Source organism: Acipenser ruthenus, chromosome 32 (assembly GCF_902713425.1).
Source record: "Acipenser ruthenus chromosome 32, fAciRut3.2 maternal haplotype, whole genome shotgun sequence".
NCBI classification, from domain to species: Eukaryota; Metazoa; Chordata; class Actinopteri; order Acipenseriformes; family Acipenseridae; genus Acipenser; species Acipenser ruthenus.
Window position 1 is genome coordinate 1,229,145 of NC_081220.1, and position 57,121 is coordinate 1,286,265.

Below are 57,121 nucleotides of genomic sequence, written 5' to 3' on the forward strand. Positions count from 1 at the left end.
GCACGCTAGGATTTATCCATAGGTAAAACTACAGTAGTTTGGCCAATCTCACTTTAGGTAGTACTGTTTGAGATCAAGAAACATACATTTTCTGCTCTAAGTTACATCAGTTACACTTTGCCCATCTAAGCCACGGTGCCCCGCGTCACTTCAAACCTGCGGCAGAGGCTTTCAGCATGGTTCTAACCAGTACACCCTGGAACTGAAAGTGAAGGGTCTGTCACTCCCCCTTCTCCAAGGTATCAAATGTCCCTACTGACGACCCTTCCAGCGCCTAGCCTTAACCATGTCTCATTGCACACAACCGTCAACATTTCAACATCAGCTTGGAAGTTTGACAAAATCTCAGAGCTGTAAAATGTCATACCTTATTAATTCTGTATTGTTTGTTGTCAAAAACAGAGCACTGTTGGTGTTTCATTATGTGTGTGTTTTAATTTAGAAGCCTCATGTTTGTGCTTGTGCTGTGTCTGTGTAAATGTGTGTGCATACGAATGAACTGGAAACAATGTCATGTTTTCTTGTTTGAAATGAGCTAGCCAAAAAGAGGCAGCTTTATTTTCCACCATGCTGCATTTACGAGTGTACTTATTAACAAACATTTCCATGTTGTGGGTAATTATTCAACACTAGCTGGTGTGGTCCTTGCTTTGTTTAACAAAAGCTCTATTTTATAATCTCATGATTAGTACTCACTTTAACTTAAGAAAAGCCTTCAGTATGCAGTTCTGGTGTAATAACCTGTCTTATTACTGGAATCAAAGGGAAATGAATATATGAGATATTTGAGTCAGTGTTTCCCAGCATGCATCACTGTGAGCAGCTCCTTCCTCCAGACACAGACCACACTGTAGTGTTTAGATGACTGGGTGTGAGGAGCCTTGTGTTAACAATGAGAGAACTGGGCTGACAGGGGTGGTAACTGCTGCCTATATCAATTGTCGTATTATTGCGTTATTACATTATGGACAGCAGTGGTGCACTGGCTCCCTCTTGTGGTCAGTGTGAATGATGGCAGTGTGTGCAGCTTGGCAGGGCATTGATGCCTGTTTCCAGGCTATACATACACAGAGAGGGATTCAATCAAACACTAAGTTCACAGTTTAATAGAAGAGTGGATTAGTTCTATTTGTATGTGTGTTCTAAGCGCTGCACTTCTGTTTCAATAAGTGTCACAGACAGTTCTATGAGATCTGAGCTGTGAACACAGGTGGGACTTGATAGGGTTGGGTGACTCACAGTACAGTTAGATTATCCTTCCTGTAGTTTTATGTTTAGCCTCTCAGTGCTTTCCTGCTCTCTAGGAGGGGCATTAGAAATCTGCCTGTTCAGAATGAACTGGCCCATAAGTGTTGAGACATGTGTGCCAGGGAGCTGCTGCACAGATAAGGAATGAAGGAGACCAGGTGGGTAACAAGGATGACACAGGAGGCAAGACAATGAAGAATAAACTGCCTTCAATAACGCTGATGTGCTGCTCCTTAATAAAAAAAAAATCACTCAGGAATGCAAGAATTCATCATTTATTTATTTTTATTTCAATTTAGAATCATTATTTTTTTTATTATAATAAGTTATAATCTGACATATATCAATCTAGTATTAACATTTATTTCAGTAATTAAGAATAAAGTGTAAAATTCTATTTCAAAAGAAGACATGGTTTGTTCATTGTAATTAACAGTAATTTGTGTCTTGATTTTCATCTTAACAATATGTTAAAGTTCGATGTTATTCATTTATGTATTAATATTAATTTTCAAAATACATTAAAACACATTAGATTGACACAATGAAAAATATCCAGCTGGACTCCACAGAGTCAGACAGTGTAACTACACATCACTGCAATACTGGGCTTTGCTGTTTGCTGGACTTCTTTTTTAATATGTTGTCCAGTGGATCATAAATAAATCAATCTCAATATGCATACAGTTCAATTGTTTTAAAAAATAAACATCATTCTGTTTGTATATAGAATGTGTTGCTGATGAAGTGGAATCATTAAAAGAGTAAAATGAAAAAAGTCAATAATACAATTTGAAGTTAAATATGCAATTTAATTATTTACATATACATTTACAGATAGAGAAATAAAATGTTTGGTTTTCAGCTTGTATTTAAGTATCAGAAAATGTTCACCTGCAGTTCTGCTGAGGGAGGTTTTTGTACGGGTGTGTAGCACTGTGTGAACACATATCTACTGCTGGGGTAGTGTTCACTCTGACAGTAGTAATCTCCTGCATCTTCAGCCTGGACTCCACTGATGGTCAGAGTGAAGTCAGTCCCAGATCCACTGCCACTGAAACGAGTTGGGATCCCAGACTGAAGGGTACTTGCAGCATAGATCAGGAGTTTGGGAGCTTCTCCAGGTTTCTGTTGGTACCAGGCTAGGTAGTTGTTGTTGTACACTGCGCTGCTGACTTTACAGCTCAGAGCGACTGTGTCTCCTGGGAGAACAGATTTCACTGCTGGAGTCTGAGTCACAGTATACTGTCCACTGGATTCTGAAAATAATAAAACAGAAAATAATAGTAAATGATTGAATAAAATGATTAAATCACATTCAATTTCAAGCCTTTTTCAGTTTGCCTGTTTTACTTTTAATACTTATATATTATGAATTATCCCAATAATAGTTTTTTTTAAAAAAGTGTTTTTCTAAATGATTCTTACCCTGAGTGCAGATGACAAGCGCCCAGATGAAGATGCTGATAAAAGTCATTGTTGTTGTGGATTCTGTTGCCATGAAGGGCAGCTCTCAATCATGAAGTGTTAAACTCACAGGGCTATAAACACTCCCAGAGCACTGAAGCATGTGCTGCCAATGCAAAGTGTATTTTCTATGCAAATTGTCTTCCTTGGCACAGCAGCCACTTCTAGCCAAGCGGTGCTCTTAAGTTTAAACTCATTTTCAGCTGATGCAGTTTCTTTGCCTTTCAGAAAACAACATGTTTTTTCTGGCAATCTAGTTTGAGTCTGTACAAACACAGCTATTTCTCTCTCTTCTCCCTTCTCTCAAACAATTCATCTTAGCCACAGCTGTGATTATGTAACGTTGTTACACAGTATAAATAATTATTAATTGTAAAATATTAAAATCAGAGCTGCAGGTTAACAGATCCAGCATAAACTTTGTGAAATCAAATCCATTCAAGAAGCAAACATTTAGATTTTGCACATTGCTAATGTTGAGTGAAAAGTTTCCAGTTTTTTTCCTGTGGACCCCCTGGACTGTCTCTGAGGACTCCAGGTTAAGAACCACTGCTCTGGGTTAAAGAGCATCATTTTATTACTCTCTCTCCCCCCTCTTGTGGTCACAGAGTGTATTGCAGTCTGTGCTGATGGTCTGTGGAATTGCAGTAAAATCCCTTCCCATGCTGTTGTGTTTTGATGACTGGGTGTGAGGAGCCTTGTGTTAACAATGAGAGAGCTGGGGTGGTAACTGCTGCCTATTTCAATTGTCTTTATACTGTGTTATTACATCATTCATCCCCATGTTCTCTCTGCCTTTCAATGCTATTCAAGCCTGATATCTGTTATTAATTGTTGTCTAAATTGCTATTTCAGGTTTTTCATTCCATCTTATTCGTATAATTCTGTTTGACACACACACATCCACAATGTTTAGAAATCACATCCTCGCCTTGTATTTAATGTAATATGCTTGTATTTAATGTATTTGCATTGTTTTTTACTGTTTGTATTTAATGTGCTATACCCTGTATTTCACTGTATTTAATGTATTATGCATTCTTTGATTGATTGATTGATTGATTGATTGATTGATTGATTGATTACACTATGTAACACAATTTTTGTTCCTGGGTAGTAAGTGTTATTTCCTAATTGCTTATGCCTCAAAAGTATAGAAAATGGCTATTATTCCCCACAAACTTTGCTTTTGTGACCAGGACAGTGATATTTTGAAATTTACCTATGAGAAAACGGGCGAATTTGTGTCTTTTCGTTCACATAAAGTCAGAAAAAAACAACATATGAATCCAAATTAACATGTATTTATACTAAAGTAATACAAAAATGACTACAAAAGATTTAGAAGTGAGTAGTCTTTTTGGTTGGAGTAGTATGGGTTTCTCTCCTCAGCTCCACCTCTGAAATTGTCATCTCGATCTACAACGTCTTCCTCGCTCTCTGACTTGCTGCTCTCTTCTAAAGACGGCTGCTCTCTCTCCGGAGGAGTGGGTACGGGGAGCTCATGGCAGTGTGGCACCGGGGCGATGGATGAAGGAAAGTCCGGATACGTGATAGCAGGTGCATTCTTGCCAGTCCGACGTTTGGAAGTGTCCACCATGCAGAAGTAGCAGTTGCTTGAGTGGTCAGTGGGTTCCCGCCAAATTCTTGGGATAGCGAACTTCATGGCTCTCTTTTCCCCTCTGTACCATCCTACAAAAATACATTTATTTCACCCATGACTAATGTGTAAGAGATTTTTCATATATGATATATTTTTTCAATAACATTGAAAATTGTAAAACATTTTAAAATTAAAAACTTTTACAATTTTAAAAATTTTAACAAATTTTATAACATAAAATTCCGAGCAACAATTGTCCATCTTACCTTCCAGAGTTTTTTTGCAGTGCTCGCAGGTGAAATGAGGTGCCCAGGGTTTGTCTTGATCCCCGACAGGCATGCCGAAATATGCCTTGTAGGCCTCATACATCTTAGCAGATGTTTCCACGGAGTACTTTTTCGCTCTTGTCTTGATAAGTTGGCCGCAGACATAGCAAAATGCGTCTGCCGGATGCTTGCAGCCTCTTGATGCCATCTCAGAAAAATGCAGATATGTATCCACTTAGGCAGCTGGAACTAAACTGAACTGGTGGGCTTAAGGCCCCTGTATTTATACTACTATTTATATTACTGGAAAGTTCTAGAAGTTACTCCAAGTTTACTCAGCACTGAATCTATCTGGAATGTTCTGGAAAATAGGTAAATTTCAAAATATCACTGTCCTGGTCACAAAAGCAAAGTTTGTGGGGAATAATAGCCATTTCCTATACTTTTGAGGCATAAGCAATTAGGAAATGACACTTACTACCCAGGAACAAAAAAAAAAAAAAAATTGTTACACGTTGTTATGAAGAGCAGTGGTGCTCTGGCTCCCTCTTGTGGACAGTGTTAATATCTGCAGTCTGTGCTGCTTGTCAGAGCTCTGTTTGATGTTTCTGACACCAGGCTCCTGCTTCATCTGATTGCCACTCTAACACTCCATTGTCCTGTGCAGTGTCCAATCCCACATGTCATTTAGAAACAGTGAGACACTGATCCAGTGTGGGGAGTGGCAGTGCTCTGATAAAGGCTTGTGTGCCACTGGGCTCTGTTCAACAGGGCTGGTGTGGATTCTACAGGAGAGAGGGGGGCAGAGAGAAGCAGACAGCAGGAATACACACAGGCTCCTTCTTACTGCACTGGGGAGGGGCTGGAGGAGAGAGGGGGTTGGGGGCAGTCTTGGGTGTTAGTGGTGCTCTGGATCCCTCGTGTGGTCAGTATTAATATCTGCAGTGTGTCTCTCGGAGGTCACATTAATGCATGCACTTTATTCACTTGAACACAGAGCAGCTCCTGTGTTAGCTGTCACTGAATCTCTTTATTCCATGATTTGCTGTATTGAGCTGGAGGCTCAGAGAGTGTTTCCTCTTTCCTATCAGCTGTGTGTTTTGTGTTTAAACCTCAGAGCACTCTGGATATTTACTGTCACACCCCCTCCCCAAATTACACTTTCTAATTAAAATGTAGTCTTATTGCTGTGTTAATACATTATGGACAGCAGTGGTGCTCTGGCTCCCTCGTGTGGTCAGTATTAATAACTGCAGTATGTCTCTCTGCACTTTATTCACTGAACACAGACCAGCTCCTGTTTCCAAATTACACTTTGTCATTAAAATGCTGCTTTTATCATCAAGATCTTTGGGCTACTTCTCATCTGAGAAAACATCAGTTATAAAGAGTATAACCAAAACACTGGGAGCATTTCAAACAAGACGAGATGCTGTGCTTTTAGATTGGAGCCCCCAGTAGAGGAGATTGCTGTGCCAACAAGGGACCAGCCTTGATGGGCCCAATGGCCTTTTCTCCTTCTCAACTTTTCTTATGTTCTCATGTTTGCTGACATTTTTATTGTATTTATGAACAGCATTCCTATCCTGTGCAGTGTGCTCTTACACTAGATAACTGACCTTGGCTCTCATTAATGCCCTCCCCTTGACTTGGGCACCTGTATTTCACCCTCACAACTACAGTATCTTGTGCTGAACTCACTGCATTGGACATTAGTGCTGAGAGTTAGTTCAACTCTCTATAAAACCAGATCAGGACAATCCTATCTGAACAATATGATAATATAGATCACATTGTGATGCACATCAGGCTGTTTATGTGTGTTTGACTGCCACAGCCTAATCAACCCCAGCTCTGTGCAGACCAACTGCAGCGGCTCTGCAGCTGTTCTCAGCCTCAGAACCTGTGGTTACTGTCTATGAGCCCGAGCAGTTCCTGCAGAGCTGAGGGAGGTTTTTGTACGGACGTGTATCACTGTGTCAACACATAGCCACTGGAGTAGTGGAAACTCTGACAGTAGTAATCTCCTACATCTTCAGCCTGGACTCCACTGATGGTTAGAGTGAAGTCAGTCCCAGATCCACTGCCACTGAAACGAGTTGGGATCCCAGACTGAAGGGTACTTGCAGCATAGATCAGGAGTTTGGGAGCTTCTCCAGGTTTCTGTTGGTACCAGGCTAGCCAGTTATTACCATGCACTGCGCTGCTGACTTTACAGCTCAGAGAGACTGTGTCTCCTGGGAGAACAGATTTCACTGCTGGAGTCTGAGTCACAGTATACTGTCCACTGGATTCTGAAAATAATAAATAATAAAATAGAAAATTAGAATAAATGAGTGAATTAAATAATGAAAATGCATTACATTTCAGCACATTTTCATTTCAACTTTTTAATTTCTCAGTTTTACTTTCAACAGTTATGTATTAAGAATTCTCTCAGAATTAGATATTTTTTTTAAGTGTTTTTCTAAATGATATTTACCCTGAGTGCAGATGACAAGTGCCCAGATGAAGATGCTGATAAAAGTCATTGTTGTTGTGGATTCTGTTGCCATGAAGGGCAGCTCTCAATCATGAAGTGTTAAACTCACAGGGCTATAAACACTCCCAGAGCACTGAAGCATGTGCTGCCAATGCAAAGTGTCTTTTCTATGCAAATTGTCTTCCTTGGCACAGCAGCCACTTCTAGCCAAGCAGTGCTTTTAACTTTAAACTCATTTTCAGCTGATGCAGTTTCTTTGACAATAGAAAGAAAAAGTTATAGCTCATAGTTTTGTTTGTGTTGAGTTTGTACAAACAGAGCTATTTCTCTCAAACAATTCTCCCTTCTCTCAAACAATTCATCTTAGCCACAGCTTTAATTATGTAGCTTTGTTACACAGTATAAATAATTATTAATTGTAAAATATTAAAATCAGAGCTGCAGGTTAACAGATCCATCATAATCTTTTTACAATCAAATCCATTCAAGAAGCAAACATTTTAATTTTACACATTGCTGATGCTGAGTGAAAAGTTTCCAGTTTTTTCCAGTGGACCCCCTGGACTGTCTCTGAGGACCCCATTTTAAGAACCACTGCTCTGGATTAAAGAGCATTATTTTATTACTCTCTCTCCCCCCTCTTGTGGTCACAGAGTGTAGTGCAGTTTGTTCTGTTTGGTGTTTTCTCATTTTAATGTTGTAAAGAGATATTCTCATGACATAAAAGACAGGCTCGGCTGATTCAACTTACCTAGAATACTTTCAAAGAGTAAAGATCAGAAAAATTCCTCTAAAAGATGTATTGGCATCTTCATGAATTCAGTTTTTTAATTGGCTGAGAGACTCTAATTGATTTATATTGTCCTTTGAGCCACTTTGTGTGATTCAATGACCTAATAAAAGTTTAGTCACCCCAGCAAGTTAAACCAGTTGCTTCCAGATTGTTTTAATACATGCACTCCTTTTCCAGTCAGCTCCATAGCGTGCAACACTCCCTGTTTCTCACAGAACAGGACAGGTATAGAAGCCTCTAACCTGTTCTTCAAATCTGAAGTACAGTAGTGGTGCTCGTATAATCAACAAAGCACCTACACTCCACACATGAATAACAAAACACCAATACATCACCACACACGCAGAACATTAACAACAATAAATAATATGTGCTTATTTATTTAGATATTTATTTATTCCTTTATTTGTTTATTTGGGTAATTATTTAGGTATATATTTATAATACATAAATGAATTAATACATACATTTTTAAATAAATAAATGTCTCTATCTATTTTTTTGTTTATGTATTTATTTTTAATTTTGGCATGGAATATCCTACATAGTTGCTGTGTGTGAGAATTAAAAACAAAAATCCAGTTGGAGCTACAAGGATATTATTAGAAATATGTGGGGAAATAGCGCCCCCTGCCGAGCTGCAGAAAGAATAGCTCACAGCACCTGGTATTCCCAGGTGATCTCCTATCCAATTACTGACCGACCGTGATTAGTTTTCGAGCTCAGACAAGACCGGGTGTTCTCAACGGAGTGTGGCCGTAAGTGAAGGAGCGCTCTGGTTTACTGTCTTTCATAGTAACTAATATTGGTATACACCAGCGATTTTCAAACCCTGGGGTATGCGTACCCCTGGGGGTACTCGAACGCTCCTCAGTGAAAAATCCTCTAATGGCAGACGACAGATTTTATTTATTTATTTATTTATTTATTTATTTATTTATTGTTAACACACTGTACAACTTTGCGACTTAAAAATGGGATTAACAATGTTGACTCTCCTTTTAAATAAAAGCACAGCCGTGCTGGTGTACGTTTCCTTTGTGCTGGGCGAGGTTTTTAACTATAAACACCCAGCCGGCTGCTGACAGCGAGTGAGCGCGGAGCGCACATGGATAAATGACATATTTAAACAGCGGGGCGGGGGTTCTGCAAGCTGGAGGCTAAAAAAAAAAATAAAAAATCATTGTATGATGTTGCTCTATGCTGACACACACTGATGTGAGTCTGCAGGAATAACTGGGGTGTGGGACAGACAGCTTACAGCAACTCTCAGAGAGGAGAGCAAGGGGAGAATCATTGTGCTTAAAATGCTGGCCTGCTAAAGGGACATTTTAACATTCTTTAATATTCACTGGCAGGGGTGGAAGTTGCAGATGTTGAGATATTAGAGTCAGTGTTTCCGAGCATGCATCACTGTGAGCAGCTCCTTCCTCCAGACACAGACCACACTGTAGTGTTTAGATGACTGGGTGTGAGGAGCCTTGTGTTAACAATGGGAGACCTGGGCTGACTGGGGAGGTAACTGCTGCCTATTTCCATTGTCATGTTACTGTACTGTTATAGTGTGGAGTAGTGGTTAGGGCTCTGGACTCTTGACCGGAGGATTGTTGGTTCAATCCCAAGTGGGGGACACTGCTGCTGTACCTTTGAGCAAGGTACTTTACCTAGATTGCTGCAGTAAAAACCCAACTGCATAAATGGGTAATTGTATGTAAAAATAAACTTATAAAATATCTTATAAGAATAGATAAGGGCATCTGCTAAGAAATAAATAATAATAATATTCTATTATGGACAGCAGTGGTGCTCTGGCTCCCTCTTGTGGTCATTATTAATATCTGCAATGTTTACCTCTCGGATGTCAAATTAATGAGTGCACTTTATTCACTTGAACACAGAGCAGCTCCTGTGTTAGCTGTCACTGAATCTCTTTATTCCATGATTTGCTGTATTGAGCTGAAGGCTCAGAGAGTGTTTCCTCTTTCCTATCAGCTGTGTGTTTTGTGTTTAATCCTCAGAGCACTCTGGATATTTACTGACACCCTCCTCCCCATTCCCAACTTGCTTTTTGCTCTTTCTTTTTGCATTAGGACTCTATAGAGTCCTTTTATGTAACTGTAACACCCGCTAGGCAGGGCTTACGCAGAATTGAAATACATAATCACATTTGGAGTCGGTCTACGCCAGATTGGTGTGTAAGACACTCGACAAATAAAACAGTTACAGGTTATTTTATTCTGAAAGCAAATCAAGGATGGGATCAGAAACACGGCCTCTTCCAATTAAAAAAGAATCTTTTATTTTATAGCAGATAAAAATAAATGGAATGTTAGCAGCAGATAAATACACAGCAGGAAACGTTCAGCACCAGAAGCACACTAAAGTGCGCGCTGCAATAAATACCTGTGAAAAATGATTGATTTAACATTGCAATCATTACAAATAAATACAAATATAAACAACGACCGCTCTGAAAACAACACACAACACAAAACACAGCAGTGCACGCAGGCAGGGGATGTGGGAGAGCTGCATGCATCATTTTCTGCTGCAGATCAATCTGTAACCCCATTCAACATCATCTCCTACTTTACCAGACAAGGAGCAGTCAAAAGCCTCACAAGACTTGACTAGCTCCTTGCTTACAGTATATCACTCTGTTACCCCAGTCTGCTCGTTGACTGACAATGTCCTGTATGGTTGACAATGAAGTCAGAATGGTTTCTTCCTCTTTCAATGCGATGCACTGGTTGTATCAGCCTGTGAAAGCATGCATTCCACACAGAGCTTCACACTGATAGTGCCAAGTCCTTGCACATACAGCAGCTTCCACAGCTAAACATCTGGGTGTGTTCCTGTCAATGCTACACTTTATAGCATGAAAACAAAACTGGTTAATTCACCATTGTGATATTTCAAACATTCTACATTTATTTAAAAACAGAGACCAAAACTTCAAACAACAGACGTGTTTCGACTCCAAAGAGCCGTCCTCAGTGTTTAAAAGAAACAAAGCAAACCCAGCCCTTAATATCGTTATTACCAATTAGTGAACATGATTAAACACAGGTTTGTTAAGCAGACAATTCATTATCACAGACATACACTTCATCAAGTAAAGTTTTCAATCAGATATCCCAACATCAATGATTGGAAAATAAGTTACAATTTGTAATCCAAACAAACCTTAATAGTTATTAATCGATTGATGAAGATGATTAGATCCAGGTATTGTTAAACAGCCAGCTCATTACCACAAACATACACTTAATGAAGTGAAATTTACAATGAATTATCTAACCATCAACGATCTGCAAATTGAAACAAGAAACAAACCCCACCCTTAATATAGTTCTTTAAATTGCACAATGGTGAATTAACAATGTGTTTGTGTGCGTACTCCATGTTTACACACTATCAACACTTTTCTGAGCATCAACGCACCAAATACAAATGAATGAAATGCTTGAACTTTCAGCGTGAGGTTTAAATTTTGTTGCATTACTGATACACTTTATAGAAATAGATTTTTATTCATTTTTATTTCACTATATTTATTTCTTTTATAATTTCAATTAGAAATATATTAAATTGCTTTGAAGACATGTAAAGAAATTAAAAGAACATCTTGTATATTAATATTTAAATACGTTAATATGTGTTTTAAACCATAGATTGTTTTAAAACTTGTAACACAATAGAAATATGTTGGATTGTAATATGCTATGTATGTATGTATGAATGCATGTATATATTTATTTATTTCCTTTAAGAGGAGTAAAGTGTCTGATTTAGTTTATTTTCAGTTTGTACTTAAGTATCAGAAAATTAACAATATTCATAGTTATCTCTTCGTTCCTGTAGATAAATCAGTAATTCTATTTTCATTTTCCTTTGAAACTAAATTAGTAAATATAAATCCAATGACAGCCCTTCAGCCTCTGCAATGTATTAGAATACATGAACAATCAAGATATTTACCAGATTAATCTTGTCTTTTATTTTGAGCCCTTGTTATTGAGCTCAGTGTGTTTGTGTGCAGTTGAGCTCCTCCACAGGCCGTGTCCCGTTTCATTGCCTTCACCCTCAGCACCGGCAGTAGGTCCCAGCTGCAGCAGTGCAGTCGCTGTGCAGTCCTGCTGAGGGAGGTTTTTGTACGGGTGTGTAGCATTGTGTGAACACATGTCTACTGCTGGGGTAGTGGTAACTCTGACAGTAGTAATCTCCTGCATCTTCAGCCTGGACTCCACTGATGGTCAGAGTGAAGTCAGTCCCAGATCCACTGCCACTGAAACGAGTTGGGATCCCAGACTGAAGGGTACTTGCCAAGTAGATCAGGAGTTTGGGAGCTTCTCCAGGTTTCTGTTGGTACCAGGCTAGGTAGTTGCCATTGCTATCACTGTACACTGCGCTGCTGACTTTACAGCTCAGAGCGACTGTGTCTCCTGGGAGAACAGATTTCACTGCTGGAGTCTGAGTCACAGTATATTGTCCACTGGATTCTGAAAATAATAAATAATAATATAGAAAATTATAATAAGCAAGTAAATTGAATTATAAAAAACACACATATTAAATGTCAAGCCTTTTTCAGTTACTCCTGTTTAATTTCAACACTTATACTGTATATTAAGAAATGTCCCACAAATAGATTTAATAAAAAGTGTTTTTCTAAATGATTCTTACCCTGAGTGCAGATGACAAGTGCCCAGATGAAGATGCTGATAAAAGTCATTGTTGTTGTGGATTCTGTTGCCATGAAGGGCAGCTCTCAATCATGAAGTGTTAAACTCACAGGGCTATAAACACTCCCAGAGCACTGAAGCATGTGCTGCCAATGCAAAGTGTCTTTTCTATGCAAATTGTCTTCCTTGGCACAGCAGCCACTTGTAGCCAAGCAGTGGTGTAAACACAGGCATGGTGCTGTGTGTTCTGACAGAGCAAGATTAGCAGTTTAGCACGGCTGGGATGGGAAGGGTCAGACTGGCAGGAGAAACATGATGTGATTGGGATTGCTGTCAGTCTGGGGTTGTGTTGTAACAGCCTGTTTTATTACTGTGTCGTTACTTCATACAATGAGTGCTGTTCTGGCTTTCTCTTTGGTAGTGTTCATAAGTACACCCTGTACAGGATTGGGTCTGATGGCTTGAATGGAAATTGCTTAAGAATACAATGAAATACTATCTTATTCACTTGAGTTTGCTGAAGGGTATTTAAGAATGTTTTAATAGAAAAATATGATGTTCAGGGAACTGTTTTACATTATGGAAATCAGTGGTGCTGTGTGTTTTGTAAAGACCAAAATAACACAACCCTACAGATTGGGTTTGATCAAGTGCCTGCTTCCCTCTTGTGGTAAGTGTTAGTAACTGCAGTCTTTGCTGTCAGGATCAGTTTAATGAAGATGCAATCCCTTGATTTAAAATGTGTGCTCCACTTTCATCAGCCTCTCACAGTAAAAGTCATTGCAGGAGAAAGTGGAGTAATATATGGGACACGGGCATGAAGGGACAGACTGTGTGAGCTGATAAAAACTCAATTAGCTGTCACTGTGTATCTCTGTTACAAGCTGTCACTGTGTATCTCTGTTCCAAGCTGTCACTGTGTATCTCTGTTCCAAGCTGTCACTGTGTATCTCTGTTTCAAGCTGTCACTGTGTATCTCTGTTCCAAGCTGTCACTGTTTATCTCTGTTCCAAGCTGTCACTGTGTATCTCTGTTTCAAGCTGTCACTGTGTATCTCTGTTTCAAGCTGTCACTGTGTGTCTCTGTTACAAGCTGTCACTGTGGATCTCTGTTGCACGCTGTCACTGTGTATCTCTGTTACAAGCTGTCACTGTGTATCTCTGTTACAAGCTGTCACTGTGTATCTCTGTTACAAGCTGTCACTGTGTATCTCTGTTACAAGCTGTCACTGTGTATCTCTGTTTCAAGCTGTCACTGTGTATCTCTGTTCCAAGCTGTCACTGTGTATCCCCTGTCACATTTTGCCACACTTTCAGGTGGCCGCTCCCCTGCCTCCAGAGCCCGCTCCTTCTCCACCCTCGCCCTGCAGTGGTGGAATGACCTTCCTACAGATGTCAGGACTGCCCAGTCCCTGACCACATTCCGGCGTCTCCTTAAGACTCACCTCATCAAACAGCACCTGTAGAACTCCTCTGTTTGTATCCTGGGACACCTCATTTAAATGTGCTTTATTTTGTTATCTGCCCCCTATTTTACTGCATTTAATCCTGTACTTCAGAATACTGTAATCTGCCAAGTGTTTAACCTGTAGTACTTTGTATTTAATCACATCCTGATGTAACTATCACTATTTAATCATATCCTGATGTAACTATCACTATTATCTGCTGTATTATTGAATTGTGGTTTGTCACACTTGTACTTTGCTTGAACAAAAGTTATTGTATTTCTTGCTCTTATTGTATTACTTGTATTGTAACACTTGAAATGTATTTGCTTACGATTGTAAGTCGCCCTGGATAAGGGCGTCTGCTAAGAAATAAATAATAATAATAATAATAATCAAGGGGAAATGAATCCAAGTGTTGAGATAATAGAGTCAGTGTTTCCCAGCATGCATCACTATGAGCAGCTCCTTCCTCCAGACACAGACCACACTGTAGTGATTAGATGACTGGGTGTGAGTAGCCTTGTGTTAACAATGGGAGACCTGGGCTGACTGGGGAGGTAACTGCTGCCTATTTCAATTGTCTTATTACTGTACTGTTATTACATTATGGACAGCAGTGGTGCTCTGGCTCCCTCTTGTGATCAGTGTGAATGATGGCAGTGTGTGCTGCTTGGCGGGGCACTGATGCCTGTTTCCAGTCTACACAAACACAGAGAGGGATTCAATCAAACACTAAGTTCACAGTTTAATAGAAGAGTGGATTAGTTCTATTTGTGTATGTGTTTTAAACTCTGCACTTGTGTTTCATTAAGTGTAATATTATGATATTTATAATACACATTTTTATTGCCTGTGTGTCGTACCTTACACTTTTCTCTATTAAATGTCATTTGCCATGTGTCTCCCCAGTTCTGAATGCTGTCTAGATCATTTTGAATGACCTTTGCTGCTGCAACAGTGTTTGCCACTCCTCCTATTTTTGTGTCGTCTGCAAATTTAACAAGTTTGCTTACTATACCAGAATCTAAATCATTAATGTAGATTAGGAAGAGCAGAGGACCTAATACTGATCCCTGTGGTACACCACTGGTTACCTCACTCCATTTTGAGGTTTCTCCTCTAATCAGTACTTTCTGTTTCTACATGTTAAGCACTCCCTAATCCATGTGCATGCATTTCCTTGAATTCCTACTGTGTTCAGTTTGGGAATTAATCTTTTCTGCGGGACTTTGTCAAAAGCTTTCTGGAAATCTAAATAAACCATGTCGTATGCTTTGCAATTATCCATTGTTGATGTTGCATTCTCAAAAAAATCAAGCAGTTAGTTAGACACGATCTCCCTTTCCTAAAACCATGCTGACTGTCTCCCAGGATACTGTTACCATATAGGTAATTTTCCATTTTGGATCTTATTATAGTTTCAATAGGTTTACATATAATAGAAGTCAGGCTTATTGGTCTGTAGTTACCTGGTTCAGTTTTCTCCCTTTTTGTGGATCGGTATTACGTTTGTAATTTTCCAGTCTGTCAGTACAACCCCTGTGTCAAGAGAATTGCATGATCTTGGTTAACGGTTTGTAAATAACTTGTTTCATTTCTTTGAGTACTATTGGGAGGATCTTATCCGGCCCAGTGGATTTGTTTATTTTAAGAGCTCCTAGTCTCTTTAACACTTCTGCCTCTGTTATGTTAAAGTTATTTAAAATACAGGTCAACATGTGGGGCATGTTGTCCGTATCCTCCTTTGTAAAAACTTGTGAAAAGTAATCATTTAATATATTTGCTATTTTTGATTTCTTCATCTATGATTTTGCCATTTGCATCTCTTAGACTTTTAACCTCCTCTTTGAATGTTCTCTTGCTGTTATAATATTGGAAAAACATCTTGGAATTGGTTTTAGCCCCCTTAGCAATGTTCATTTAAATCTATCTCTCTTGGCCATTCTAACTTCCTTTTTGACTTGTTTTTCCAGTTCCAAATAGGAGGAGTGGCAAACATTGTTGCAGAAGCAAAGGTCATTCAAAATGATCTAGACAGCATTCAGAACTGGGTAGACACATGGTAAATGATATTTAATAGAGAAAAGGTACTGCACACAGGCAATACATTTCTCCCCCCTTCCTTTCTATATTGGTTAATTGTAGGTTCATTTTTATTTTATTTTTTTTAACACCACTGAGTCCCTTGTCCCTGTGCAATCACAATGTAGAAACATAGAGAATGTATGGGAATGGTCAATAAACATCACTGCTGTTTCTCTTAAAGCATGTTAATTTATTTATAATACTAGACCCTGTCTTAATACTGTATTACATTCTGAATATGAATAGAGCTGAATTATTAATTGTAGATAATACTTAGAATACCAGATACATATTTAGCATTAAAAAGCAATACATGTGATTTATTTAACAGTCGTTTATTATTTTGTGTATCAGCCGCCACACGAAGCTGAGCGCAGTGCGGCATACTGTAATGATGCTGCAGTCAGTCTGCCCGGACTGCACCTGAACCATCTTAAAAACACGGCGCCCCTAAGAAGCTAATTTGTAAAAGTTAGTAAAGAATTGCGCTAATATAACGAAGCTAAATTTGAACTCCTAGCTGGAGCAACGAGAGAGGGCGAGAGGGCGGGGCAGAGAAGGAGGGGGAGACGCTGCTAGGCAACCGGCTCGTGAACATTCCACTCAGCTGAGCAGAGACCGTTAGGATTTAAAAATGCGAACGTTCCGAGCGGCGTTAGGCGCTTCGTTAAATTAACACACCGTTGCTGGCATTTTAATTTTGAAGATAACCATATTTTAAATACTGAAATAGCACTGTAAAAAAATACTTTACTTCAGTTCCAGACTGTTTTACAACAAATAAAAGGAAGTGCGTATTTAAAATAAGTACATGTGTTATGATATTAAGACTAAACAAATGTGCTACAGTTTGGTGTATAATTTATTTATTTATTTATTAAATGTTGTAGTATTTCTTTTTTAATATTGTATTGTTTTCACAAAATAACATCCATACATTATCAGTTCATCTGCTAGAGTAATCAAATCACAAATATTACTCGTCAGTAATTCATACATAGACACGCTGTGGTAACTTCAATTAGTTAAAATGTAAGGCTGGATTAATGTTTAACCAAATAAATAAGTAAATACATTAATAACGACATGAGACAAAAATACGTTTTGGTAGCTCATACGTAGGCCTATTTAAATTACAAAATGCGACCTGTTTTAGAAATTGATTTATATAATACCTGCCATTTAAATCTAAATTATATTTGAAACTGTTTGAAAAACACGAAGCTTCTAATAAGCTAATTTGTAAAAGTTAGTAAAGAATTGCGCTAATATAACGAAGCTAAATTTGAACTCCTAGCTGGAGCAACGAGAGAGGGCGAGAGGGTGGGGCAGAGAAGGAGGGGGAGACGCTGCTAGGCAACCGGCTCGTGAACATTCCACTCAGCTGAGCAGAGACCGTTAGGATTTAAAAATGCGAACGTTCCGAGCGGCGTTTGGTATGGAGGATAATTTGTGCCAAAATTTTAAATAAATAAATAAATAAATAAATAAATAAATAAATAAAAACGAAATAAATACATAAATAAGTAAAAACTGAAATATGTTTAACAATTTATCTATTTATTTATTTATTTCGTTATTTATTTATTTATTTATTTATTTATTTATTTATTTACTTATATATTTATTTCTTTATTTATTCTGTTTTTTATTTCGGTTTTTGTTTCGGTATTTCGTCTTTTCATTTTGGCACAATCTTTTCGAGCTACCGTCAATCATGCTCGATGGGGGGGGACAATAATTGATCGGTGATCTACTAACTTTGCCTGGTTGTAGTGCGGAGCAGTGATGGGCAGTTCGATTCTTTTTAGTGTCTCGATTCATTTGATTCATTTCGTTCATTTGATTCACTGATTCAATAACACAAAACCAAACAATGTAGACCGCATTAAGATTGTTTTCGTAGGTTTATTTGAACCGGAAAGAACGAGTCGTTCACGAACTGCACATCACAAAAGCTAGGGAGAATCTATATTTGGTTGACTGGGTTCATAAACATTAAATATAGTTTGAGAATAATAATAATAATAATAAATATTTACAATCCTAGAGATAACATAACAGTTTGAACCATTAGCATTGTTTAGCCATCAGTATTAATCTAATTTAACTTCATCTTTAAAGAAAAAAAATAGTCAATTGCATTTCTTACGTGTTTTTTTTTCTATACATTTGGAGTCACTCATTGTTTTTTACAACAGCAAAAAAGAGAGGCTCCAGCGAGTGGTATTTGTGGAACTAATCCGTGGTATTTATTCAGCACATAGCAAAACGCTGTTTGCCCAATTCCTCTTCTATCCAGTAAATCTTTGGGATTAGTCATGTGATCAATCACACGTTGAAGCACACCCATAACGGCAACATGTACATTTTATATAAACACAGTTTAAATGTGTATATATTTAGTATTTACCACAGTAAAATAACATTTAGAAAATGTATATTTAATAATGTAAAATATAATAGTCGTTTAAGAACGTCATCCGTTAGAATGTGCAATATCATCCTTAAAGGTCATTGTATCGTAGCTGATACTGCGTGTCACCTTGTGGACTAAGGGGAATCGCCGTCATTATTACATTATAAAATATTTAACCAAGGTTGTAAATCGTCATGTAATCTTTGTAATCACAAGTTATATAATTAAGCCTTGGGTACAATAACGTTACAATACCAGTAGATGTTTGTATTTGTTTATTTTGGAAATTAGGTGTATATCTCTATTATTATTATTATTATTATTATTATTATTATTATTATTATTATTTAGTAATTTGGCTGACTTTACTCAAGATGACTTAGAAGTATTAATCATAATTTGTGCAAAATAGTTAACTATAGACATGATTAATTTTGAATGTGTATAAAAAATATCAAACACACACGGGCTACAACTAGTAGTGATTCATTTTATTATTTATTTGTTTGGCAGACTTACACAAGTTTACGTACATAGTAAACTAAGAAGAACTGTAAGAAATGATGGTGCACAAACTTGTAATCTGAGTTTCTGACAGCGTGAAGCAGCTCTCTAGAAAGTTCACACCGTCTGGATCAGAGATATATAGCTATGGTCTGGAGGATGTAACTGACGCCATTTTGGCTCACACAGAGTTCGTATCATGCACTAAGTAAGTGTGAATTTGGATCCAACATGGCACATACAGTTTTCAGTTTCATAACACTCAACAAGATGAGAGACAACCCGGTTTCCTTGTTTCAACGAACAAATCAGCCAGACTCGAGAGTTAAAGAATCACTTCATGAGTTTTGATAGGCTGGTAACTCGACTCCTGTGCGACACGCAGCTTGTTCATGGGGTGAATCACTAGTGCGGAGAGGACTCCCTGGGTAAAAATATCTTGGGACGTCCAGATTTTCCCGTCCCAGTCTGGCTACCGCTGCGGACTCTTCTGCTATACTGTCGTCACTGGTACTGCGTAGAATTTGATGGTGAATTATCTGCAAGCTAGTTCTGGCACCTTCATCAATATGTTCATCAGTACATGTCAATATCTGCCCTATTCTTTCCAACAGCCAATCTACTCGACACAAAATAAAGTCGCCATTTACCGACCCACATTCAACTTGAATTAAAAGCTCCCTAATCTTTTCTAGGATAAGACTCCTATGTGTCATATTGCACACATTTGTAACGTATGGAATATTCACAGCATTGAAACTGTACAGCAACGCCGCTGCAGCCCTGACTGCACACCTCTCCGCATTATAACCAGGCAAAGAGAGGAGATCAGCGAGTCACTTACTGTCCCGCACATCGAGCAGGATTGACTGTAGCTCGAAAAGATTGTGCCAAAATGAAAAGACGAAATAAATAGACATAAAAAACGAAATAAATAAAGAAATAAAAAAACGAAATAAATAAATAAATAGATAAATTATTAAATATATTTCAGTTTCTACTTATTTATGTATTTATTTCGTTTTATATTTATTTATTTAATTATTTATTTCGAATTTTATTTATTTATTTATTTATTTTTTAAATTTTGGTACAAATTATCCTCCATACAGGAGCGGAGTGCTGAACTAAACAACATAATTGGACACTATTAAATTGGGGAGAAAAACAACAACAAACTAATTGGTGACTAATAAAAAATATATATAAAAAGAAAAGACGCAAGAATGACGTATATGAGAGATACAACATCACTGTGTTTTTGTTTTTTAATACGCAAAATATTATACCGTTTGTAATCTGGTAATTTACTTCAGTTGTTTTTATATTTCATTTACTTATGAAATGAACTATAAAAATTAATTAAATAAATAAACAGACCGCCCCCCCAAAAAAAACAAAACCACACACCCACAACACATGCACGTGCACACACACACACTCACGCACACGCACACAGACACACAGAATCACACAGACACACACAGACAGACTCAAACACACATATATAGACACACACGCACACACACACAGACAGACACACACACACACAGACAGACAGACTCACACACACACCACACGTACGCACACACACACACGCACGCACACACATGCACACAGACACACACACTCACAAACACACACACACACAGACAGAGACACACACACACACACACACAAACACACAGACTCACTGCACACACACACACACGCACTCATACTCAGACAGACACACACACACACACACGCATGCACGCACACACACACACTCACAAGCACACACACACACAGACTGACACACACGCACGCAAACACACACTCACACTGACACACACGCACGCAAACACACACACTCACACATACACACACACTCACACACACTCACACACACAGACAGACACACACACTCACACACACAGACACCATACGCACACACCCACACACACCATACGCACACAGACACACACACACACACTGACACCAATGTAAAATGAACACATTTATTCCTTTTAAAAATAAGTAAAATTGAACTGTCAGAAGTGGGATTTGAACCCACACCTCCATTCAGAGACCAGAACACACAATTCTTTGGAAAGACAGAGTCCTTGAGTCTGGCGCCTTAGACCGCTCAGCCATCCTGACAAGCTGCATTTATTACACCAGAAAACCGTGTTATTTATTTCATCACAGACTAGGGTTTATTGTATCAAGGCCCGATTGGGTTTATTACGCACATACCAACTGATGCTCCATGAATGGTGTAATGACTGCTGTAAAAAAGAAACGGATTGAAGCCAACCCAAAAAAGTAAGATTATTTATTTCAATATCATTATAGCTATAAACAATGCACGCATTTTACAATAGCAATTGCTATATGACAGTGACCAGTATCCCACGACCCTGAGATTAAGAGTCACATGCGCTACCGACTGAGCTAACCGGGCTGACTGGTGGAGGTTTCTTTCACTCTAACCAACTGAGCTATTAATTTGTGTTATTTGAGAAAATACTGTAAGTGACAACGACAGAACCAAAAGATTCCAAATATAATCCACTGGACGTCACCAGAAACAGCTTTGATGACACAAAGTCGAATGTCACGAACCCTAAGAATGTTATTCCAGATTCACTGTCGCTTAGAAACAACTGCAGCCTCCCTGCCTCAATACAAATAATACCAATACAAAAATCGAATTACATGTATTTAAAAATGAATGGTCTCATCCATCTGGAACGATTGGTTCTGCATTTATACAGTATCAACCTTAATCTGAGTTGAGAGGCACCCAGCATGTGGAGGATTTTAAATGTGAGGGGATGTGAATAGAGTCAAATACATTTGCATCATTCTGTAAATATTTTTTTGTATACACTACCGGTCAAAAGTTTTAGAACACCCCCATTTTTCCAGTTTTTATTGAAATTTAAGCAGTTCAAGTCCAGTGAATAACCTGAAATGGTACAAAGGTAAGCGGTAAACTGCCAGAGGTTAAAAAAAAAGTTTAGGTTACCAAAAACTGAAAAATAATGTACATTTCAGAGTTATACAAAAAGGCCTTTTTCAGGGAACAAGTAATGGGTTAACAACTTACAGCTGTTCTGCAGCAATGGAAGTAAATTAACCCTTGAAAGTTGATGCTAACAATTCCTACAGGTGTCCCAACTTTTGTTGATTACTTACAAACCCTCTGTCTGTATAAAAGCAGTGTTGGAACAGACTGTGTTACTACACCCTCTTAAGCATTATTTGGACAGTATTGTACTGCAGGAAGTAGTATACTGCTCTCATAATGGTGAGAAAAAGGCAATTAACAAAGGAAGACAGACAGACCATTATAACCCTTAAAATTGTAGGTCTTTCCTTTAGAGAAATTGCAAAGAAAGCCAAGGTGTCAGTGAGTACAGTTTCCTACACCATCAAAAGGCACTTGGAAACTGGAGGAAACTCTGACAGGAAGAGGTCTGGCAGACCCAAAGCCACAACAGAATCAGAAGACAAGTTTCTGAGAGTCAACAGCTTGCATGATAGGCGGCTCACAGGACAACAGCTTCAAGCACAGCTTGATAGGTCGAGCGGCAGTAAGAAAGCCATTGCTAAGATGGCAAAATAAGAAAAAGAGGCTTGCCTGGGCCATGAAGCACCGGCAGTGGACTACTGGGCAGCAGTGTGGAGTAGTGGTTAGGGCTCTGGACTCTAGACCAGAGGGTTGTGGGTTCAATCCCCAGTGGGGTACACTGCTGTTGTACCCTTGAGCAAGGTACTTTACCTAGATTGCACCAGTAAAAACCCAACTGTATAAATGGGTAATTGTATGTAAAATAATGTGAAATAATGTGATATCTTGTAACAATTGTAAGTCGCCCTGGATAAGGGCGTCTGCTAAGAAATAAATAATAATAATAATACTGAAGACTGGAAGAAGGTCTTATGGACCGATGAATCAAAATTTGAAATCTTTGGTTCATCACGCAGGGTTTTTGTACGCCGTCGAGTAGGCGAAAGGATGGTTCCGCGGTGTGTGACACCAACTGTCAAACATGGAGGAGGAAGTGTGATGGTCTGGGGCTCTTGTGCTGGATCCAGAGTCGGCGACTTGCACAGAGTGAGTGGCACCCTGAACCAAAACTGCTACCACAGCATTTTGCAGCGCCATGCAATACCCTCTGGTATACGCCTAGTTGGTCAGGGGTTCATCCTACAGCAAGATAATGACCCAAAACATACCTCCAGGCTATATCAGAACTACCTTAGAAGAAAAGAACAAGACGGTAGGCCTCAAATCATGGAATGGCCAGCACAGTCTCCAGACTTAAACCCCATCGAGCTGGTTTGAGATGAACTGGACAGAAGGGTGAAAGCAAAGCAACCTACAAGTGCAACACATTTGTGGGAACTTCTGCAACAGTGTTGGGAAGAACTTTCCGAACAATATTTGATTTCCATTGTAGAAAGAATGCCACGAGTGTGTTCGGCTGTTATATCTGCAAAAGGTGGCTACTTTGATGAGTCAAAAATTTAGATTAAATTTTGTTAAACAAAACGATTCCATGATTTCTTTGTTAATTCCAATTGCTTATTTGTTCTATGCTTTAATTTCAGAGTACATTGAGACATTAAACTGCGTAAATTTCAATAAAAACTGGAAAAATTGAGGTGTTCTAAAACTTTTGACCGGTAGTATATATATATATATATATATATATATATATATATATATATATATATATATATATATATATAACAACTGCATGGCAAAAGAACCAACTAAACTGTGTGGAAACCAATCAAATAGCAAATCAACTTCTAATCAATTTAACCACTCACCTGGTACTAATCACACACTAACTCAGCTGATTCAAACACCACCTTATAATGGAACTGAATGGAGTTAATTTAAAAATTACTTGAAGCAGGAACTTACCTATCTGCCTCAGTCCCTGGTTCCTGTAGACTAAATACATGTAATTCGATTTTTGTATTGGTATTTGTATTGAGGCAGGGAGGCTGCAGTTGTTTCTAAGCGACAATGAATCTGGAATATCATTCTTAGGGTTCGTGTCATACGACTTTGTGTCATCAAAGCTGTTTCTGGTGACGTTCAGTGGATTATATTTGGAATCTGTTTTCAGTATTCTGAGACGACAAATTAATAGCTCAGTTGGTTAGAGTGAAAGAATTTGCCATCAGTCAGCCTGGCTAGCTCAGTCAGTAGTGCGTGAGACTCTCAAGCTCAGGGTAGTTGGTTCGAGCCCCACGTTGGGCATCCTTTTTAAACACAAATTGTAGAAGTTTCTTCGAGGCAACTGATCAATGTCTGATTCTGTTCACATTGTATACAGGATTGCAACAAAATTAGTTATTGGTCACTGTCATATAGCAATTGCTATTGTAAAATGAGTGCATTATTTACACCTATAACGATATTGAAATAAATAATCTTACTTTTTTGGGTTGGCTCAATCCGTCTCTTTTTTTTACAATTGTCATTACATCTTTCATGGAGCAACAGTTGGTATGTGCGTATTAAACCCAATTGGGCCTTGATACAATAGACAAACCTAGACTGTGCTGAAATAAATAATGCGGTTTTCTACAGTAACAAACGCAGCTTGTCAGGATTCTATTATGGTGTTTCCGAGCTGTTGAACGTTTCTCATAATACACAGGTTTACTGGACTGACAAAAAGGCGATCGACAAAAAGAATGCTATCTCGAAACACTAGCTTTGTCAAGTCGAAATAGCGCAGTTGGCACCGCGTTAAACTGAAGATCTAAAGGTCCCTGGTTTGATCCCGGGTTTCGGCAAACAACAAAACTGTTTTTATTTTGAACTAACAAACAAAGCATATTTTTTTCTTCAGTGTAAATGGAAGAAATAACAACTTATCAGAATGCCATTTTCTAATGTGATTAAGAAATGCAAAAAGCATCGTCACTGGGGGGGCTTGAACCACCAACCTTCCGGTTAACAGCCGAACGCGCTAACCGATTGCGCCACAGAGACCAACCTGTTAAACCACCACAGCATACGGTAGGGATCATCCTAGCATGTTAAACGAGGGCATTTCTCATGTAAGCTACTTCCAGTAATAGATCGTTTATACTGTTCTCAATGGTCCGCATCCCAGTCTGAGACCACGATCCAGTGGCCGACGGAGATGTTTTTCAAAGTAATATGTTATTTGGAATATTAAAACAATCAAGTTAAATAACACATGTTTGGACACAAAATATTTTCAGTGAGGTTAACAAGTAGTCTGTTTACAACAAAAATGCAATTTGTGTTAGGAACACTATTTTATTCGGATTTAAAATGGAAATTAAAATGGTATTGATTGCTGACAACAGTTTGGTATCAGCTGTTGATTTCCTTAAAACAATCTTTTCTAGTAAAATAAAGAAATGTATTCTATTTAAAAATACGTAAAATTGAACTGTCAAAAGTGGGATTTGAACCCACGCCTCCATTCAGAGACCAGAACACAAAATTCTTTGGAAAGACAGAGTCCTTGAGTCTGGCGCCTTAGACCACTCGGCATTCTGATAAGCTGCATTTGTTAATGTAGAAAACCGCATTATTTATTTCAGCACACACTAGGGTTCTCGTATCAAGGCCCGATTGGGTTTACGCACATACCAACTGTTGCTCCATGAATGATGTTAAGACAATTGTAAAAAAAAGAATCGGATTGAAGTCAGCCCAAAAAGTTAGATTATTTATTTCAATATCGTTATAGCTATAAACGATGCATGCATTTTACAACAGCAATTGCTATTTGACAATGACCAATAAGTAATTTTGTTGCAATACTGTATACAATGTGAACAGAATCAGACATTGCTCCGTTGTCTCGAAGAAACATCTTCAATTTGTATTTAAAAAGGACGCCCAACGTGGGGCTCGAACCCACGACCCTGAGATTAAGAGTCTCATACTCTACCGACTGAGCTAGCCAGGCTGACTGGTGCATGGTACTTTCACTGTAACCAACTGAGCTATTAATTTGTCATCTTATTTGAGAATATACTGAATGACAACCAAAGATTCCAAATATAATCCACTGAACTCTAGCTTTATTATCATAATGAAAACAGATTACACATGACCACAGTTCTGTATCAAAATTAAGTCGTAAGTATATGGTTTCCATTGTAGCTATTTACACACACTGCTCTGTTGTCTCCCAGGGTGTTATCTAACAAAACGACATATGCTGTGCTGCCATAAAGGATTACATAGACTTTCCTGCCCCATCTTGCTTTCATCTTAGATGTGATCTCAGGTTCTGCTGTTTTCTGCTCCCTCGATCACGTTCTGCAGCATCTCGCCTTGCTAATCACTCCCGTATGCTTTGGCGGCTTAACAGGTTGGTCTCTGTGGCGCAATCGGTTAGCGCGTTCGGCTGTTAACCGAAAGGTTGGTGGTTCAAGCCCACCCAGGGGCGATGCTTTTTGCATTTCTTAATCACATTAGAAAATGGCACTCTGATACGCTGTTATTTCATCCAATTACGCTGTAGGATAAATGTGCTCTTTTTTTGTAGTTCAAAATAATACAAAACAAATATCGTCTTGTTGTTTGCCGAAACCCGGGATCGAACCAGGGACCTTTAGATCTTCAGTCTAACGCTCTCCCAACTGAGCTATTTCAGCTTGACAAGACAAGTGTTTCGAGGTAGCATTCTTTTTGGCAATCCAGTAAACCTGTAATGAGAAACGTTCAACAGCTCGGCAACACCATAATAGAATCCGATGCCTTTACAAATGCGTTTCGAAACTGTTGTTTTCTCCCAAATGCGGTTCTCAACAAATGTTTTTTTTTTTTTTTTGTATTCCTTCCAGAGTAAGTCCAAAAGGCAAACACTGGAACTGGCTGCCTGAAAGTGCAGCGCTTGAACTGCCTCAACAAACGCTGAGCTCTAAAACGTGTACATTGAAAGTCGTTGTTAATTCTTAAAGGTCTGTTAAGCTTAAAGGTACCAATCATTACTTGCTGTACTTTAAATTTCTTCAAAACTAGTATTTCTATAGCTATGTTCTCTATCTCATGCAAGGAAGTGTTAATATGACTTTATTACCCAACTGTGTTAATGAAGACTGGTCAACAGTAATTTCGGATTCACTTTAATTTATTGTGCTGTATCAAATGAAACATAAAAATGAATCGCAATACAATAAATCTCTGTTTGATCGCTATACAATCAATATGTTGTGTAGGCTAAATTGTATAAATAAATGTCCGGAAACAGTCAAATTCAAACACGTTAAAAAATGAAATAGTGCAGAATAAAAACAAAGGCGTCTTTGACCTCGATGTGATTTGAACATGCAACCTACTGATCTGGAGTCAGACGCGCTACCGTTGCGCCACGAAGTCCTGGAGTAATGCCTGCTTATTATGCAATGCTAGAGTGTACAGCAAGCATGCCAAACACATGGTAATGCCGACGCTGATACTAGGAAAACACTCGGTATCACCAGGGTCATGGGAAACAGCCGACTCAATACGTGTTCGTAGCCAGCAGGGCTATTAAGTTGTCGGAAGTGTGTTTGATTCTCAGCTTTAAAAGTAAAGAAAACATAAAACAATGCGATTTGCTTTTATAAATTTCATTATTTGAAACGTGGGCATAAACACAGTTGTACTGGCTGGGAATCGTCTCTGGTCAATTACTTGGAAAGCAGCTATGCTGACCAATATATCACCAATAGGGAAAAGCTGGCAGTACTGAGTGACACAGAAGACGGATTCTCTCAGCGCGTCTCCTCTGAATGTGCACTGGCACAAAGGGGCTTTTCTCATCTAATGTTTGCACTGTGTTTTTTGCTGTGTTGATTGTTATTTGTCTATTTTGTTTGGTGCACGGGTGAAACGGAGTTCGTAATTAAAGTATTTTTTTGTTTTGTTTATCACAAGCACGGTGCACTCGGACCTCAGGTCCCGCCCCAAACAATTGCAGGTACCTGTACACACCTGGAATTAAAAGGGCTTTGAGGTATTAAAAGGGTGAGGAACTAAGAGACTGGGAGCATGGAACGAGGAGATACCGGAATAGGAAAGAGAGAGAAGCCGAGGGAAATAAACGAAAATAAAGAGGACGAGATTAGACAGCGAGTGGTTGGGTTTTTTTTTTTGTGCACGGAGTGTCAGTTTTGTTTTGTTATTTTTTTTCGTGGACTCACTCTGGGAGGACTGCGGAACTTGGTGATTGAAGACATTTGAAAAGAGGTACTGACAAGAACCTTTGCGTTCGTGGTTTATGTCCATACTTCTTATTGTATGACTTATATTGTAACACTTGAATGTATTTGTATTTGCTTGCGATTGTAAGTCGCCCTGGATAAGGGCGTCTGCTAAGAAATAAATAATAATAATAATAATAATAATAATAATAATAATAATAATAATATGTCAGGATATCAGGATCTCTCCTGAGGACTTCAGCTGAAGCGCAGCACCCTATGGAGAGGGCTGCCCAAACAGGCGTCTTGACAGGAGCCCTAAGAGGAGGTCTGGACCAGAGAGTGGATGACGTATGGTTAAGTGAACAAATACACATTAAAATGCATCTAACGCTCAAAAATTAAACAATAATTCAAATAAACAAACTATGCAAAAAAAGGAAAACCAATCCAATTAAAATTCAAAAATCATAAGTGATAATACTGAATAAAATAATAATCAACACATTCGACACCCGTGACATTACCACCACTGCGATCTTGAAAATGTTTGTATGCCACAAAATAATGAACAGTCGTTCATTATTTTGTGTATCAGCCGCCACACAAAGCTGAGCGCAGTGCGGTATACTGTAATGATGTTCCAGTCAGTCTGCCCGGACTGCACTTGAACCATCTTAAAAACACGAAGCCCCTAATAAGCTAATTTGTAAAAGTTAGTAAAGAGTTGCGCTAATATAACGAAGCTAAATTTGAACTCCTAGCTGGAGCAACGAGAGAGGGCGAGAGGGCGGGGCAGAGAAGGAGGGGGAGACGCTGCTAGGCAACCGGCTCGTGAACATTCCACTCAGCTGAGCAGAGACCGTTAGGATTTAAAAATGCGAACGTTCCGAGCGGCGTTAGGCGCTTCGTTAAATTAGCACACCGTTGCTGGCATTTGAATATAACCATATTTTAAATACTCAAATAGGACTGTATTAAAAAATATATTATGTTTTTCAAAGTAATATGTTATGTGGAATATTAAAACAATCAAACTAAATAACACATGTTTGGACACAAAATATTTTTCTTCCTCATAACGTGTTAGAAAATGTAAACAGCAGTTGGAGAATGCCGAAGTCGATCATCCTAGCATGTTAAACGAGGGCATTTCTCCTGTAAGCTGCGTCTAGTAATAGATTGTTTATACTGTTCTCAATGGTTCGCATCCCAGCCTGAGACCATGATCCAGTGGTAGACGATGTTTTTCAAGTAATATGTTATTTGGAATATTAAAACAATCAAGTTAAATAACATGTTTGGAAACAAAATATTTTTCAGTGACGTTAACAGGTAGTCTGTTTAAAACAAAAATGCAATTTGTGTTAGGAACACTATTTTAGTCTGATTTAAAATGGAAATTAAAATGGTATTGAGTGCTGACAACAGTTTGGTATCAGCTGTTGATTTCCTTAAAACAATCTTTTATAGTAAAATAAAGAAATGTATTCTTTTTAAAAATACGTAAAATTGAACTGTCAAAAGTGGGATTTGAACCCACGCCTCCATTCAGAGACCAGAACACAAAATTCTTTGGAAAGACAGAGTCCTTGAATCTGGCGCCTTAGACCACTCGGCATTCTGATAAGCTGCATTTGTTAATGTAGAAAACCGCATTATTTATTTCAGCACACACTAGGGTTCTCGTATCAAGGCCCGATTGGGTTTACGCACATACCAACTGTTGCTCCATGAATGATGTTAAGACAATTGTAAAAAAAAAGAATCGGATTGAAGTCAACCCAAAAAGTTAGATTATTTATTTCAATATCGTTATAGCTATAAACGATGCATGCATTTTACAATAGCAATTGCTATTTGACAATGACCAATAAGTAATTTTGTTGCAATACTGTATACAATGTGAACAGAATCAGACATTGCTCCGTTGTCTCGAAGAAACATCTTCAATTTGTATTTAAAAAGGACGCCCAACGTGGGGCTCGAACCCACGACCCTGAGATTAAGAGTCTCATGCTCTACCGACTGAGCTTGCCGGGCTGACTGGTGCATGGTACTTTCACTGTAATCAACTGAGCTATTAATTTGTCATCTTATTTGAGAATATACTGAATGACAGAACCAAAGATTCCAAATATAATCCACTGAACTCTAGCTTTATTATCATAATGAAAACAGATTACACATGACCACAGTTCTGTATCAAAATTAAGTCGTAAGTATATGGTTTCCATTGTAGCTATTTACACACACTGCTCTGTTGTCTCCCAGGGTGTTATCTAACAAAACGACATATGCTGTGCTGCCATAAAGGATTACATAGACTTTCCTGCCCCATCTTGCTTTCATCTTAGATGTGATCTCAGGTTCTGCTGTGTTCTGCTCCCTCGATCACGTTCTGCAGCATCTCGCCTTGCTAATCACTCCCGTATGCTTTGGCGGCTTAACAGGTTGGTCTCTGTGGCGCAATCGGTTAGCGCGTTCGGTTGTTAACCGAAAGGTTGGTGGTTCAAGACCACCCAGGGACGATGCGTTTTGCATTTCTTAATCACATTAGAAAATGGCACTCTGATACGCTGTTATTTCATCCAATTACGCTGAAGAATAAATGTGCTCTGTTTTTTTCGTTCAAAATAATACAAAACACCAGGGACCTTTAGATCTTCAGTTTAACGCTCTCCCAACTGAGCTCTTTCGGCTTGTTCAATAAGTTCACTGTACCTGTGTATTTGCATGGTCCAGTATAAGAATGTACGATTTTTCTGGAGTTCTTGGTTGCTCAGTTCAGCACCAGTCATCAGAGCTGAAAAACAACAGCAATAGGTACCTGGTATGGTAACTGGACCACATATCATTTATATCAACTGACTGTTTTCCTCCAAATATAATAATGTCAGTATTTGATATGTTATGATAGTTACAATCAAAGAAACTAAACCACCATGCTCCTTCGCTTATGGCTGTACCACCTTGAGAACACCCGCCCTCATCTGATCTCGGAAGCTGAGCAAAAGCTTGGACAGGAGACTTCCTGGCAATACCAGGTGCTGTAAGATTTTCTTTCTGCAGGCGGTGCTATTTCCCCACATATTTCTAATCCTTAAAGCTCCAACTGGAAATCTATATATATGGCCTTTCTATTTATCCACCCTTGTCCCCTACTGGGGATTAAACCAACAACCTTCCGGTCAGGAGTCCAGAGCCCTAACCACTACTCCACACTCACAGTAAGCAGCTCCTTTGTCCAGACAGACCACACAAGTGTTTAGATGACTCTGTGAGCCTTGTGTTAAAGGGAAAACTGGGCTGACTGGGCAGGTAAATGCTGCCTATTTCAATTGTCTTATTACTGTGTTATTACATTATGGACAGCAGTGGTGCTCTAGCTCCCTCTTGTGGTCAGTGTGAATGATGCACTGTGTGTAGCTTGGCAGGGCACTGATGCCTGTTTCCAGGCTATACAAACACAGAGGGATTCAATCAAACACTAAGTCCACAGTTTAATAGAAGAGTGGATTATTTCTATTTGTATATGTGTTCTAAGCGCTGCACTTCTGTTTCAATAAGTGTCACAGACAGTTCTATGAGATCTGAGCTGTGAACACAGGTGGGACTTGATAGGGTTGGGTGACTCACAGTACAGTTAGATTATCCTTCCTGTAGTTTTATGTTTAGCCTCTCAGTGCTTTCCTGCTCTCTAGGAGGGGCAGCATTAGAAATCTGCCTGTTCAGAATGAACTGGCCCATAAGTGTTGAGACATGTGTGCCAGGGAGCTGCTGCACACATAAGGAATGAAGGAGACCAGGTGGGTAACAAGGATGACACAGGAGGCAAGACAATGAAGAATAAACTGCCTTCAATAACGCTGATGTGCTGCTCCTTAATAAAACATAAGAATTCATTCAGGAATTTATTAATTGCTTATTTATTTATTTGTACTTAAATTTAGATACATTATTTTTTATTATAATAAGTTATAATCTGAGGTATATCATTATAGTATTAACATTTCTTTCAGTAATTAAGAATAAAGTGTAACATTCTATTTCAAAAGAAGACATGGTTTGTTCATTGTAATTAACAGTAATTTGTGTGTTGATTTTCATCTTAACAATATGTTCAAGTTCAATGTTATTCATTTATTTGTTAATATTAGTTTTCAAAATACATTAAAACACATCAGATTGACACAATGAGAAATATCCAGCTGGACTCCACAGAGTCAGACAGTGTAACTACACATCACTGCAATACTGGGCTTTGCTGTTTGCTGGACTTCTTTTTTAATATGTTGTCCAGTGGATCATAAATAAATCAATCTCAATATGCATACAGTTCAATTGTTTTAAAAAATAAACTTCATTCTGTTTGTATATAGAATGTGTTGCTGATGAAGTGGAATCATTAAAAGAGTAAAATGAAAAAAATAAATAATACAATTTGAAGTTAACCCTTTGCGGTCCATTTATTAATCGCGCGCCAGGCACGCCAGGTACGCCAGGTCTAATTAATTTTCACACGCGCAGTTAATTTTATACGCGCTGTTTAAAAGTATTTTTTTCACAGTCAAACGGGTTTAAATGGCCCTGCATATCAACAAAGCACACACTAGGCATCTCCAGCCCCTCCCCAGCCTTTTGTTTGCTATAACGTTCAGCTGTGTAAGAAATAAATAATAATAATAATAATAGTCGTACATACCGATCGATCATCTCCAGATCACTCGTTTTATCACCAAACTCCTCAATAATGCGATCCAAGTCATTATTTTATTACTATAACATCTGAAAAAAGTTCAGCAAATGTCCATGATAGTCTCAGTGCGCTGACGCACTTAGCCAGCTTGTTTATTATGGACGCCCATTATCTGATACCTGATACCATGTATGACTATTCATGAAATACGCCTTTTTTTTTTTTTTTTTTTCCGACTTGTGTCGGCTCCTGTCGCTACCACTCGGCAATTGAATGGTTTTCTCTGCTTTTTCCGGAGAAAAAACGACTAAACACCCGTTTATTGCGTTGCTATAATGATGTCGGACCCAGTCCAACAAAGGACCTGTGAGGAATAATTGCAATGTCGGACCCAGTCCGACAATGGACCGCAAAGGGTTAAATTTGCAATTTATTTATTTATATACATTTACTGAAAGAGAAGCAAAATGTTTGCTTTACTTTATTTTCATCTTGTATTTAAGTATCAGAAAATGAACAATGTTCACCTGCACTCCAGCTGAGGGAGGTTTTTGTACGGGTGTGTAGCACTGTGTGAACACAACACTACTGCTGGGGTAGTGTAAAATCTGACAGTAGTAATCTCCTGCATCTTCAGCCTGGACTCCACTGATGGTCAGAGTGAAGTCAGGCCCAGATCCACTGCCACTGAAACGAGTTGGGATCCCTGACTGAAGGGTACTTGCACCATAGATCAGGAGTTTGGGAGCTTCTCCAGGTTTCTGTTGGTACCAGGCTAGGTAGCTATTAGCAAGGACTGCGCTGCTGACTTTACAGCTCAGAGCGACTGTGTCTCCTGGGAGAACAGATTTCACTGCTGGAGTCTGAGTCACAGTATACTGTCCACTGGATTGTGAAAATAATAAAATAGAAAATTATAGTAAATGATTGAATTAAAAGATTAAATCACATTAACTGTCAAGCCTTTTTTTGAATTTGACTGTTTTACTTTCAATGCTTATATATTAAGGAATTTCCCACAAATAGATTTTTTTTATTAAAAAAAACATGTTTTTCTAAATGATTCTTACCCTGAGTGCAGATGACAAGTGCCCAGATGAAGATGCTGATAAAAGTCATTGTTGTTGTGGATTCTGTTGCCATGAAGGGCAGCTCTCAATCATGAAGTGTTAAACTCACAGGGCTATAAACACTCCCAGAGCACTGAAGCATGTGCTGCCAATGCAAAGTGTCTTTTCTATGCAAATTGTCTTCCTTGGCACAGCAGCCACTTCTAGCCAAGCAGTGCTCTTAAGATTAAACTCATTTTCAGTTGATGCAGTTTCTTTGCCTTTCAGAAAAAAAACAAAAAATAAGTCTTCTCTGTCAAGCACAAAAAACAAATAGCTTATAGTTTTCTTTGTGTTGAGTTTGTACAAACACAGCTATTTCTCTCTCTTCTCCCTTCTCACAAACAATTAATCTTAGCCACAGCTGTGATTATGTAGCTTTGTTACACAGAATAAATAATTATTAATTGTAAAATATTAAAATCAGAGCTGCAGGTTAACAGATCCATCATAAGCTTTGTGAAATCAAATCCATTCAAGAAGCAAACATTTTGATTTTGCACATTGCTAATGTTGAGTGAAAAGTTTCCAGTTTATTTTCCTGTGGACCCCCTGGACTGTCTCTGAGGACACCAGGTTAAGAACCACTGCTCTGGATTAAAGAGCATTATTTTATTACTCTCTCTCACTCTCTCTTGTGGTCACAGAGTGTTGTGCAGTCTGCGCTGCTACAGATTCTCATACCATAAGAGTCTCAGCTGTCTCAACTTACTGTGAATATTTTAAAAAGTAAAGATCATGAAAAATTTCTCTGAAAGAAGTATTGAATTCAGTGTTTTAATTGGCTGAAACAGACCTCCGTTTTTCTTTTATCTAGATTAAAGTTGGAAAATGCTTCCAGTACCTGCAGCAGAAAGAATGCGTGCATATCATGCAAGGATGTGAGAAGAGAAAAGTGTAGGGATGAAACAGAGGAACAGAGAGCAGCAGAAAGCATGCAAGTGGAGTATAGGGAGGAAGAAAAGGGAAGCAGAAAAGAGCAAAGAAACAATGAGAAAGTATAGGAGAAATCTTTCAAAATGACACGAACCAGAACCACAACTTAATGAGAATCATTTGACAAACTCACCATCAAAAGTTCTCTTTTCAGCTCAGTCACTAGGGAAGGCAGTAAGTGGAGTAAACCGGGCACCTCCAAAGAGCCCCAGGAAGAAAAGTGTCGTGGTAAAGAAACTGGAAACTCAATTTGGTTTGGCTCTGGTAGATAAGCACTCTTCCACACAAAGAGCTGAATTTAGTGAAACAGAATGTCAGGTTTGTGCATTCTATGAGATTGATTGTGTGTCCTGTCAGCTGCCTGGATGAAAAGATTGCATCACTATCAGAAGAGAGGATGCACAAAAAAAAGAATGCACAAAAAAGTGCTCCTGATGACGGTTCTTGAAGCTCACCGCCTCTTCAAGAATGAATATCCTGATGTAAAAATCAGAACATCAAAAAAAGTCTGCAGCATTGCGCCCTGTGCACGTTCAACCTGTCTGTCTGTCGTTACCATGAGAACACAGAGATGCTACTAGATGGTTTGAAAAAGGTTTGCAAATATATCTCCAATGGAAATCTCCTGGTCATTGGGTCACTTTGCAACTGGCAGATGAAATGCTGCCTTGGCCAGTGTGACACATGCCAAGACCTTGCTAGTTCTATCAATCAGGTAATACAAGGCAATGATAATGAAGATACAATTGTACACTACTACCAATAGATGGCTAACAATAAAAAGGAACTGCTTGAGTCAACATTACACGATGCCAAGGAGGAGCTCAAACCCAGCGCACCATTCTGCAGAGCCACAGTTTTATTGCCAAGGTGCAACTTCACCAAATCAAGACACTGAAGATGAATTGAAATGAATGTGAAGCTATACTTCAGGAAGATTTCTCAGAAAACTTTGCAAGCTGAAATAATGTGAGCTCCCTGGATAACAGAAGGAGTGCCTCTGTTTCCAGCAGTTCTCACAGCTCAGTCTGTTAGTACTTCTTATGTTGTGCTCAGTGATGAAAGGCAACTTGACACATTTGCAGTTGTTTGCTACAATCGGGCTATTCTTGATGAAGCCTCAACTTCAGCCAACATCTCTAACTTGCACATCTTTTCTGATGGTGCTGCGAGCCAATTTAAAAACAGATTCATCTTGTCCACCCTTACCATGCCGAGCAATGTACACTGTAGTCTGCATCGAACTGATTGGAGCTTTTTTGCCACACTACACGGCAAGGGGCCTGTTGCTGGAGTTGGAGGTAAAGTAAAGTGTGCAGTTTGGAGGCGCATTCTGCAAAAGCATGCTGTTGTCAAAACAGCAGAAGAATTTGCTAAGGTGGCAAAAGAAGCATGTCCAAATGTGAGCATCATTTATATTACAAAGCATGTGGTAAAGAAGGCACAAGATGAATGGGCAAACAGGTGGGAACAGAACTGTCCAAAGAAAACCCCAAACATGCACAGCATTCACTATGCTAGAATGCTTACCAACTCTGAACTTGAGCTCAGCACAGTAGGTCAATTTGTATGAAGGCAAGTGTTCCCCTGGCATAACTGAAGAAACCATACCGGCCCTGCCAGAGGAGCTCCTCAGTGTTTTGCATCCATGCAAAGTGGGCTGGAAGTGGCCGACACAAAAGGATGTAACGTGGTGCCTTGCTTCATCTGTTCTCAAAAGGATTGATGCCCCAGTACCTGTGAATACCCGGGGTGTATATGCCTTTCAAGAAAACATTACAAACTCTGCAGACACTTCACTGTGTGAGCGCTTCAGCTTGCGCTGTGTTCACATCCATGCATTTTTCACAGTGGTTACGTCATTTACAGGACCTGGTTATGTCAGGCACGTCATGTTTGCGGTTCTAGTAGAGGGTAGAATAGGAGTGGTGTCAATTGTTTCCTTACATTTGAGGACCAGACACTGTTCATTATTTTGTGCAGTTCAACATATAATTGCCTCTTTATTTCACAAGGCTTATTTTGTTAATGTCAATTTTATGATACGTTAGTTGCCAAATAAAATGTTTCTGTTTTAATAAAACAATTTACTGATTATTTCTAATTTCATATTTATTTGAATATATGCATGCTAGGATTATCCATGGGTAAAACTACAGTAGTTCGGCCAATCTCACTTTAGGTAGTACTGTTTGAGATCAAGAAACATACATTTTCTGCTCTAAGTTACGTCAGTTACGGTTTGCCCATCTAAGCCACGGTGCCCCGCGTCACTTCAAACCTGCGGCAGAGGCTTTCAGCATGGTAATGTATTTCCCATACCATGCACCACTCCAAAATGAACTACGGGACATTTCTGCAAATGAAACAAAACATGCATTTCCCACCTCAGACATGGAAATCTGCATTCATTTCACTTGTTCGATCGCACGTTTCAGTTCCACAAACATTAATGGCAAATTCACTGGATTTTTTTTAAAAAAAGGTAAAACTTCAGGTCCCACACAGATTTGAACTGTGATCGCTGGATGCAGATCTCAGAGTGCGAACCAAATGTCCCTAGTGATGACCCTTCGAGCGCCCAGCCTTAACCATGTCTCATTGCACACAACCGTCAACATTTCAACATCTGGTACCGATAAACATAACATGTTGGAAGTTTGTCAGAATCTCAGACCTGTAAAATGTCAAACCTTATTAATTCTGTATTGATGGTACAAACATTTGATGGGTGCAGGTTTGTTGTCAAAGCAGAGCACTGTTGGTGTTTCGTTGTGTCTGTGTTTTAATTTGGAAGCCTCATGTTTGTGCTTGTGCTGTGTCTGTGTAAATGTGTGTGCATACGAATGAACTGGAAACAATGTCATGTTTTCTTGTTTGAAATGAGCTCGCCAACAAGAGGCAGCTTTATTTTCCACCATGCTGCATTTACGAGTGTACTTATTAACAAACACTTCTATGTTGTGGAAAACTATTCAACACTAGTTGGTGTGGTCCTTGCTTTGATTAACAAAAGCTCTATTTCATAATCCCATGATTAGTACTCACTTTAACTTAAGAAAAGCCTTCAATAGGCCTACGCAGTCTTATTGACCCTCATCTCTCTCTACACCCCCACTCGACCTCTCCGCTCCGCCTGCACTAGAAGACTGGCTCTACCTCCTCTACGCTCCCCTGCCTCCAGAGCCCGCTACTTCTCCACCCTCGCTCAGCAGTGGTGGAATGACCTTCCTACAGATGTCAGGACTGTCCAGTACCTGACCACCTTCCGACACCTCCTCAAGACTCACCTCTTCAGGCAGCACCTGTAGAACTCCTCTGTTTTTCCCTCTGGACACTTATCACTCTTCCTTAAATGTGCTTTACTTGCTCTTATCTGCCCCCTATTTTACTTCATCTAATCCTGTACTTTAGAGTACTCTAATCTGTCAAGTGTTATTTAATCTGTAGTATTTTGTATTTATTTATATCCTGATGTAACTGTTACTGACACTGTTATCTGCTCCATTATTGAATTGTATTTTGTCATACTTGTACTTGCTTGAACCAAAGTCATTGTATTTATCTTGCTCTTATTGTATTATTACTTGCACTGTGATTCTTGAAATGTATTTGCTTACGATTGTAAGTCGCCCTGGATAAGGGTGTCTGCTAAGAAATAAATAATAATAATAATAATAATTACTGTGTTATTACATTATAAAAAGGAGAGCTGTTCTGGCTTTCTCTTTTGGTCAGTGTAAATATTTGCAGTCTGTGTTGTGTGTCAGGTAGGATTGTGTCTGATGGTTTGATTTACTTTGAAGTCAATGCCTAAAGGAGTTTCATGCTAAGTTGAGGATCTGTTTCTATCTCTCACTGCCAGGGGTGGAATCAAGGGGAAATGAATCCCAAGTGTTGAGATATTAGAGTTAGTTATTTTATTACAAACTATCTCCCTCTTGTGGTCACAGAGTGTAGTGCAGTCTGTGCTGCTGGGCTGTGGAATTGCAACAGAAATCCCTTCCCATGCTGGTGGAATGACATGCTGTAACCTCTATGCTGACACACACTGATGTGAGTCTGCAGGAATAACTGGGGTGTGGGACAGACAGCTTACAGCAACTCTCAGAGAGGAGAGCAAGGGGAGAATCATTGTGTTTAAAATGCTGGCCTGCTAAAGGGACATTTTAACATTCTTTAATATTCACTGGCAGGGGTGGAAGTTGCAGATGTTGAGATATTAGAGTCAGTGTTTCCCAGCATGCATCACTGTGAGCAGCTCCTTCCTCCAGACACAGACCACACTGTAGTTTTTAGATGACTGGGTGTGAGGAGCCTTGTGTTAACAATGGGAGACCTGGGCTGACTAGGGAGGTAACTGCTGCCTATTTCAATTGTCTTATTACTGTGTTATTACATTATGGACAGCAGTGGTGCTCTGGCTCCCTCTTGTGGTCAGTGTGAATGATGGTAGTGTGTGCAGCTTGGCAGGGCACTGATGCCTGTTTCCAGGCTATACAAACACAGAGAGGGATTCAATCAAACACTAAGTTCACAGTTTAATAGAAGAGTGGATTAGTTCTATTTGTATATGTGTTCTAAGCGCTGCACTTCTGTTTCAATAAGTGGCCCAGACAGTTCTATGAGATCTGAGCTGTGAACACAGGTGGGACTTGATAGGGTTGGGTGACTCACAGTACAGTTAGATTATCCTTCCTGTAGTTTTATGTTTAGCCTCTCAGTGCTTTCCTGCTCTCTAGGAGGGGCATTAGAAATCTTCCTGTTCACAATGAACTGGCCCATAAGTGTTGAGACATGTGTGCCAGGGAGCTGCTGCACACATAAGGAATGAAGGAGACCAGGTGGGTAACAAGGATGACACAGGAGGCAAGACAATGAAGAATAAACTGCCTTCAATAACACTGATGTGCTGCTCCTTAATGAAAAATAAGAATTCCCTTTATTTATTTATTTTTATTTCAATTTAAATATATAAATTTTTATTATAATAGGTTATAACTTGAGGTATATCAACATTAACATTTTTTCAGTAATTACGAATAAAGTGTAAAATTCTATTTCAAAAGAAGACATGGTTTGTTAATTGTAATTAACAGTAAGTTGTTTCTTGATTTTCATCTTAACAATATGTTAAAGTTCGATGTTATTCATTTATTTTTAATATTAGATTTGAAAGTACATTAAAACACATCAAATTGACACAATGAAAAATATCCAGCTGGACTCCACAGTCAGACAGTGTAACTACACATCACTGCAATACTGGGCTTTGCTGTTTGCTGGACTTCTTTTTTAATATGTTGTCCAGTGGATCATAAATAAATCAATCTCAATATGCATACAGTTCAATTGTTTTAAAAAATAAACATCATTCTGTTTGGATATAGAATGTGTTGCTGATGAAGTGGAATCATTAAAAGAGTGAAATGAAAAAAGTAAATAATACAATTTGAAGTTAAATATGCAATTTATTTATATAAATATATTTACTGAAAGAGAAGCAAAATGTTTGGTTTACTTTATTTTCAGCTTGTATTTAATTATCAGAAAATGAACAATGTTCACCTGCAGTCCTGCTGAGGGAGGTTTTTGTACGGGTGTGTAGCACTGTGTGAACACATATCTACTGCTGGGGATGTGTAAACTCTGACAGTAGTAATCTCCTGCATCTTCAGCCTGGACTCCACTGATGGTCAGAGTGAAGTCAGTCCCAGATCCACTGCCACTGAAACGAGTTGGGATCCCAGACTGAAGGGTACTTGCAGAATAGATCAGGAGTTTGGGAGCTTCTCCAGGTTTCTGTTGGTACCAGGCTAGGTAGTTGTTATTGTACACCGCGCTGCTGACTTTACAGCTCAGAGCGACTGTGTCTCCTGGGAGAACAGATTTCACTGCTGGAGTCTGAATCACAGTATACTGTCCACTGGATTCTGAAAATAATAAATAATAACATAGAAAATTAGAATAAATTAGTGAATTAAATAATGAAAACGCATTACATTTCAGCACATTTTCATTTCATCTTTTTAATTTCCCTGTTTTACTTTGTATTAAGAATTGTCCCAGAAACAGATATTTCTTTAAACATGTTTTTCTAAATGATTCTTACCCTGAGTGCAGATGACAAGTGCCCAGATGAAGATGCTGATAAAAGTCATTGTTGTTGTGGATTCTGTTGCCATGAAGGGCAGCTCTCAATCATGAAGTGTTAAACTCACAGGGCTATAAACACTCCCAGAGCACTGAAGCATGTGCTGCCAATGCAAAGTGTCTTTTCTATGCAAATTGTCTTCCTTGGCACAGCAGCCACTTCTAGCCAAGCAGTGCTCTTAAGTTTAATCTTTTCTAACTGATGCAGTTTATTTGCCACTCGGAAAACAAATAGCTCATAGTTTTGTTTGTGTTGAGTTTGTACAAACACAGCTATTTCTCTCTCTTCTCCCTTCTCTCAAACAATTCATCTTAGCCACGGCTGTGATTATGTATCTTTGTTGCACAGTATGAATAATTATTAATTGTAAAATATTAAAATCAGACCTGCAGGTTAACAGATCCATCATAAACTTTGTGAAATCAAATCCATTCAAGAAGCGAACATTTTGATTTTGCACATTGCTAATATTGAGGGAAAAGTTTCCAGTTTTTTTCCTGTGGACACCCTGGACTGTCTCTGAGGACCCCAGGTTAAGAACCACTGCTCTGGATTAAAGAGCATCATTTTATTACTCTCTCTCTCCCTCTTGTGGTCACAGAGTGTAGTGCAGTCTGTGCTGATGGTCTGTGGAATTGCAGTAAAATCTTTTCCCATGCTGTTGTTTTTAGATGACTGGGTGTGAGGAGCCTTGTGTTAACAATGGGAGAACTGGGTGGTAACTGCTGCCTATTTCAATTGTCTTTTTAGTGTGTTATTACATTATTCATCCCCATGTTCTCTCTGGCTTTCAATGCTCTTCAAGCCTGCTATCTGTTATTAATTGTTGTCTAAATTGCTATTTCAGGTTTTTCACTCCATCTTATTCGTATAATTATGTATGACACACGCATCCACAATGTTTAGAAATCACATCCTCGCCTTGTATTTAATGTAATATGCTTGTATTTAATGTATTTGCATTGTTTTTTACTGTTTGTATTTAATGTACTATGCCCTGTATTTCACTTTATTTAATGTTTTAAGCATTGTTCCTCACTGTCTTGAAAAGCGCTTTGTGATGGTGGTCCACTATGAAAGGCGCTCTATAAAATAAACATTGATTGATTGATTGAATGATTGATTATGAAGAGCAGTGGTGCTCTGGCTCCCTCTTGTGGTCAGTGTTAATATCTGCAGTCTGTGCTGCTTGTCAGGTCTCTGTTTGATGTTTCTGACACGTCTCCAGGGTCCTGCTTCATCTGATTGCCACTCTAAAACTGCAGTGTCCTGTGCAGTGTCCAATCCCACATGTCATTTAGAAACAGTGAGACACTGATCCAGTGTGGGGAGTGGCAGTGCTCTGATAAAGGCTTGTGTGCCACTGGGCTCTGTTCAACAGGGCTGCTGTGGATTCTACAGGAGAGAGGGGGGCAGAGAGAAGCAGACAGCAGGAATACACACAGGCTCCTTCTTACTGCAGTGGGGAGGGGCTGGAGGAGAGAAGGGGTTGGGGCAGTCTGGGGTGTTAGTGGTGCTCTGGCTCCCTTTTGTGGTCACTATTAATATCTGCACTGTGTCTCTCGGAGGTCACATTAATGAGTGCACTTCATTCACTTGAACACAGAGCAGCTCCTGTGTTAGCTGTCACTGAATCTCTTTATTCCATGATTTGCTGTATTGAGCTGGAGGCTCAGAGAGTGTTTCCTCTTTCCTATCAGCTGTGTGTTTTGTGTTTAAACCTCAGAGCACTCTGGATATTTACTGACACCCTCCTCCCCTTTCCCAACTTGCTTTTTGCTCTTTCTTTTTGCATTATGAATCTATAGAGTCCTTTTATGTAACTGTAACACCCGCTAGGCAGGGCTTACGCAGAATTGAAATACATAATCACATTTGGAGTCGGTCTACACCAGATTAGTGCGTAAGACACTGGACAAATAAAACAGTGACAGGTTATTTTATTCTGAAAGCAAATCAAGGATGGGATCAGAAACACGGCCTCTTCCAATTAAAAAATAATCTTTTATTTTATTGCAGATAAAAAGAAATGGAATGTTAGCAGCAGATTAATACACAGCAGGAAACGTTCAGCACCAGAAGCACACTAAAGTGCGCGGTGCAATAAATACCTGTGAAAAATGATTGATTTAACATTGCAATCATTACAAATAAATACAAATATAAACAACGACCGCTCTGAAAACAGCACACAACACAAAACACAGCAGTGCACGCAGGCAGGGGATGTCGGAGAGCTGCATGCATCATTTTCTGCTGCTGATCAATCTGTAACCCCATTCAACATCATCTCCTGCTTTACCAGACAAGGAGCAGACAAAAGCCTCACAAGACTTGACTCGCTCCTTGCTTACAGTATATCACTCTGTTACCCCAGTCTGTTCGTTGACTGACAATGTCCTGTATGGTTGACAATGAAGTCAGAATGGTTTCTTCCTCTTTCAATGCGATGCATTGGTTGTATCAGCCTGTGAAAGCATGCATTCCACACAGAGCTTCACACTGATAGTGCCAAGTCCTTGCACATACAGCAGCTTCCACAGCTAAACATCTGGCTGTGTTCCTGTCAATGCCACACTTTATAGCAGGAAAACAAAACTGGTTAATTCACCATTGTGATATTTCAAACATTCTACATTTATTTAAAAACAGAGACCAAAACTTCAGACAACGGACGTGTTTCGACTCCAAAGAGCCGTCCTCAGTGTTTAAAAGAAACAAAGCAAACCCAGCCCTTAATATCGTTATTACCAATTAGTGAACATGATTAATCACAGGTTTGTTAAGCAGACAATTCATTATCACAGACATACACTTCATCAAGTAAAGTTTTCAATCAGATATCCCAACATCAATGATTGGCAAATAAGTTACAATTTGTAACCCAAACAAACCTTAATAGTTATTAATCAATTGATGAAGATGATTAGATACAGGGATTGTTAAACAGCCAGCTCATTACCACAAACATACACTTAATGAAGTGAAATTTACAATGAATTATCTAACCATCAACGATCTGCAAATTGAAACAAGAAACAAACCCCACCCTTAATATAGTTCTTTAAATTGCACAATGTTGAATTAACAATGTGTTTGTGTGTGTACTCCATGTTTTCACACTATCAACACTTTTCTGAGCATCAACGCACCAAATACAAATTAATGAAATGCTTGAACTTTCAGCGCGAGGTTTAAATTTTGTAGCATTACTGATACACTTTATAGAAATAGATTTTTATTCATATTTATTTCACTATATTTATTTATTTTATAGTTTCAATTAGAAATATATTAAATTGCTTTGAAGACATGTAAAGAAATAAAAAAATATATATATATGTTAATATTGAAATACGTTAATATGTGTTTTAATCCATAGATAGTTTTAAAACTTGTAACGCAATAGAAATATGTTGGATTGTAATATGCTATGTATGTATGTATGTATGCATGTATATATTTATTGATTTCCTTTAAGAGGAGTAACGTGTCTGATTTAGTTTATTTTCAGTTTGTATTTAAGTATCAGAAAATTAACAATGTTCACCCTTATCTTTTCCTTACTGTAGATAAATCAATAATTATATTTTCATTTTCATTTGAAACTAAATTATGAAATATAAATCCAATGTCAGCCCTTCAGCCTCTACAATGTATTAGAATACATGAATAATCAAGATATTTATCAGATTGATCTTGTCTTTTATTTTGAGCCCTTGTTATTGAGCTCAGTGTGTTTGTGTGCAGTTGAGCTCCTCCACAGGCCGGGTCCCGTTTCATTGCCTTCACCCTCAGCACCTGCAGTAGGTCCCAGCTGCAGCAGTGCAGTCGCTGTGCAGTCCTGCTGAGAGAGGTTTTTGTACGGGTGTGTAGCACTGTGTGAACACATCTTTACTGTTGAGGTAATGGTAACTCTGACAGTAGTAATCTCCTGCATCTTCAGCCTGGACTCCACTGATGGTGAGAGTGAAGTCAGTCCCAGATCCACTGCCACTGAAACGAGTTGGGATCCCAGACTGAAGGGTACTTGCAGCATAGATCAGGAGTTTGGGAGCTTCTCCAGGATTCTGTTGGTACCAGGCTAGGCGGTTATTACTATACTCAGCGCTGCTGACTTTACAGCTCAGAGCGACTGTGTCTCCTGGGAGAACAGATTTCACTGCTGGAGTCTGAGTCACAGTAATCTGTCCACTGGATTCTGTAAATAATAAATAATAATATAGAAAATTAGAATAAATGAGTGAATTAAATAATGAAAATGCATTACATTTCTGCACGTTTTCATTTCATCTTTTTAATTTCCCTGTTTTACTTATAAATTAAGAATTGTCCCGCAAATAGATTTTTTTTAATGTGTTTTTCTAAATGATTCTTACCCTGAGTGCAGATGACAAGTGCCCAGATGAAGATGCTGATAAAAGTCATTGTTGTTGTGGATTCTGTTGCCATGAAGGGCAGCTCTCAATCATGAAGTGTTAAACTCACAGGGCTATAAACACTCCCAGAGCACTGAAGCATGTGCTGCCAATGCAAAGTGTCTTTTCTATGCAAATTGTCTTCCTTGGCACAGCAGCCACTTCTACACAAGCAGTGCTTTTAAGTTTAAACTCATTTTCAGCTGATGCAGTTTCTTTGCCATTCAGGAAAAAACAACTAAAAAAAAGTTTTATCTTGCAAGCCAAATGGAAAAAAACATAGCTCATAGTTTTCTTTGTGTTGAGTTTGTACAAACACAGCTATTTCTCTCTGTTCTCCCTTCTCTCAAACAATTCATCTTAGCCACAGCTGTGATTATGTAGCTTTGTTACACAGTATAAATAATTATTAATTGTAAAATATTAAAATCAGAGCTGCAGGTTAACAGATCCATCATAAACTTTGTGAAATCAAATCCGTTCAAGAAGCAAAAATTTAGATTTTGCACATTGCTAATGTTGAGTGAAAAGTTTCCAGTTTTTTCCTGTGGACCCCCTGGACTGTTTCTGAGGACCCCAGGTTAAGAACCACTGCTCAGGATTAAAGAGCATCATTTTATTACTCTCTCTCTCTCCCTCTTGTGGTCACAGAGTGTAGTGCAGTCTGTGCTGCTTGCTGTGGAATTGCTGTATCAATCCATCAATCAATCTTTATTTGATATAGCACACTTCACAATACATCGTCTCAAGGCAGTGTGTAACAAAGTGTAACAAAACAGTCATTTTTGTTTAGTAATAAATAAGTAAATGAATAAATAAATAAAAACAGGCAATAATCATACAGGCAATAACAGATAATAAAAATATTCAATATAGAGATAAATTAAAATGCAGTACATTACAGGCAGTAATTAATATTAAGATGTGAATGATAGATTATAAAAGTGTGTCTTTAATCGGGTTTTATAAACTGCAACAGTTGGTGCCTCCCTTATAGAAACAGGCTATCGATTCCATAGTTCGGGGGCCCTAAAACCAAATGCTCTAGCACCTGCATTCTTTTAAAAATCTGAGGATCAGTCCTGGGATCGCAGTGGTCATCTAGATATATATGGTATCAAAATATCATTTAGATAGGAGGGAGCCAAACCGTTTAATGCTTTGTAAGTAATAAGCATGACCTTAAAATCCCCCTTGACCCTTACAGGAAGCCAGTGCAGGGCTGCCAATACCGGTGTAATGTGGTCATGTCTTTTACTTCCTGTTCAAACCCTGGCAGCAGCGTTTTGCACAAGCTGCAGTCGGGATAACACAGACCTGGGAATACCAGAGGAAAAAGCATTGCAATAATCTAGTCTGGATGTTATGAAAGCATGCATCACCCTCTCTGCATCTTCCATGGAAAGAAAGCGCCTTAGCTTAGCAATATTTCTCAAATGAAAAAAGGACACTTCAGTTCATTTTTCTAATATGAGGTTCGAATGAGAGAGATGGGTGAAAAGTTACACCCAGCTCAGCCAATTGTGCGCTGCCCTGACGGGGAGGGCTCGAGTCGGCTGGGTAATCCTTGTCTCACCGCACACCAGAGCCTCCTGTGGGTGGCCGGGCGCCTGCGAGCCATCTGTGCTTCACCGGACTGCGTTGTCCTCCGACGCGATAGGTCTGCTTGCTTAGCTGTGGGCTTGCAGTGTGAAAAATAGAGGTCAGCTTGACAGAGCATGAGTCACTGCGGGGGTTGCAGCGGTGAGACAGGGGCTTCAAAAAACAAAGGATATTCCAGATATGGAGAAAAATGGGAGTAAAAATAATTGGCCAGATTTCTCACTTCAGATCTCAACTTAAATGGAAAGCTGTCAAGAGGAAAAACATCTGAATTTGTATTGTTTAATTGATTTTTTGATCCCAATAACATTACCACTGTTTTATCAGAGTTCAACAACAGATATTTCCTTGACATCCATTGCCCAATGTCGGCAAGATAGATAGTAAGGATATTTGCAATTGAGGTGTCACCTTGTTTAAGGAATGAATATAATTGAGTATCATCTGAATAGCAATGAAAATTGATGCCATGCTACAGATAACATCACGCAAAACTGTAACCTCTATGCTGACACACAGTGATGTGAGTCTGCAGGAATAACTGAGGTGTGGGACAGACAGCTTACAGCAAATCTCAGAGAGGAGAGCAAGGGGAGAATCATTGTGTTTAAAATGCTGGCCTGCTAAAGAGACATTTTAACATTCTTTAATATTCATTGGCAGGGGTGGAAGTTGCAGATGTTGAGATATTAGAGTCAGTGTTTCCCAGCATGCATCACTGTGAGCAGCTCCTTCCTCCAGACACAGACCACACTGTAGTGTTTAGATGACTGGGTGTGAGGAGCCTTGTGTTAACAATGGGAGAACTGGGCTGAATGGGGAAGAAACTGTTGCCTATTTCAATTGTCTTATTACTGTGTTATTACTTTATGGACAGCAGTGGTGCTCTGGCTCCCTCTTGTGGTCAGTGTGAATGATGGCAATGTGTGCAGCTTGGCATGGCACTGATGCCTGTTTCCAGGCTATACGAACACAGAGAGGGATTCAATCAAACACTAAGTTCACAGTTTAATAGAAGGGTGGATTAGTTCTATTTGTATATGTGTTCTAAGTGCTGCACTTCTGTTTCAATAAGTGTCACAGACAGTTCTATGAGATCTGAGCTGTGAACACAGGTGGGACTTGATAGGGTTGGGTGACTCACAGTACAGTTAGATTATCCTTCCTGTAGTTTTATGTTTAGCCTCTCAGTGCTTTCCTGCTCTCTAGGAGGGGCATTAGAAATCTGCCTGTTCAGAATGAACTGGCCCATAAGTGTTGAGACATGTGTGCCAGGGAGCTGCTGCACACATAAGGAATGAAGGAGACCAGGTGGGTAAAAAGGATGACACAGGAGGCAAGACAATGAAGAATAAACTGCCTTCAATAACGCTGATGTGCTGCTCCTTAATAAAACATAAGAATTCATTCAGGAATGTATTAATTGCTTATTTATTTATTTGTATTTAAATTTAGATACATTATTTTTTATTATAATAAGTTATAATCTGAGGTATATCAATCAAGTATTAACATTATTTTCAGTAATTGAAAATAAGGTGTAAAATTATATTTCAAAAGAAGACATGGTTTGTTCATTGTAATTAACAGTAATTTGTGTCTTGATTTTCATCTTAACAATATGTTCAAGTTCAATGTTATTCATTTATGTATTAATATTAGTTTTGAAAATCCATTAAAACACATCAGATTGACACAATGAAAAATATCCAGCTGGACTCCACAGAGTCAGACAGTGTAACTACACATCACTGCAATACTGGGCTTTGCTGTTTGCTGGACTTCTTTTTTAATATGTTGTCCAGTGGATCATAAATAAATCAATCTCAATATGCATACAGTTTAATTGTTTTAAAAAATAAACCTCATTCTGTTTGTATATAGAATGTGTTGCTGATGAAGTGGAATCATTAAAAGAGTAAAATGAAAAAAAAAATAATACAATTTGAAGTTAAATATGCAATTTATTTATTTATATACATTTACTGAAAGAGAAGTAAAATGTTTGGTTTACTTTATTTTCAGCTTGTATTTAAGTATCAGAAAATGAACAATGTTCACCTGCAGTCCTGCTGAGGGAGGTTTTTGTACGGGTGTGTAGCACTGTGTGAACACATATCTACTGCTGGGGATGTGTAAACTCTGACAGTAGTAATCTCCTGCATCTTCAGCCTGGACTCCACTGATGGTCAGAGTGAAGTCAGTCCCAGATCCACTGCCACTGAAACGAGTTGGGATCCCAGACTGAAGGGTACTTGCAGCATAGATCAGGAGTTTGGGAGCTTCTCCAGGTTTCTGTTGGTACCAGGCTAGGTACTTGTTATAGTACACCGCGCTGCTGACTTTACAGCTCAGAGCGACTGTGTCTCCTGGGAGAACAGATTTCACTGCTGGAGTCTGAATCACAGTATACTGTCCACTGGATTCTGAAAATAATAAATAATAACATAGAAAATTAGAATAAATTAGTGAATTAAATAATGAAAACGCATTACATTTCAGCACATTTTCATTTCATCTTTTTAATTTCCCTGTTTTACTTTGTATTAAGAATTGTCCCAGAAACAGATATTTCTTTAAACATGTTTTTCTAAATGATTCTTACCCTGAGTGCAGATGACAAGTGCCCAGATGAAGATGCTGATAAAAGTCATTGTTGTTGTGGATTCTGTTGCCATGAAGGGCAGCTCTCAATCATGAAGTGTTAAACTCACAGGGCTATAAACACTCCCAGAGCACTGAAGCATGTGCTGCCAATGCAAAGTGTCTTTTCTATGCAAATTGTCTTCCTTGGCACAGCAGCCACTTCTAGCCAAGCAGTGCTCTTAAGTTTAAACTCTTCTAACTGATGCAGTTTATTTGCCACTCGGAAAACAAATAGCTCATAGTTTTGTTTGTGTTGAGTTTGTACAAACACAGCTATTTCTCTCTCTTCTCCCTTCTCTCAAACAATTCATCTTAGCCACGGCTGTGATTATGTATCTTTGTTGCACAGTATGAATAATTATTAATTGTAAAATATTAAAATCAGACCTGCAGGTTAACAGATCCATCATAAACTTTGTGAAATCAAATCCATTCAAGAAGCGAACATTTTGATTTTGCACATTGCTAATATTGAGGGAAAAGTTTCCAGTTTTTTTCCTGTGGACACCCTGGACTGTCTCTGAGGACCCCAGGTTAAGAACCACTGCTCTGGATTAAAGAGCATCATTTTATTACTCTCTCTCTCCCTCTTGTGGTCACAGAGTGTAGTGCAGTCTGTGCTGATGGTCTGTGGAATTGCAGTAAAATCTTTTCCCATGCTGTTGTTTTTAGATGACTGGGTGTGAGGAGCCTTGTGTTAACAATGGGAGAACTGGGTGGTAACTGCTGCCTATTTCAATTGTCTTTTTAGTGTGTTATTACATTATTCATCCCCATGTTCTCTCTGGCTTTCAATGCTCTTCAAGCCTGCTATCTGTTATTAATTGTTGTCTAAATTGCTATTTCAGGTTTTTCACTCCATCTTATTCGTATAATTATGTATGACACACGCATCCACAATGTTTAGAAATCACATCCTCGCCTTGTATTTAATGTAATATGCTTGTATTTAATGTATTTGCATTGTTTTTTACTGTTTGTATTTAATGTACTATGCCCTGTATTTCACTTTATTTAATGTTTTAAGCATTGTTCCTCACTGTCTTGAAAAGCGCTTTGTGATGGTGGTCCACTATGAAAGGCGCTCTATAAAATAAACATTGATTGATTGATTGAATGATTGATTATGAAGAGCAGTGGTGCTCTGGCTCCCTCTTGTGGTCAGTGTTAATATCTGCAGTCTGTGCTGCTTGTCAGGTCTCTGTTTGATGTTTCTGACACGTCTCCAGGGTCCTGCTTCATCTGATTGCCACTCTAAAACTGCAGTGTCCTGTGCAGTGTCCAATCCCACATGTCATTTAGAAACAGTGAGACACTGATCCAGTGTGGGGAGTGGCAGTGCTCTGATAAAGGCTTGTGTGCCACTGGGCTCTGTTCAACAGGGCTGCTGTGGATTCTACAGGAGAGAGGGGGGCAGAGAGAAGCAGACAGCAGGAATACACACAGGCTCCTTCTTACTGCACTGGGGAGGGGCTGGAGGAGAGAAGGGGTTGGGGCAGTCTGGGGTGTTAGTGGTGCTCTGGCTCCCTCTTGTGGTCACTATTAATATCTGCACTGTGTCTCTCGGAGGTCACATTAATGAGTGCACTTCATTCACTTGAACACAGAGCAGCTCCTGTGTTAGCTGTCACTGAATCTCTTTATTCCATGATTTGCTGTATTGAGCTGGAGGCTCAGAGAGTGTTTCCTCTTTCCTATCAGCTGTGTGTTTTGTGTTTAAACCTCAGAGCACTCTGGATATTTACTGACACCCTCCTCCCCTTTCCCAACTTGCTTTTTGCTCTTTCTTTTTGCATTATGAATCTATAGAGTCCTTTTATGTAACTGTAACACCCGCTAGGCAGGGCTTACGCAGAATTGAAATACATAATCACATTTGGAGTCGGTCTACACCAGATTAGTGCGTAAGACACTGGACAAATAAAACAGTGACAGGTTATTTTATTCTGAAAGCAAATCAAGGATGGGATCAGAAACACGGCCTCTTCCAATTAAAAAATAATCTTTTATTTTATTGCAGATAAAAAGAAATGGAATGTTAGCAGCAGATTAATACACAGCAGGAAACGTTCAGCACCAGAAGCACACTAAAGTGCGCGGTGCAATAAATACCTGTGAAAAATGATTGATTTAACATTGCAATCATTACAAATAAATACAAATATAAACAACGACCGCTCTGAAAACAGCACACAACACAAAACACAGCAGTGCACGCAGGCAGGGGATGTCGGAGAGCTGCATGCATCATTTTCTGCTGCTGATCAATCTGTAACCCCATTCAACATCATCTCCTGCTTTACCAGACAAGGAGCAGACAAAAGCCTCACAAGACTTGACTCGCTCCTTGCTTACAGTATATCACTCTGTTACCCCAGTCTGTTCGTTGACTGACAATGTCCTGTATGGTTGACAATGAAGTCAGAATGGTTTCTTCCTCTTTCAATGCGATGCATTGGTTGTATCAGCCTGTGAAAGCATGCATTCCACACAGAGCTTCACACTGATAGTGCCAAGTCCTTGCACATACAGCAGCTTCCACAGCTAAACATCTGGCTGTGTTCCTGTCAATGCCACACTTTATAGCAGGAAAACAAAACTGGTTAATTCACCATTGTGATATTTCAAACATTCTACATTTATTTAAAAACAGAGACCAAAACTTCAGACAACGGACGTGTTTCGACTCCAAAGAGCCGTCCTCAGTGTTTAAAAGAAACAAAGCAAACCCAGCCCTTAATATCGTTATTACCAATTAGTGAACATGATTAATCACAGGTTTGTTAAGCAGACAATTCATTATCACAGACATACACTTCATCAAGTAAAGTTTTCAATCAGATATCCCAACATCAATGATTGGCAAATAAGTTACAATTTGTAACCCAAACAAACCTTAATAGTTATTAATCAATTGATGAAGATGATTAGATACAGGGATTGTTAAACAGCCAGCTCATTACCACAAACATACACTTAATGAAGTGAAATTTACAATGAATTATCTAACCATCAACGATCTGCAAATTGAAACAAGAAACAAACCCCACCCTTAATATAGTTCTTTAAATTGCACAATGTTGAATTAACAATGTGTTTGTGTGTGTACTCCATGTTTTCACACTATCAACACTTTTCTGAGCATCAACGCACCAAATACAAATTAATGAAATGCTTGAACTTTCAGCGCGAGGTTTAAATTTTGTAGCATTACTGATACACTTTATAGAAATAGATTTTTATTCATATTTATTTCACTATATTTATTTATTTTATAGTTTCAATTAGAAATATATTAAATTGCTTTGAAGACATGTAAAGAAATAAAAAAATATATATATATGTTAATATTGAAATACGTTAATATGTGTTTTAATCCATAGATAGTTTTAAAACTTGTAACGCAATAGAAATATGTTGGATTGTAATATGCTATGTATGTATGTATGTATGCATGTATATATTTATTGATTTCCTTTAAGAGGAGTAACGTGTCTGATTTAGTTTATTTTCAGTTTGTATTTAAGTATCAGAAAATTAACAATGTTCACCCTTATCTTTTCCTTACTGTAGATAAATCAATAATTATATTTTCATTTTCATTTGAAACTAAATTATGAAATATAAATCCAATGTCAGCCCTTCAGCCTCTACAATGTATTAGAATACATGAATAATCAAGATATTTATCAGATTGATCTTGTCTTTTATTTTGAGCCCTTGTTATTGAGCTCAGTGTGTTTGTGTGCAGTTGAGCTCCTCCACAGGCCGGGTCCCGTTTCATTGCCTTCACCCTCAGCACCTGCAGTAGGTCCCAGCTGCAGCAGTGCAGTCGCTGTGCAGTCCTGCTGAGAGAGGTTTTTGTACGGGTGTGTAGCACTGTGTGAACACATCTTTACTGTTGAGGTAATGGTAACTCTGACAGTAGTAATCTCCTGCATCTTCAGCCTGGACTCCACTGATGGTGAGAGTGAAGTCAGTCCCAGATCCACTGCCACTGAAACGAGTTGGGATCCCAGACTGAAGGGTACTTGCAGCATAGATCAGGAGTTTGGGAGCTTCTCCAGGATTCTGTTGGTACCAGGCTAGGCGGTTATTACTATACTCAGCGCTGCTGACTTTACAGCTCAGAGCGACTGTGTCTCCTGGGAGAACAGATTTCACTGCTGGAGTCTGAGTCACAGTAATCTGTCCACTGGATTCTGTAAATAATAAATAATAATATAGAAAATTAGAATAAATGAGTGAATTAAATAATGAAAATGCATTACATTTCTGCACGTTTTCATTTCATCTTTTTAATTTCCCTGTTTTACTTATAAATTAAGAATTGTCCCGCAAATAGATTTTTTTTAATGTGTTTTTCTAAATGATTCTTACCCTGAGTGCAGATGACAAGTGCCCAGATGAAGATGCTGATAAAAGTCATTGTTGTTGTGGATTCTGTTGCCATGAAGGGCAGCTCTCAATCATGAAGTGTTAAACTCACAGGGCTATAAACACTCCCAGAGCACTGAAGCATGTGCTGCCAATGCAAAGTGTCTTTTCTATGCAAATTGTCTTCCTTGGCACAGCAGCCACTTCTACACAAGCAGTGCTTTTAAGTTTAAACTCATTTTCAGCTGATGCAGTTTCTTTGCCATTCAGGAAAAAACAACTAAAAAAAAGTTTTATCTTGCAAGCCAAATGGAAAAAAACATAGCTCATAGTTTTCTTTGTGTTGAGTTTGTACAAACACAGCTATTTCTCTCTGTTCTCCCTTCTCTCAAACAATTCATCTTAGCCACAGCTGTGATTATGTAGCTTTGTTACACAGTATAAATAATTATTAATTGTAAAATATTAAAATCAGAGCTGCAGGTTAACAGATCCATCATAAACTTTGTGAAATCAAATCCGTTCAAGAAGCAAAAATTTAGATTTTGCACATTGCTAATGTTGAGTGAAAAGTTTCCAGTTTTTTCCTGTGGACCCCCTGGACTGTTTCTGAGGACCCCAGGTTAAGAACCACTGCTCAGGATTAAAGAGCATCATTTTATTACTCTCTCTCTCTCCCTCTTGTGGTCACAGAGTGTAGTGCAGTCTGTGCTGCTTGCTGTGGAATTGCTGTATCAATCCATCAATCAATCTTTATTTGATATAGCACACTTCACAATACATCGTCTCAAGGCAGTGTGTAACAAAGTGTAACAAAACAGTCATTTTTGTTTAGTAATAAATAAGTAAATGAATAAATAAATAAAAACAGGCAATAATCATACAGGCAATAACAGATAATAAAAATATTCAATATAGAGATAAATTAAAATGCAGTACATTACAGGCAGTAATTAATATTAAGATGTGAATGATAGATTATAAAAGTGTGTCTTTAATCGGGTTTTATAAACTGCAACAGTTGGTGCCTCCCTTATAGAAACAGGCTATCGATTCCATAGTTCGGGGGCCCTAAAACCAAATGCTCTAGCACCTGCATTCTTTTAAAAATCTGAGGATCAGTCCTGGGATCGCAGTGGTCATCTAGATATATATGGTATCAAAATATCATTTAGATAGGAGGGAGCCAAACCGTTTAATGCTTTGTAAGTAATAAGCATGACCTTAAAATCCCCCTTGACCCTTACAGGAAGCCAGTGCAGGGCTGCCAATACCGGTGTAATGTGGTCATGTCTTTTACTTCCTGTTCAAACCCTGGCAGCAGCGTTTTGCACAAGCTGCAGTCGGGATAACACAGACCTGGGAATACCAGAGGAAAAAGCATTGCAATAATCTAGTCTGGATGTTATGAAAGCATGCATCACCCTCTCTGCATCTTCCATGGAAAGAAAGCGCCTTAGCTTAGCAATATTTCTCAAATGAAAAAAGGACACTTCAGTTCATTTTTCTAATATGAGGTTCGAATGAGAGAGATGGGTGAAAAGTTACACCCAGCTCAGCCAATTGTGCGCTGCCCTGACGGGGAGGGCTCGAGTCGGCTGGGTAATCCTTGTCTCACCGCACACCAGAGCCTCCTGTGGGTGGCCGGGCGCCTGCGAGCCATCTGTGCTTCACCGGACTGCGTTGTCCTCCGACGCGATAGGTCTGCTTGCTTAGCTGTGGGCTTGCAGTGTGAAAAATAGAGGTCAGCTTGACAGAGCATGAGTCACTGCGGGGGTTGCAGCGGTGAGACAGGGGCTTCAAAAAACAAAGGATATTCCAGATATGGAGAAAAATGGGAGTAAAAATAATTGGCCAGATTTCTCACTTCAGATCTCAACTTAAATGGAAAGCTGTCAAGAGGAAAAACATCTGAATTTGTATTGTTTAATTGATTTTTTGATCCCAATAACATTACCACTGTTTTATCAGAGTTCAACAACAGATATTTCCTTGACATCCATTGCCCAATGTCGGCAAGATAGATAGTAAGGATATTTGCAATTGAGGTGTCACCTTGTTTAAGGAATGAATATAATTGAGTATCATCTGAATAGCAATGAAAATTGATGCCATGCTACAGATAACATCACGCAAAACTGTAACCTCTATGCTGACACACAGTGATGTGAGTCTGCAGGAATAACTGAGGTGTGGGACAGACAGCTTACAGCAAATCTCAGAGAGGAGAGCAAGGGGAGAATCATTGTGTTTAAAATGCTGGCCTGCTAAAGAGACATTTTAACATTCTTTAATATTCATTGGCAGGGGTGGAAGTTGCAGATGTTGAGATATTAGAGTCAGTGTTTCCCAGCATGCATCACTGTGAGCAGCTCCTTCCTCCAGACACAGACCACACTGTAGTGTTTAGATGACTGGGTGTGAGGAGCCTTGTGTTAACAATGGGAGAACTGGGCTGAATGGGGAAGAAACTGTTGCCTATTTCAATTGTCTTATTACTGTGTTATTACTTTATGGACAGCAGTGGTGCTCTGGCTCCCTCTTGTGGTCAGTGTGAATGATGGCAATGTGTGCAGCTTGGCATGGCACTGATGCCTGTTTCCAGGCTATACGAACACAGAGAGGGATTCAATCAAACACTAAGTTCACAGTTTAATAGAAGGGTGGATTAGTTCTATTTGTATATGTGTTCTAAGTGCTGCACTTCTGTTTCAATAAGTGTCACAGACAGTTCTATGAGATCTGAGCTGTGAACACAGGTGGGACTTGATAGGGTTGGGTGACTCACAGTACAGTTAGATTATCCTTCCTGTAGTTTTATGTTTAGCCTCTCAGTGCTTTCCTGCTCTCTAGGAGGGGCATTAGAAATCTGCCTGTTCAGAATGAACTGGCCCATAAGTGTTGAGACATGTGTGCCAGGGAGCTGCTGCACACATAAGGAATGAAGGAGACCAGGTGGGTAAAAAGGATGACACAGGAGGCAAGACAATGA

General features: G+C 38.9%; 6 non-coding genes and 3 gene segments (V, D, J or C); 2 read left to right on the forward strand and 7 right to left on the reverse strand.

Moving 5' to 3' along the window:
- Positions 1-2,093: 2,093 nt before the first annotated feature.
- LOC117965202 (Ig kappa chain V region K29-213-like) lies at positions 2,094-2,798 on the reverse strand. The segment is given in 2 exon segments: positions 2,094-2,507; positions 2,677-2,798. Coding segments are annotated over 2 exon segments (453 nt in total).
- Positions 2,799-21,033: 18,235 nt separating this feature from the next.
- Positions 21,034-21,144, reverse strand: trnal-caa (transfer RNA leucine (anticodon CAA)). Its single transcript has 2 exons — positions 21,107-21,144; positions 21,034-21,079 (listed from the first exon to the last, which is right to left on the reverse strand). It is a non-coding gene; the product is annotated as a tRNA-Leu (tRNA).
- Positions 21,145-25,891: 4,747 nt separating this feature from the next.
- trnak-cuu (transfer RNA lysine (anticodon CUU)) lies at positions 25,892-25,964 on the reverse strand. Its single transcript has one exon. It is a non-coding gene; the product is annotated as a tRNA-Lys (tRNA).
- Positions 25,965-26,376: 412 nt separating this feature from the next.
- trnan-guu (transfer RNA asparagine (anticodon GUU)) lies at positions 26,377-26,450 on the forward strand. The gene has a single exon. It is a non-coding gene; the product is annotated as a tRNA-Asn (tRNA).
- Positions 26,451-26,585: 135 nt separating this feature from the next.
- Positions 26,586-26,658, reverse strand: trnaf-gaa (transfer RNA phenylalanine (anticodon GAA)). The gene has a single exon. It is a non-coding gene; the product is annotated as a tRNA-Phe (tRNA).
- Positions 26,659-30,158: 3,500 nt separating this feature from the next.
- On the reverse strand, positions 30,159-30,231 carry trnak-cuu (transfer RNA lysine (anticodon CUU)). The gene has a single exon. It is a non-coding gene; the product is annotated as a tRNA-Lys (tRNA).
- A 414-nt stretch (positions 30,232-30,645) lies between these two features.
- On the forward strand, positions 30,646-30,719 carry trnan-guu (transfer RNA asparagine (anticodon GUU)). The gene has a single exon. It is a non-coding gene; the product is annotated as a tRNA-Asn (tRNA).
- A 9,766-nt stretch (positions 30,720-40,485) lies between these two features.
- Positions 40,486-41,137, reverse strand: LOC131703212 (Ig kappa chain V region K29-213-like; the record flags this gene model as incomplete). The annotated part of the segment is given in 2 exon segments: positions 40,486-40,865; positions 41,045-41,137. Coding segments are annotated over 2 exon segments (453 nt in total), but the record flags the coding sequence as incomplete, so codon positions are not given.
- Positions 41,138-49,099: 7,962 nt separating this feature from the next.
- On the reverse strand, positions 49,100-49,805 carry LOC131703221 (Ig kappa chain V region K29-213-like). The segment is given in 2 exon segments: positions 49,100-49,532; positions 49,712-49,805. Coding segments are annotated over 2 exon segments (489 nt in total).
- Between the last annotated feature and the right edge of the window lie 7,316 nt (positions 49,806-57,121).